Genomic DNA, 71,593 nt, shown 5'->3' on the forward strand with positions numbered 1-71,593 from the left:
ATATATAAAGACTTTTGATTAATGTGGTGGAATCTAATACCTTAGTTACTTCGTCATCAAAGTAATCTTTATCTTTTTATTTTAGCTACTTCATAACCAAATTTTATTCAACTAGGTTAGTGTTAAATTAATTTAGATTTGATTACATTTTTCCTAATATCATACATTCCATGTGGGTTCGACCTCGCTCTTGCATCTATGTGCTACATGATAGATCGTTTTGTTAAAACGTCTATAATAAACCCTGTAAAGCATCATCGTTAGTATAGAATAAGCAGGGATCGTTCTTTCCGGGGAATTGAAGGGAACTCTAAACTTTTAGTGTTAACAATTAATTGGGGGTTTGAGATTGATTATTAACTACTAAAATAAAACATAAATTACTATTTACATGATCGACTTCTCTTTAACAAACTTAAACCAAATTTATCATTACACCACATAATTACAAGTTCGAACCTATCATGCATTCTAATTCGACCAATTACATACTTTTTAGACACCAATACAATTAGAGCCTTAGGGGATCATCTAATCGTGCAAGATTTCAATTAACATTTAGATTGACTTAGAGCCTAATCTAAATTTGCATGCAATCAAATTCAATAACACTTAGAGTAGAAATCAAACAAGATTACATTTAAGCACCAAATCTTTGTTGGAGACATGTTTCATGTTTGGCGTCACCCACCATGGTTTCACATGCAAATTTCCAGAATTTTTTACCACTTTTAATCAACACAAACCGAACCTACTTAGAGCATGATTCGATATGTGTCAATATGGTTGATGAATCTAGCACTCAAACACAATCTTAGGGATTGCATCCAACCACTAAATTCATATGCACATATCTGAAAATTATCTAAAAGTATGAGAAAGATGATGAGAACACAACAATAGAAATACAAACTCATTAATTATAGAAAACCATCAATTCGGCAAAGATCCAAAAATCCAATAAAACAATCTGAAAATTTCGATTCTTAATACAAAACAATAATCCCACACAAACATCATACTACAATCTTCATAGACAAAGTATTGTAAAAAATCAAAAACAAACAAACCCACGGAGAAGAGTTGCGAGAATCACACGTTGTATGAATCTTGGAGGTGTGTCTTCAATAGTGATTTCGGTGGAGATGGAATTGCTATATGGGGGAGGATGGATTGTTGTTTTGATGAAGGATGTTTGAGGTAGTATTTTGGTAGAGTTTTGGCTCTTGAATGCAAATGAGAAGTGATGATATTTGAGAGGTGAAGCCATGTATATATATAGAGAGGAAAGATGGAGGGTTTGAAATTACTTCTTTCTTTCTATAATAATGTCATGCTTTAATCCCTTAAATCATGGAAAGTTTTAATCCCTAAAACATGTCATGCTTTAATCCCTAAAACATGTCATGTTTTATGCCTTTAATGATCATCTTCTATTTAATTGTTGCATGACTTGGCTCCATCTTTTTTTCTTTAATTATCTCTTCAATCCAATTTGAAAATAAGAAAATAAAATCATAAGTAAGAGATAATTAGTTTCAAAACCTAACAAGGATTCCTAGTCAAACTAGGACTCTAAACCAATTATGCGTTTTAACTCATGTAAGCACAAAAATACATCCAATACCGCCCAAGACTCTTACTACGACTCAATGACTCAATAGTACAACAATAAGGGCTAAAAAAGTACAAATTGAGGTAAAAACATGTTAAGAACGTCACACAAAGTGCTCATATCACTACAATATATTCGTGCACTTGCGAGTAACATTTTAAGACACATCACTAGTGTCAGTGGTATTACTAGCTTCAAATCCAAACTGATGACTTGCTCCATAGCTACTCCAATTTCTCATTATCTTCACATAACTCCTCCCAAGCCTCCAAGTATATATCTCGTCAACATAAAAAGAAGAAAAGGTTTGTTGAGGCTTGAGTTCCATAGCAGAAATAATACAGAGAAGGAGAATTTGGGTTTAATCACTGAAATTGAAGGTATAGATGAAATGGGTATGAAGATTTGAAGCAAGGCTTACCAAAGATTGAAGTTTGGCACCACAGGAGTTCAAGGTTTTGCCAAAATCCTCTAATTATTCTTCACTGCCAAAATTCATAGATTTTGGAATATGGCTTGCCTTGATGATCAATTGGCATAGTCTTACAGAGAAAGGTGAGGAGATTAAAGTGGTGTGATTGCATGTATCATTCTCGCCGGAACTGTGGTGGTGAGGGACGGTGAAGGTGGTGTCGGTGAATCTGATTCAGAGATAGAAGGAGGTGAGGGAGAAAGAGAGGTGTCGCAACAGAAAAATGAGAGAATGAAATGGACTCATGTAAGTTGGGCTTTAAATGACCATCAGATTGTGGCCCAGAATAAGTCGGAGAAAAAGAAATAGATCTAATGGTTAGAAAAATTAAGTTAGTGAAAAAGGATTTTTCAAAAAACTAAACTAAATTGTAAGAACTTAGACATTTTGTAGTAAATAAATTGAGCAACGGAAAAATATTACGAAAACATTTATGCGCTCATGGCGACGTGTACTCTAACATCAAAGTGTTAAACAACTAACCCGATATTTTGAAAAAATATTGAGACGTTGAGTCTTAAGTGTTGAAAAAGTACATGGTATTACACGATAAGTTTATTTCATATAGTCGTTTCATGATGTAATAAGTTTATTTTAAACTTAATATAAAGGTTATGATACATTAGTTCACATTGCGGTGATCGACAACTCCAGTTTGTAATATGATCAATCGATACCAGCCGACGTGATCTATATATATTTATATCTAATGACCTCGACAAAATTTCGTTTCATTTGGACATCGTTTGGCCGTTCGTATCTACGATCAACCATATATATTATAATTTCTCCTTAAGGGTAATCATGTCATGCAACGATAAATATTTGAAATTTTTCATAATGGTAGATAGAGCGAATCACCGTGAGTAATGTAGTAATTTTTCAATAATTTTTCGAACTCCCAAATTATTTATTAATGTTTTAAGGAGTTTCAGTGTTTTAAAATTATCATAAATTCATTATAAGTTTATAACAGAGTGATGTTACATTTGTCCACATCTGCCACGTGCGGCAAGAATTCAAGAAATCCACAATAAATTATATTTTTATGATAAAACTAAATATTAATTGAATTAAATACACACAAAAATTAATCAATGGTGCCCATCACTACCACCCACCTCTTAAGCCTCCTCCAACATCGACGTCGTCGCCTTCGTCTCCTTCAAGTCCATTATGAATTTGAAAACCACCACCTCCTCCCTTCATTTCGTCACTGTCACACTCTCCTTTCCCTCAATCCTCTCTTCCTCTTATTCAATTTGCCTATTGTGAAGCCAAAACTTCAAATCTCTGCCCCCAAAATTCTCAAATACATCATCCAAATCTCCAGGTCCTATGGCAATCAACTTCGTCGTCGTTGACGCCCTTGCCGCCTCCCCTACCGCAGAGGCTAGCTATGAAGTCTGTGTGGTGTTGAATTTTAGGTTTTTGTGGTTGACTGTTGAAGAACTGAAGGAAGAGAACTAATGAACACGAGAGAGGCAAAAAACTTACAAAAATTGACATTCAAGTTCTCTCCCTCTTCAGTAACTTAATTTTTTTTTTCACTTCAAGAAAACGTTCACAGAATGATACTAAAACTCAAATATGTGTATGTGGCTATCATAATGCCACGTCACCCAGGTGAAGGTTCAATGAGTGAGTGGAAGAATTTTCGTAGAATATGTTGAAAGCTTTGTTTCTTACAAGAAGGGGTGAATTTTTTAAGAAGGGGAATACGTGCACTATAAGAACTAAAAATACCATTAAAATCTGGGAGCATAAATGTGTTCACTATCTTACATATGTGCATGACTATATAGAATGTTTTCAGATTTTACCACTTAAATGGGTATATTATGTGTTGCAAGAGTACTTCATTAGTGTGCTCCCATGAGATGGTGCAAGATCAATATAGATAGATGAAGACAAAGATTAGTTTGGTTGTTTAAGACAATTTAAGGTTTAACGTCTCCAAGACATGCAGAAGTGTTGGCTTGGTTGGTAAATGTGGTTGTACACTCAATGGTTAGACACCATTGAAATTGTTTTGTTCCAGCTCTCTTGGAAATAAATTGCCAACTATTGCAACTATATCAAGCTGGTAGTTGTTATTTTCTTTTAGTTTCCACAAAGATTGCCTTAACAGATGATATAAATTATTGAATGGTGCGTCCTTAAACATTTGAATGATTTATATTCTCCATAGAGTAAATGTTTGAAGTTCTAACATTTGTTGGGATTTTTAGTTTGGTTAATGTTTAATGTAGATCCTCTTTCCAAAGAAAACGATCAAGCATGTGTGATTTTTTTACTAAATTAGTTCTTTTCCTCATGGATCTACTCTGAAAGTTCAATAAATTATGAGTCTTCTGTGTAAATATATACCGCTTCAATTTCTAATATATAATGTTGTTTTGTTGCCTGGATATCTAGATGATGCATCAAACTAAATATGAGGTCGATCATAGGAATAATTGGATTTTGGATTACTCATAATAATTAGCTCTTTGATTAGCCTCTTGTTCACTTCTCCTAATGCAATTATATCTTCATTTTCAAAAACAAATGTACTTGGTGATCTTAATTTAGGTGGTGTTGTTCCATGCATGGTGTTCCTTGCATCTTTTGATCACTGTGTGAAATTTCTTATTGAGATTTGGTTGTATATCATTATAGAATGTCCGTCGAATATACATGCATTATACATAATATGTGTCTTGTGTGTGTGTGTATATATACATTGAGAAGATAAATGAGTCACCGTTATTTAAAAAAAGCTTGTAGTGTTTCAAAATATTATATAATTTTTGTAATGGATTTAACTATTTTCTTTTACAGTGGTATTTGATCGAAGAAAAGAAGGCAGATCGAGTGAATGAGATCATAGAAGAATATTATACAGCCCTACGTGGAAGCTTGGATTTAATAAATATGCAAAGGTACATAATGTCACATCCCGGAATGGAACATGAACAATATATTCAGGTGATTTTAGGCCTAACAAACAGAAACAAAGAAAATTGGCAAGCAAACAAACGACATTGTGCCACTTGAACACTAGCCAAACTAAATATGTGAAAGAGATTTACAAACAAGATAACTTCACTTAAAAAAATTAGAATAACAACAGACATTTTCCGTGAAACAAGAGTTTACAAAACAAGTACAGAAGATGGAGGTAAGTCACATGCCCATTTTACCAAGTCGAATACAACAACCCAAATAGGAACCACTCAAAGGAAAACATTCTCAAAATAATCCTCGGAAATGTAAACTCAACAAAAGAGAAACAAAATGTGAAATAAAATCAAGTGGCTCAGGGTTTTGCTTCTCTACAAGGCTCCTAGTTCCAAGATTACAAGTCAAAACCTGCAAAAGACTGTTGTAGGAGGTGAACTTTGTCCTCGCTTGCTCAGTAGGGGCCAATCGCCCATATAGGTTTGAAAACAGGTAGGGATATAAACAGTTTTCATAAAACGTTGAGGGTAGGTTTTTAGGCCTGTAAAAACCATAAACACATTTATGCAAGTTTTTGGGAAAACTCAAATCATGCTAAAACATCAGGTGCCCTTTTTGGTAGGATAGTTATAGATACTACAGAAATGCACGACCGTTTCTAACGACTAATGAGGCCAAATTGGTGACCTCAAAAATCAAGGTCAACCACTTTTGTTGCAACAACAAAGGAGCGAGAGTATCCATTCTACCGGAATTCCCTAAACAAACACTGTGTAAGATAGATCCAAGTCTCAAACTTGCCCGTGACATCAAAGTGTCGTAAAACGGGTGTAAGAGATAATAAAACAGGGCATTGTCTCTCCGGAGATTTACGGTTCGACACCGAGGGGTTGCCGGACTCCCGGGCCCCACTCACTCTCAAGTATGTCACACTCGCGAATCTTACCAACTAATCCTACAAAATTTGTCTAGCCTCGCGTTTTCGCAACATTTAATGCATATCATAAATCATCAATAAGGCATAGACTATGAACTTTAAATTTGGTCAAAAGATATATAGAGGGTTAGCTCCATTACCTGGATTGACGTGCATAATCCCCATATCCAAAACTTAAGCTCCAAGTGCTGAGCAATCCTCATAATGTCTCGAGCAACACTGTGTAAATCCAATTTTAAGTTCCAGAATCTCGATAAGAACAATATATAACTTTTTCCTACTTTGACTGGAAAGGTTGAAGGTTGACTTTGAGTTGACTAAGTCATTCCTAGTTTGACTAGGAGATTGACCAACGATTGAATTTGACCAATCATAACCCTTACTCGTCGAGATGCTCAGATTATCGATTCATAACACAAAATGGTATAATGAACTTGAACAATATAATCGTTCGGGTTTATGCATATCATATCAAATGAGCAAGTACCACTTAATAAATCCAAGAATTTACTAAGTTATATATACTACTTGATCAATGCTACAAATTATATTATTTTTTTTATAATCATCAAGTCAACGAGTTTAAGATTCATGATTCGTCAAGTCGTAAATAAAATAATTCTAGTTAACCCAAAATCTACCTAAGGATACCCATTGGGTTTCCTATTATGGAAACTTTTCATCCTAATCTCGAAATTATGAAAAAGGAGAAACGAGAAAACTACCTCAAATGGTAGTGTCGGAAACTTGCAAAATATCGCCGGAGGTCCCAAATCCTTGTTGGAAATCCTTCACTGCCTTCTTATGCTTTAAGGTTGCAAGCATGCCTCCTAATTGTCGAAAAACCCAAACTCAAATCAATTCACCAAATCACAACAATACAGTAGCATCAGAATTAATACCATAGTTCCCAAACTGAGCAGTAACTCACCTTGAAGGTGGAATTAATCAAGTAAAAACTTCCTAAATGCATTTCTTATGCTTCTGAAATTACAAAAGTTGCAGAACTTCACCACCCAAGCTTCGGCTCAATGCTTCAACATAACTGGAGTCGAATAACAATAATCCCAAAGTCACAATTCATCTTTGTAACCCAAATACGTCAACATAGACTTGGAAAAGAATGGCCTTCACCGGCCATTAATCTCAAACCAAGAATCAGAATTCCAAGATAGCAACGAAATAAGGGCTCTACTTCTCACCCAAATCATAGTAGTTGTTCTGGTCATTGTTCAGACTTCTCCTCGGTTCCCAGTCTTTCAATTATAGTCCTTTTATTTTTGATTTCGTGGATTGAGACTAAATTGGGCATTTTACCTCTTTGTTCATATTTTCATTGCCATCGTGTTCTCCGTCGTTAACCTCCTGCTCTGACGTCATGGTTGTTTTCTTCCACAGTGGATTTTGACTCTTTTGTTGGAGATGGCCTTAGAGTGATAAGAGTCAAAATTTTCATAAGTATAGGTTCACATTACAACTAGACATTTTTTCCTTTAATTCTCAAAATAAAAAGTTGTTTAATCACATCAAGTATAGTAGAAGAAGGAGGACAAACAAAAAGTTAAAAAACCAAGACAAAAAACTAGACTGAATGTAGGTAACTCACCACTTATGTTTATCGAAATTGCCCCGCACTACCAGCCCTAGGGCAAGAGCAAGTTGGTTCAAGCCTAGAGCCTTACATTTTAAGGGGGCCTCAATTCATTGAAAGAAGAAAGAAAAGAAGAGTTAAAAGACTAACTACTATTTACTATAATGAAAAGTTAGCATTATCCACTAAGCAAGTGAGATGCATGAGATTACAATTAAAAGAAAGTCTAACTTTTTATAAATTAGGGTGTTTTAATCTAAGTCTAACAAGTTATTATCATTCATTCTCAAGTTTTTTCTTGAAACAAGAGAGACATCATAAAATAATCGTAATTCTTTGAAATACAAAATTGTGGCTCGTGAGCTATTAATATGTAATAGACGAATTTATTTTGTTTTTGTGTTTAGGAATTTCTTAAGCTCTATTTTGGGGCTCGGAATATTTTCCGCCTTTAGCCTCCATAGACACAGGGGGCGACCTTGTTGCCCTGAATTCAACCGAAGAGAGAAAAGATTGAAAAAATTATTTTAAAAATCTAGTCAAGCCGATATTGACCCAATATATCAAAATTTGACCGATATGTGATTGTTGACTGATAAATTCAACCGATATGGGGATATTTTATCGATTTCTACATAGTTGTAAGAGGTAAAGTAACCATCTGATTGCACTCATGTTCAAGCCCTTGTTTATTGCAGTCATATATTGTAAGCATTATCTTCTACCGCAATAAGCAAGCCTTCTTCAACCTAATGGCTATGTCAGAACGAAACAGGTCAAACAGCTACTGATCCAAGTCTTATTTCCCAGTTTTTTTTTTTTTTTTTGGTTTGAGGGGAATGGAATTGTATTCAATATAGGATTTGATATCGAGTGGACAACGTTAAAGTCTTGTAGTGTTATTACCGTGACAAAAGTTTCCAGTAGTGAACAAACTTGGTGTCTTTGTATGTGAATCAATCTTATGTTTACTATTAGTACTCATATACATACTATCTCCATCAAGTACTTTCAGACTTCCAGTAACCAATACTTGGAGAGAACCAGTGACAAGATTGCTTGAATCAACATGTTCCATTCCATTCATGATAGGTAATCAAATTGGTCATTGGTTGTGTTTAATTTGCTTTGTTTTGCTTTGCTTTCCCCCAGTTTCTGAGGCATATAGTTGTGGAATATTAACTTCATATATCTGTGGGTGTGAAATCATTGTAAAGATATAGAGCAGAATTTGATATAAATATGCGTTGCAAGTAAGATCCTCATATGTTGTTCAGTAGAATAAAACAAGCAACAAAAAAAACCTTTATGTTTCCACAAGCTAGTTTATTCATAAACATTCACAAGATCAAACAACAATAGCAAATAACCATGCAAAGAAAACATATTATTTGAACTTGATAAATTTTCTTACACTAGCCACAACATTTATCCAGAAACTACTTAATTTGAACATCAACAACCAAATTGAAAAAAGGGCAACATGATGAGCAACATAAGCATAAGTTTATGTATTAACCTATCATCGTAGGTTGGTATCTTCAACTACATGTTCTAGCATTGCATAGCTCATCAACTGAGTCACCTCTTTCTAAAACTGCAGCAGCCCCCATACCTGAGCCTATGCACATGGAGATTACACCATAACGGCAATCCTTGCCGCGACGTTTCATCTCATTCAATAGAGTTGCAACACACCGAACACCTAAGACAAGAAAAAAAAAACAGATCCGAGAAAATATCAGCTTGAGATACATATAAGGATGTGCCAAACTGTTTAGCTCTCTAATTGTTATACTAGGATATAAGCCAGATGACAGCACAATAGAAAGCATTACGGAGTCATGCATGCCTTTGTGCCCGCCCATTCATGTGTCATCACATCAGATAGGTTTCATAGCAAGTGGTGAAGAGGTTTAGTTTAGGACATGTTACTCCACATACCTGTAGCGCCTAAGGGATGCCCCAGAGCAATAGCACCTCCATTAACATTGACTTTATCAGAATCAAGTTCCAATTTCTTCTGACAATATACATACTGGGATGCAAACGCCTGAAGGACACACAAAATGCTTGTCAAAAGAATCTCCAAAACCAAAAGAAATCCATCAAGAAAAAGTTATCAAGTCACTAGCAATGTTGTACCTCATTTATTTCAAATAGATCAATATCCCCAAGCTCAAGACCAGCAGATTTCACAGCTACTGGAATTGCAGCGGCTGGACCTACACCCATGACAGCGGGATCCACACCAACAGCAGCAAAACTCCTGTAAAAATGGCTTAAAATTGTGATCAAGGTCCAAAGAAGGCTTGAGCATATGTTCTGGTCATGAAGCTACCTGACATTCTTAGACAACATATAATCTCAATGACAGTTTTTGCATACATACCACTATGCTCTAAGTCTCATGAGCAAACCAATGATCCAAACATAACCCTTCTAGATTATAGACCTCACTTCCTAAAACTTGTCCATATACAGATACTAGAGTGGGTTTCTGGGAATGATTTGTCACTGTCCTGAGAAGTACAGGCGTTCTGCAACTAATTTCACTCAGCATAAGCCTATGATGGAGGCCCCTTAATCATCCTTTCATACAATCGGACAACTTCACAAGATCAAGAAAACTAAAGGAAAAGAAGTAATATTGATGATGTGTTGTCTGCTCAAACTTCTGCATATTTTATCTAGCTATATTGGTTAATGCATTGTCTACTCCCATTATGACACTAGCTAACGAGTTCTCAGCAGTATAATAATATATAAAGTACTTACAGCGATTGTTTAGAAATATAATGAATTAATTACAGAAGAAGTATAGGAATCAACAGACAAATGGAAAATTCTACAAAATCTCAAGAGACCAACAATGATTACTTACTCCCCAAAGACACAGCCAAAGAATACTCCATTTACCTAGTTAATTACTCACTTTTATTCATTAATTATAAAAAGTTCTTCCATGCCCATTAATTATATAACCACTTGCTCTGAACAGTACTGGTAATTACTAATGTTTTCCCTCTTCCTAAGGTTAATCACTTTTGGTGGAGAGCATGTTTTAATCGGCTCTTATTATCAATATCAGTTTCTGGATCCTTGTACTTTAAAAGCCGGGAGCGCCCAGAGCCGAATCAGAGTGTCCTCCTTTAAGGTCCTTGGATCGTTGGTGTCTAATTTGAGCTTCCATTAAAAGTGGATATGGCTTCCATGTCAATATAGATGTTTAGTTGCAATAGGTGTTTTCTCGATTGGCTAAGGGCGCTAGAATGAGGCTTTTACTCCTGGTAGTTATAGAAGAGCTGATGAAGATATGTCTATGCACATGTCCTTCCTAATCCAATTTCTTTCATTGAAAAAGTTCATAGTCCAGGCACTTTGGCTACATACCACAATAAGTAGGCTAGTGCGAAAAGGGGTCAAAAGGTTTTCATTTTCGTTAGTGTGAGTAATACTCATACGTGGAAACAAACTGATGTTAATATGGAAAAAGAAATTAATTAAAACTCAATATTTGATGCAGCTTAGGATTCAGGCATTGGATTTGTTGCAAGAAATTAATATCAAGCGTGTGTGGCTAATGATTTCTCTATGGGACTATCAGGTGCACTATTCTGTCACTTGATGAAGCCTAACCTCTTCAATTAACAAGTAAAGAGAATAAAAAGACAATAGAAACATTACAATTAATTTGAACAAGTATATCAACCACCTTTAAACAATTGTTTACTTTGTGATTGATGTTATGTCTTCTCCAAGAAACCAAGGATTATGTTTTCCAAGCATCAGTTAACACTGAAGTATCTAACCTCACTGTAAAGCAGCTTTATTAGAGTCTTCTTACTTATTCAACCAAAATATCTTGTTGAAGCTTTCTACATATTCATCTAAATATAATGGTAACATGACTGTCATTTTCAGAACCTCAGTAACAACGAACAAGGTAAACCTAAGGATTATTCAGCAGTTACTTACAACCACGTCACATTATTCCTTTGATTAACCATATGATCAACAAAATATAGACAAAACATACCCAAAAAAAAAACAATGATCTGAAGAAACCAACTTATTAACATTTGCAGCGTAACACTAAATTAATATGATTCTTGGTGATCTGAGTTCATTGATACGAGTTATAGTCATCTCAAGTTCTCAAGAACCCAATATATTTTCCTTAATCCACCAATGAATTAGCTAATGTTCAACAGAACTACAATGTCATACCTGAAAACACCAAAAATAGGAAGTCCCTTCTGAATAGCTACACTTCTCTTCATCAAGAGTACTGCTCCGGCGCCATCACTCACCTGGCTAGCATTTCCTAGAATAAAAAGTAAACAAGCAGAGTTCATGATTCTTGATTCATATTTTCATATGCATTAGAAAAGGAACAAAGTCTGGATAATTGAGGTACTATCATGAATTAGAAGCTACTCGATACTTGAGTGGAATAATACCAGCTGTTGTTGTCCCATCTGATTTAAAGGCAGGCTTTAATTTTGCCAAATCAGACATGTTTGCATTTGGCCGGATGCCATCATCCACAGAAATTGTAACATGCCTCTCCTCTCCAGTTTTTGAGTCCACAATCTATGAAACAGATAATCAACTTACAAAATGCAAAAGACATTTTCCAAGGAAAATAAGTGATTCCCTGATTGTATTTACCTTAGTAGAGACAGGCACAATTTCATCTTTGAATTTACCAGATGCAGTTGCGGCAGCAGCACGCCTATGTGATTCAACCTATATTATACACACATAAAATTACAACAAATTTACTCTGTATGTCAGCTACTAAATGCATATTATAGACTTAGTAGAACTCACAGCAGCTTGGTCTTGCTCCTGTCGTGTTACACCATAACGCTGTGCAACATTTTCAGATGTAACACCCATAGGAAGAAGACAGTCGCGGGCTTGTGCAAAGGCTTCGGCCTACAAATGAGATATATTCAGTTGAAGAAACCATTCTTCAAAATATTAATAATAAGTAAAGAGAGTTAGAAACTACCTTGGGGTTAATTTTTTGGATACTACCCATGCTATCTATTGTCATGCATTCCAACCCTGCCGCAATGCCTGTATTCAAAGCAAAGGTCAAATTCATTGATGGACACAAGTGTGTATTGACTGTATTCCATCACACACGCACACAAGTTTTCATATTCCTCACCAATGTCATAATACCCTGCCTTTATGAATGCCGCTACATCAGCAACTGCCTGGAGGCCAGAGGAACATTGCCTGTTGACAGTTCTGATCGGAACCGTATCTGGATAAAACAAATGAACCATAAGCTTCTGGCTATAGACAAAACCCAACATAAGGAACACCTTTTGTCTACCACAAACAATTGAAGAATGAAGACTTACCGGGAAAGCCAGCATAAAATGCTGCCATCCTGCACTCCATAGCTCTAAGTGAGCCAGGAGCCAGAACTGTGCCAACTACTATATCCCCTACTTCACTTGGGTTCAAGTTTGTTCTCTCTATCACTGCCTATATAACAAGTACATCATAGATAAATTAGCCCAATAGAACTATGAGGAAATACGCAAAACCTTACGAAATTGTTCAGAGAACATTCAATTTATAGGTTTATCAATATCTAACCTTCAAAACAGGTGCCAATAAATCATCAGCTAAAGTGTCCTTAAAACCGCCTCGCTTTGCCTTGCAAATGGCAGTTCGGTAAGCCCTGTTAACATGATTTTCAAGGCTATATTGAGCACAGGGAAGGTATAAACCTCATCAAAAGATTTAGATCAGAAAAGAATAACACTACTCACGCTACGATCACTATATCATCTCCAAAAGAACCTGTTCTATGATAAGCAGCACTATCCCCCGCTGCACATATTTCAGCCTACCAAACAAAACGATCAAACAAAAATGAAAATCCAGAAGACACAAAAGTCAAACCAATCAAATCCACCATAACCAAAACACAAAGCACTCTCATTACAATAATGAGAAACTTACAGAGAGGGCAGAAGATTCATGGGTTTGAGTTGCAGAAGACAAAGAAGAATCCGGTCTCAAGTGTTGAAGCAGAACCTTCTGTCTGTTAAGGGCTTTGTCCATGTTTTCACCTCTCTTCAAAGTTGCAACCTTTTCTGAAGTTTCAGTTGCAAAATAGCATCAAAGCAATGCGTTTGAAGAGTTGTGGGTTTATATAGGAGGAAGGGAGACTGGGGTTTCCAAATAAAGAACGACCAAGAGAAGAGACTGAGCACATGAATTTACTCAAAGTTTCATGTGGGAAAGCTCAAAGGCTCTGACTTGACTGGCATAACAAAAAGGAAAGGAACCAATCACAACAATGCTGCTCCGATTGTTCAGCGGGTTTTGTCTTTTGGAGTTATTGGAAATTACAAGGAAGAACAAACCCCACGTTTTCCACATCTGAAAGAATTTCCGTTTTAAGTTTACAGGTCAAAGTTCGGTAGGTGCGAGTCGGCTTGTCTGGTCAATACATTTTCCAATAGGGCTGGCATCCTTCACAGAAGCTCTGTAAAAATTTTACCAATGCAAATTTATTCCACAACAATTGGTTGACAGTCTTTGCATCTTGCTCATACCCGAGTGAATGTTTGCATTCATTTGCAAATATAAAGCCATCTTCATTTTGTACCAGACTTTAATATATGTGTATGATTCATAGCTATATTCATATTGCAACTCTATGTATTCATATTCAGTTGTGGAGAACTTTTGCTTTGATGCAAAAAAGCACCATTTGCTTTTCATGCATGGTAGGCGTGGGCGTGTGGTAGTGTGGTAACAAAGAAATTACAGTCGGCAAAAGAGATGCATGTAAAATTGTAAATATTGGTGACTTAATTTGCAGTTCATACTCATTTGGAAGGTAGATAAGCCGGAAAAGAGCTATGTTTCTCTATATTTATACATATTCACAACGCATTCACATGAGCTGAATATTGGAGATGGTCCCGTGCTAGCATACTTGTTTCCCCATGTGTTTTTTTTTTTTCACAAAAGAATAAAACAATAAGATCGATGATCTGTTTGTCAACAGACCATCAAATGTTGCGGACATATTCACCCTCTGAAGTTTTCGAACTCAAAGAGAAGGGTTTCATTAGAGTGATACTAGATGATTCTTGTACAGGAAGAATGTGAAATGTGCATGCAAATGTTTTTTATTCTTGTAAAGTAGCTTCATGGTCTTGTCTACTTACTAGAACCCTTCCCTTGAAGTGTGTTAGAAGACATAGCTCGCAACTTGTTCGTTATCTCAGTGAATGATGGCCGACTTTCTGGATCAGGTGACCAGCACTCTTCCATTAGCTGCTTCCACTCAGAATCACACCACTGTGGAATAGGTGGTCGAAGAGTGTATAGATTGTAGAGTAACCTAGATGAAAATCAAGGGCGCACGTATACAAAACACAAGAAGCAAGGTCTATGACTTTCAATGGTAATATCAATTGTTTTCCTTGCTCCAAGCTGTGATGAAGGTCTATACCGAGAAATCTAAGGCAGACGGTGATTACAGATCCAAGTCATATATAATGCTACAATGAGTAGAGTAGCCAACTCTAACTAAATCTATTCCACAACATAATTGTAGTGATACATCATACTGTTGTCCAAATTTACATACTAATTCTGATACCTTGGAACCTAAGGGAAAGTCTCTTGTTTATTAGTTTGTTAAGAAAGACGACGAACTTATTGGACAATTTGAACTTCATAATGAAATGAAAGTTTTTACTATGGGTCCTGCAATATTCGCTTAAATCCTTGACCTAATTTAAGGATCAGGATCCTACTATAGCTATACGTAGTCTAAAATGAAGTGTAAAGTTTCAGGAGGTCGCATTCAAATAGTTATATATCAAAACTATATTGTTTCTAAAACTTAACTCCTTACATTTCCCTTCAATCATCGCATACAAAATTTCTTTTATATGAAAATGGTTCTGTTACCCTTCCATCATTACATACGCAGGACTCCCATTAGAAACCAGAGCAAGGAATAAATACCATAAGATAAAATTACCAATGATAGCACCACAATGCATATTTGCATACGGTTCCTCTCCGGTCAAGAACTCCCACATTGAAATTCCAAATGAGAAAACATCAACCTGTCAAAGGTAATACAGGAATGCTATTTTCTTTAGCAAATGATGCACTTTCGTTTGGCTGTAATATAAGATATAAAAGTATAAACTCCTATTGACCTTCTCAGAAACCTGGCTGCTGCTACCATTCAACAATTCTGGTATCATCCATGGAAGCGATCCCCGCACACCTCCAGATAACAGCGTATTGCGTTTGATTCTTGACAGTCTAAAATCTCCAACCTAAAGAGTGAGTAGACAGTTACTCGTTATTAAAGAAACCTCAAGCAAAGCTCTAAGGTTGAGATTAAAGAAATAACCAAGTGTGATTTTTTTGTGTTGAAGAAAGAAAGGTGATATTTGGCTGAAATTTCCAAATGAAAAATCCCACAAAACTTACAAGCACAACCAAATTATGACTTCTAGTTTCCATATGAGGGGAATGAATTCCATTGCATCTGCCCAAATTCATCCTTTGGTCAACTATAGCATGTAAATATTCTACAGTATTCTATCTAGAGTCAATGACACTGGCAATTCTATAAGGCCTCTATCATTGCATAACACTTACAAACCCACATAGTTTCCTCAGGAGCATTTGTATCAAACATTGAACAGGGACAATGCCTTTGTACCAATTACCTTACATATAGGTCGTTGAGCATCCCTCAAGTTAACTAGCAAATTGTCACACTTCAAATCAAAATGGACAATATTCTTTGAATGCAAGTATTCCATGCCAAAAGCTGCATCTGTGGCAATTATAAGCTTCTTAAGCCAGTCAAGTGATCTGTACAAAGAATCTCATGTTCTAAGATAAGCATAAGTAACTGTATGAAGCAAATAACTGAAAATAAGATAAGAAAAATTACCTATCCTCTTGAAGTAGGGCATGCCTGAGGGATCCATTCACCATATATTCAGCTACAGTGGCTAATGTCCCTCCTGCTCCATCAGGTACAATCCCATAGAATGCAACAACATTTGGATGATGAAGATCTGAAAGGATTTGTGTCTCTCTCCAAAAGTCTTTTGTCTGATATAGCCAAATGGAGCAATGAGCTTCGCAGGCAGGTAAAATGCAATTTTAATTATTTTTACTGTAAAAGGATGTGAACCACATTGTCAGAGCAACTTCAGGATATGTGTCATAAGTCATAACTAAGGTCATCCACTTGTTCACTGTGCAAAGACAATATGTCCATAAGCTAAAAAACTTTCCATAACCATTTGTTATTATTCAGAATCCAGCCACCCTTCAAATAAACGGAAAATATGGAAAAGAAAATAAAAATACACACAGATATGAACAAATAATATGGAAAGGCATTTTGTCATGCGACCTACCAATTGATCTTGCTCTAATGATCTCCCTGCAAAGCAGGTTTTTTTAATTCTCTTTATAGCAACATCTGATCCCTTCCATCTTCCATAAAAAACAGTTCCATATGTACCAGATCCCAATTCCCGTAGTTCTTCAAGATCAGCATTTCTAATGATCTAGCATCAAAATTGAAATACAAATAAAGAACTAGAATTTTGCTAATATCCGAAAAGAAAAGATGCTATGGAGCTGGTCTTTTAGAAAGAAGAGAGTATCTCAGTCATACTTATATCCCAAGGGAAAATCAGAAGCAATCGAAAAAAGTATTAGAAGTGTATACACTAGAGGACTAACGAGTATCATTTTGTTTGAAAGACATACATATTTTCTTATATGGCAACAATAAAATATAGTAGGTAGCATGGAGAACCAGGTCTGATGAGATGATTCACCATGAAGATAATTACATGTACTTATGTAATATTAGTGAGATGCTATAATAACTTTTAATAATCAAAAAAGATATATAACTCTTGAATAAGTCAATAGTCTGTCAGTTCTTAGTTGTTTCAATCAATTAATCATTGTCCATAATATTCACCAAGGCTTCATAACTCATAAGCTGGCAGGAGGAGGGGGGGGGGGGGTTCTGGTAAGCAAACCTACAACTTTTCTGGATATTACAATGATAAAATATAGATTTTAGATAGCTACTAACGTGCGCAAATCAAGAGAAATATCAAGTCAGCAGGAACATACCTGCAAACCGTAGACGCTGGCTTCCATTTCAACTATCATCTTGGATTGGCTGCGGCAACACCATATGATCACTTTTTTGGAACTCACGATCATCAAGAACCGTCACTGGGTAAGAAATTGCAGAGCTTGTAAACAAGGGTTCTTGGAAACCTAGATCATGTTGACTAGGAATAAATTGTGCATTTACAGCTTCGTGTGAAATTGATCCGGAGAGCAGATCACACAAAGAACTTTCATCACAAGATTGTTGTCTGCTGCATGGAAATAAGCCCGAAACTTCAAAATTCATATCCCCTGAAACAGCCTGTCCTTGTTTTCCATATACCCACCCTGTCAAAGCACAAACCTGATTTTCGACAGTTGCTTGACTCGTGACAAGATGACTAGCGGCATTGTTGCCAAGTTGGCAGTTCTTGGGGTCCTGCACTTCGTTATCTACCAAACGTTTGAATTCACTGGCTGCAGGAACCACAACCCCAGAGGCAAAAGAAGATGTTGCAATCTCTTCATTGGTGTTTAGACTGCATATATTCTTATATTCTTCCCCAGTGGCAGGTGATCTTTCCCCACAAAGGTCATTATCCTTCATCCGACTTATTTGGGAGTTCTAAGGTCATCAAATCTTTCTCCGCAGCTGTCATGAATTTGTCATGAACATCACTAGGACCATTCTGATTACACTCATTTTGGCCCAATGATTCTAAACAAGGAGAAGAATTTGGCAAATTCATTCTTATGTGCAGTGGCTGCAGTCCTATCGACTCGATATCCTGTAACTTGTTCTGTACCCAAGGATCTAACAGGTCAATATCTCCATGCAGTTAGGTTAGGTCTTCCTGTAAGGTACCTGAGCTCTTCAACACTGACAATTCAGCCGATGTAAAGTTTAATGGGTGTGACAAGTTCATTCCTTCCTGAGTATGGTATGCACACTTCCCTCCATTCTCCTGTAGCTTTGAATCAGAAATTGCACGTGGCATGCTGTTACCATGATGAGAACAAATGGAACCTGACAACTGAAATATTAGATCTTCTGGCTGTAAGAAAGGCATGTCAGAAACAAATGTTCTTTCCTTATGAACTGGCATCTCAGGGGAGAACCCATCAAAGTCACCATAATTTTGGCCAACAGCTGAAGCAGACACCACAATTTTGCTGGTAATGTGGCTGTGACAATGCCCTCCATGAAATTGGCCCACTTGCATATTATCAGCTTCAGCTTGTTGATGTGGAATAGGGGAAAGGGGAGATTGAATTGGAGACTCAATCATATTACGGGACTCACGCGAAATTTGACTATGATGATGCAACCCTGCAAGGCTTTAAAATTACTCTGAATCTCCTTATGGAATACCAAAGGCTCTGTTCCTTGTTGACTTGCTTCACTACTCATACTTTTTCGTCGATTAGATTTTCTACTACTTGGATCAACCATGTCATTTACAGCAGCAACATATTGGTAATCAGGGTTACTTGAATATATGGTATCAGCCTCAATGGAAGAATTTTCAGACTCTCCCAGAGGAATTAAAAAGATACGTGGTCTCTGAGAACACTCATCCCTTTCAAACCCATGATACTCCTCTATCATATTTTGAAGATCTTCATCAGATGACACAGATATAAGAGGATCCAGATCCTCATTTGGAAGCTGGTACTTTATCATAAGAGGCTGGGTGCAAAGACTAGAAGTCTTCTTTACAAGCTCTTCCCATGAAACATCATTCCTTACAGAAATTATACGCATCTCTCCCCCAACGTATCTGATTTTTCCATCACTAGGCCTGGGTAAAATCTTGCCACCGAAACTGCATATAAATTTCATCTTCCCTGATTGAGAACCATGCAACACTCCAGGCCTGTTTAATTTGGCAGAATGAGGAGACTCAGCCATGTTAACAAGTGGAGCAGTTGGCCGAATTCCAGCTTGATCAGAATTAAGTTCTCCAAAAGCCTTCTTTGATACTTCTCCACCATTAACCTCCTTCACATTGTGTCTGCTTAGCCTATCAACATTAGCCTCATTTTCAATCTCTTTAAATGACACATTTGCCGAGACAAACTCAGATGTGTCAGACGCACACTCAGAATTCATTCTCCTCAACCCCAAAACACCACTAAAATCCTGATCCGCCGCGGTACAATTCTGATTATACTCCTCTCCAGCCCGCATTTCACAACTCTGACCTGCATCAAGCACAGAATGAACTCTCCTCACTGCACCCTGAAGAAACTCCAAAGAAAACTCCTCTCCCGTCTGTACAGAAACATTCCTTATGTGCAAATTCCTTCCCACATTCGGAGCAACTATATTCGAATCTTGCTGGATCCATTGACCCGATGAGCATAACACCTCACTGGCCATGGTATCAAGCAATTTCTCAGACCTAATCAGCTGCATCCCTTAACTCCTAGACCTCTCTCCACAAATCAACAAACTGAATAAGAAAAACCACCTTTCGTACCAGAAAACTGTACACCAACCTATGTTCTCTCCATCATAATGTTGTTTTTTTTCTCTCGAAAAATCAAATAAAACTCAAACCCCAGTATATATATTATACTACTCCTCTAAGCTTCACAACCAAAATTCATATACTTCAATTCATATTCTAATCACAGATTTGTACAGAGAACAAATCCCCACTATATACCCAACCACGCAATTCGGGACTATATACTCACAATGATTGAAACTAACACGATTCACAAAGCTGAGACAAGACTAGCAAACCAGAGCTTTTGAAGCCCAATACTCATAGCAAAACCTGCATCAGTCAGCAAAGCCAATACCATCACCCTCAACATTTCAAACACAGAGCTAAACAGAGCACGTAAACCACAAAATCGAAGGCGAAATTCAAAGAGGGGGGCATGCTTGAAACTCAAAATTGGAAAAGTGAGAGAATAGAATGAGAAAATTGAGAGTACCTGATGGCTGGGGAGGTGTGAGGCTCTGTTTTGGAGCTCCAAATGCTCTCATTGCTGAGATGGAGAATCGGGAAATGAGAGAACGTGAAGAAGAAGAAGAAGAAGAAGAAGAAGGCACCGACCCACAATCTTCTCAACTGTATATGCAATATTTTTTAGGAAGCAATATTTTATTTAAGTAATTAAATACCCTTCCTAGTTAGATTGGTTTAAGAGGAAGGGAAACTGTCTATTTAAGTACAAATTTAACCCCTTTTTTTTTTCCATTTCACCCACACATCTTCAAATATACTAATCTGATTATCTACAATTTGCCCAAATTAATATATTTCCACTAAATACACTTTAAGACCATTTTACCCTCACACATATTGTATAGAAATACTGTTAGAACCTAGCCGGATTCCAGTCGTCGGAATAAATTGCTAACCCCTAATAACGTCGTCAGAAAAATTACTGACTCCCAGTAATGACATTACTGACACCCAGTAATTGAGTTACTGACACTTCGTAATTGCGTTATTGACCCCAACAATGGCATTATTGACACTCAATAATTGTGTTACCGACCCCAATAATTAGAAAAACATATTGAAATTAAGCTTCTCAAAATTGTAGAGCTTGATTTCCATCTACAACAATTATCTAACAGTCGTATCCAAATTGAGCTTCAAGACTAGGAGGACCTATATCGGCGTTAACCCCTAGTAATTATGTTTCTACACCTTATTTTTCTTATTCGGCACGGGCAGATATTGTCGCCGCATCCATGACGGCTATCAATAAAATCTTATAGAAGATAGTATAATGTAAGAAAGGGTATCGCTATAGGCCGGGGATTGATGGTACTCTACAAGACAAGACGTTAGTTAAAGTTTATTTACAATATTTACATATTTACAATGATTTATAAAAGGGTTTTAAGATTTTGATTTTTCGAAATAAAATAATATAAACAGAAAATTACTATACATATGTACACATGATTAACTTCTCAAAATAATGCCAGAGTTTCATAACAGTTCCAACATGTCAACGAGATATTTCAATCCAACAATATAATTTCGATGCAACTAGTTATCAAAAGCAAATTCTTAAGCACATTAAAAGAAATTGCTTATGTACTTAAAGGTTCCTCTTAATTACATAAGCTTTAGAGAAGTCTATCACCTAGGTTTTTTCATGCAAACATTAGACTTGGACTGAAGAGCACCCATATAAAGTTAACATGAATCATTAAGCTTAATAAGAACGGAATTTGAACATGCAAGTATATTACAAGAAATTGCTTATACACAAGCATGCATACTCAAATGAACCTTAAGAAAACCAGCAAGCACGAAATCAGATCATCAAACATCATCACTAACCCGAGATCATATAGGAAAAGCTATGAAATTAAACTCATCTTTGGTCTAATAAAAAATCCAATACCAATCACAAAATTCATACAATGAATTTGAAATCCAATATCAAAGGTTGAAAAACAGAAAATAAAGGTCATTGATTACACTTTTTAATCAACAAGGAAGCTTGAAGAAATCAAAGAACAACCCCGGGAAGAAGATGGTGATGCACGACAACGTTGGAGAAGTTCTAAAGTTGCTTGCAGTAGAGTTTTTGCTTCTTGGACTTGGGAGGATGAGAGAAGACAGAAAATAGGGTTTCTTTGACCTTGAATGCAGCAAGAAGTGATAGGGAAGTCGTTGGTTTCAACCCCTATATATAGAGAGAAGTCAGGGTTTGAGATTAGATCACAACCCTTGAAATTAAATGACTTTGGATGGCCAGATTTGCTTTGGAGAGACTTTAACATAATCACACCTACATCAGCTTCTCTTTATGGCTAGGATAAAGTCGTGCAAAGCCTGGTTTGAAGTGAATTGGGGCTCAGTTACACAAATCGGTACAATATCAGTTTTCTTGGCTAGTCTGACCTCAGGTAACTGAATCGCACATAACTTCCTCCAGAAAAATGATATATGTGTGATTCCAACGACTATGAAAACTAGACTCATAGAGCTTTCCATGGTTATATTATGCATAATTTTTCCCTATGTATTTTGCCCACTATGGTCCATCGAAGTTGACTGTCTACAGAGACAGAATCCTGATTTCGGGTTTTATTGTTCATTTTGGTCATTTGAACACATTTTCCTCTTATTTTGCTCCAGTGTACCTAAAAACAACAAACTAAGTTACAATTGACATTATTAAGAGATTAACTAAACTAAATGAGAGAAATAATATATTAAGAACGTCGCATTATATGCTCCTATCAACATAATCCACATTGTCATTGTCGCAACGGAGAGAGCGACGCCGGTCTCTGTAAATCGTAGCAGCACCATTGTTCTTCTTTTCAATTTATCAAACCTTGAATACATTGGTGAGATTCTCACGATTTTTCCTCACAATCTTCTCCACAAGTCCGCCACCGCATGCATCTCCTCAGAGAGTTCGTCGGAGCCAATGCCGCCGGAAGACAGATAAACGAAGAGGAAGAGTGACTTGGCTTAGAGGAAGAAGAGAGAGGGTCGTGTGGCTTGTTTTGAATTGTTGAGATAGAGAGAGAAGATAGAGAGAGAGAGAGGTGATAGATATGAGGTTAGTGATAGAGTGTTAATTAAAACGTCTATAATAAACCCTGTAAAATGTCATCGTTAGTATAGAATAAGCAGGAATCGTTCATTCTGGGGAATTGAAGAGAACTCTAAACTTTTAGTGTTAACAAATAATTGAGGGTTTGAGATTAATTATTAACTACTAATAAAAATAAAACCTAAATTATTATTTACATGATCGATTTCTCTTTAACAAACTTAAACCAAATTTACCATTACACCACATAATTACAAGTTCGAACCTATCATCATTCTAATTCGACCAATTACATATTTTTTAGACACCAATACAATTATAGCCTTAGGGGATCATTTAATCATGCAAGATTTCAATTAACATTTAGATTGACTTAGGGCCTAATCTAAATTTGCATGTAATCGAATTCAATAATACTTAGAGTAGAAATCAAACAAGATTTCATTTAAGCACCAAATCTTTGTTGGAGACATGTTTCATGTATGACGTCACCCACCATGGTTTCATATGCAAATTTCCAGATTTTTTACCACTTTTAATTAACACAAACCAAACCTACTTAGGGCATGATTCAATTTGTGTCAATATGGTTGATGAATCTAGCACTCAAACACAATCTTAGGGACTGCATCCAAGCACTAAATTCATATGCACATATCTGAAAATAATCTAAAAGTATGAGAAAGATGATGAGAACACAACAATAGAAATACAAACTCATTAATTATAGAAAACCATCAATTCGGCAAAGATCCAAAAATCCAATAAAACAATCTGAAAATTTCGATTCTTAATATAAAACAATAATCTCACACAAACATCATACTACAATCTACATAGACAAAGTATTGTAGAAAATCAAAAACTAACAAAGCCGTGGAGATGAGTTGCGAGAATCACACGTTGTAGGAACCTTGGAGGTGTGTCTTCAACGGTGATTTCAGTGGAGATAGAATTGGTATATGGGGGAGAACGGTTTGTTGTTTTTGTGAAGAATGTTTGAAGTATTTTGGCAAAGGTTTGGCTCTTGAATGTAAATGAGAAGTGATCTTATTTGAGAGGTGAAGCCATGTATATATAGAGGAAAGAGAGAGAGAGAGAGAGAGAGTAGGCTTGGTTTGAACTTGCCTCTTTCTTCCTATTATAATGTCATGCTTTAATCCCTTAAATCATGTCATGCTTTATTTCCTAAATAATGTCATATTTTATTCCCTAAATCATGCCATGTTTTATTCCCTAAATCATGCCATGTTTTATTCCCTAAATCATGTCATGTTTTATTTCCTAAATCATGTCATAATGTATTCCTTTAATGATCATCTTCTAGCTTTTAGGTTGCATATGCATGACTCAATCTCTCTTCTTTTCACTTAATTAATTTTCACATTTATTTCTTCCTTCTTCTTTTCTTCTTCCCATGGCAAGGACTCCATCTCTTAATTATATCCACTTTTTTATCTCTTCTATTTAATTGTTGCATGACTTGTTGATGATAGGACTCCATGTGCATGACTTCTCCTTGTTTTTCTCTAGTATTATCTCTTAAATCCAATCTGAAAATAAGAAAATAAAGTCATAAGTAAGAGATAATTAGTTTCGAAACCTAACAAGGATTCCTAGTGCAAAATATCGTCAATGCGACCAAAACGTAAAAAGATGAAAACTCCTAATCCAACTAGGTTTCCTAGTCCTACAAGGATTCGTACTCTAACTAGGACTATACACCAATATTGCGTTTTTAACTCATGTAAGCACAAAAATGCATCCAATACCGCCCAAGACTCTTACTATGACTTAATGACTCAATAGTATAACAATAAAGGCTAAGCAAAGTACAAATGGAGATAAAAATATGTTAAGAACGTCGCACAAAGTGCTCATATCAGTTAGTTATATAATATGTAATGCAAAAATTGAAATAGGCAATAAGAATTGGTTTGGTCAAGTTTTTAATGGTTTATGTTTATTTGGTCAATTCCCCTACAATAAAGATGAATAGAAAAGCTTAGACATGAAATGTGAACGTTCTTTTATGCACTACAATGATTCTGAAAAGCAAGAATTTTCAGTTCATCGAGTTTTTCAAGATATTCAATCCCAAGATCGAAACGCATTATCATACCGCTAATGAATTAAAGAAAAAATATATATATAACATAAATTGAGCAACTTGTGAAATTAACGTGGTAAGCATCCATTACTCAAACATGTACTTGTTTAATTTTATACTACTGTCAAAATAATAATTTAGAAAATGACAATTTCATACTAATTTAATACTCTAATTGCCAATTTCAATGACAAAATTTAAAACATAACCATTTCAAAACAAGGTAAACTAGAATTTGCCCGATTAGTACAAAAACCATAGTTTTAAGACTATTTTACCCCATCTATCTAAACACTCATTTATAGAGAAAGTTGACGAAAGATGACACTTTACCGGAGTCGGACTCCAGTCAACGTCGCCGGACTTCGGCCACCAATTGCCTGACTCTGGCCACTAGTTGCCAAAAAAAATTACTGACACCTAATAATCCCTAATAACAAATTACTGACACCTAGTAACCCTCTAATAACAAATTACTGACACACAGTAACCTGCAATAACAAATTACTGATATTCAGTAATCATTAATAACAAATTATTGACACTCAATAACCCTCATTAACAAATTACTGACACCTGGTAATCCTCCAATAATAAATTACTGACACCCAGTAACCAGCAAATAACAAATTACTAATACACAGCCCTAATAACAAATTACTAATACCCAATAAACATGTTACTGACCCTAATAAAATGATTACTACCCCTCAATAAGCTACAAGAACAAAACCATGAAGTGATGATTTAGAAGAAGGATTCAATTACATGAAATAAGCAACATGAACAAAACGTTCCATTATTCCTTTACTATAAAGACGAATCAAGTGACAAATCAAGATGATGGTGTTGAAAGAAATTAAATTACCAAAAGGTCCAATGAATCAAGTTAACTATTTTCCTTCTAGGCTTCCTTATGTGCCTAAGAAATGATAAACAATTCAAGCATGTAAAGATGAGTCATCACTTCACTAACAAAAGGATTGGGGTATAAAGACTCACAAGACTTTGGCACAAATAAATTCCATGATTTAATTATTGATTTCCTCCTCAACCTTCCTAATTAAGGTGCTAAGCCATCAAAGCAAAACCACTTTGCATAAGCTTTATAATCTCTAATCCAAACTACAACACTGATTTCTCTTACCTCCACCTTCTTTTTCTCCCACTTCACTCCCCAGATTTGAGACAACCTTTAACTGAGACCTCGACCTTGACATCTCCGTCAAATATTGCAATTGCAAAGCTCCTGATAGGAGCACTTTTGCGACGTTCTTAACATGTTTTTACCTCCAGTTATACTTTTCTTAGCTCTTATTGTTGTAGTATTGAGTCATTTAGGCGAGTTAGGAGTCTATGGTGACGTTGGTTGCATTTTTGTGCTAAAACAGGTTGAAAAACATAGAAATTATCGAGAGTCCTATTTAGAGTAGGATTCCTTGTGTAACTAGGAAACCTAGTTAAATTGGGAGTCTTCATTAATTGACATTTCTATAACATTTGTGATAATTTGAGAATCCTATTTGTATTAGGAGTTATTTTTAGATTAGGAAACGTACTATTTAGGAAAGTCCTACTTGAACTGAACATGTGAGATATAGATTGATTATAATATGACATACATGTTTGGTTAGTTTAATGTCAATAATAACCTATGAGTTTTTGAGCCTATATGTACTTCCTTCATAAGATATAATAAGAAATTTCGTGGTTGTTTTTTGAACCTCATTATTCTTTGCATATTTAGTAACTATATGTCATAGCTTTTAATGGACTCTAGAATTTACTATAACTCACTTTTATGATTGTTGAAACTTTTAAGTCATAAAATGCTCTGACTTTGAAAGGGATTTATAGATCATTTCTAATAATACCACCACTTTTGCCAAACAACCATGTGTCTCTATATGTGACATGTTTGGGACCCCTTAGTTGAACCTCATTTGAGCCTACATTGAACCTTTTCTTCATTACCTATATTATCTTCATGCTTAGTGTAGTAACTTCTACCTTGTCTTATAGACTTGGCAGAACTCTTTTTGAGATGATGTATGAAATAAGTGTGGGGTAAAAGACATATGAAATAGATAAAAAGCTTTTAAGAAAGTGACGAAAAAAAATGAAGGAAATTGAAAAAAAAATGTTATATTGTCTTCTGTTTGTGATTTGGAATTGAGTTGTAATTGAAGGTTTAAAAATATTCATTTGACAATTGTCTATTATCACTTTGTGTATAAAATGATGATTGTGTCCAACTTGTTAATATTTGGCCATTGATGGTGTTTGGTGTCATAAGGGTATAATGCGTGAAATTAATGTAAAAATATATATAATGTCTAGAATACTGAAAATACATAAGTTCTTAATCCTTAGAAATGTTCAACAATATTGATCTAATGATCTTAGCCTCTTAGAAAAAAAAAGAAATACAATTAAACAACAATGAAACACAATTCACCAACCCTTTGGAAAATAAGAAGAACAATTCAAACAACATGAATGCATTCTTGCAAGCCTAACCCTCAGGGCTCATCAAATTCTTCTTCTCCATATCATTTAAGTACTTTTTTTGTATCCGAATCAAACTCAAAATCCAGAACATAAAAAAAAACACATAGCCGCCCAAGATCCGCCAGGATCCACCAAGCCGCATAACACCGCCGTTTAGCACAAAATTTCGGCGGCCATGGGTCTTCGGGCGCCTAGGGGGCGATTTTTAGAACCTTGCACAACACTAAGACACTTACTTGCACACATAATAAATCTAAACTCACACAACACTATCCTAAAATATAAAATACTCTATGTAGCGAAAATAGAAGAAAAATCGACTTGTAGAAGGAAAAATTCCCTTAAAAAAAAACCTCAACACATTCCTATTATAGAATCATTACAATGGCAAAGAAAAACCTGACGTATCGGTATGTCGGAAATTGAAAGAAAAATGAAAAGAGAAAGAATACAAACAGCGCGGGGAGGCGGAAATACAGGTCAGGCGAAACAGTTGCGTACGTGTCTCGCAGTGAATGATTCATACGCACACCACCACCACTCCCACCATCCGCTTTTATCGAACGTGCCCTTCTCTTCCGGACAAACAACCACCGAATCCAATTCCCCCTCTCTCTTCTTCTTCTCCGATTCTCTCTCTCTCTTAATTCTCAGTTCTCTAAATTCGAATCTCTCAGAATCCAAGGCCACTATCTATCTTTCTTCGCCGATCTGGATCAGGGCCGGTCCCGAGTGTCGTCCGCAGCAGCCGGCGGTGATGGCGGAGCTTCCTCCGAACAATCGCCGGAGCAGTTCCGAGAGTTCTGTGGAAGTCTTGCCGGGAATTGAGCGGGAAATTGACGACGGGAGTGGCCGGAAAAGTATTGAGTTGGAGAACGGAGCGGCCAGTGTCGGCGGCGGCGGTATCTCTACAGGTCTGTGTAATTCGGTTGAGATTTTGGTATAATTACACGAGGTTGCGTATTTAGGAAGTAATTAAGTTCAGTCCTGCTTTTGACTAGTTGCTGCTGCATTTTGCAGGGACTGGTTAGAAGTTACTGCTTTTGTTATGTGCTCTGTTTTTTGAAGTAGCCAGACTGTAATTCTGTAATTTGGAGTATCGGAGTATTGGTGTAGTTTCGGTAAGGTGTTGCATTGATGATTAGTATGGATTTACAGGGAATTCAGGGAGTTCTGACTTTAGCTTTTCGAAAGAGAGTGCGTTACCGGTGGAGATATCACCAACTAATGAAAGGCCAGTACAACAGGCAGTTCCGGTAAAGTTGGAGAGATCGAAAACGGAGAGCACCAGACCTAATGTAAAGTTGAAAGATGCGGCAAAGATTTTTGACGACAAAACTCCAGTCCAGCAGAAGGTGCTACTCATCTAATTGATATCTTTTATTTCTTGCATCAAGCTAAAGCTTGACGGACATTTTTGTAAAGGTTTTTTTCAAATCATGGAAATGTGGAAATTTACTTAAGAATGATGATTTTGTCGCCGCACACTAGATCTAGGATTGTATGATTAGCTAACGTAGGAGTTGCCATACCATTTTATTACATTTGTATGGCTGGTTCTGACAAAAGAAGCAGCTCATAAACCATGATTAGGGAAAACGAATACCTGAATCAGATCTTTTTAGATTTAGAATAATATATGATAGGTACTAGTTTAAAGCAGCATAAACAAGAGAGGGGAAAGAGGTCATTAGACCCAATTATATCCGTTCACACCATTATGATAGTCAGTCTTTATAGAAGGAGAAGGATGCATAGGAGATACCATGGGGGGCTATGCCTCTGCAAGTGTTACCTGAACCTGTAAAAATGTGTGTGCCCCCTTGTTATATATCATTTGAGGGGATTGAAAGGTGACCCCCCTTAGCTAGTGGCCAGAAAAGAATGAACAGAGGGGCCATTGTATTCTCTTGGTCATGTTATGGGCTTCTACATGTAGATTTGATTAATTTTAATCACTCTATTATTTTTTTATTTTTGTATACTAGTATTTGAGTTCTATTGTTGTACCAAGATGCGATCCAGAAATGAATTTGATTTGTTTTATAAATTGATTGATTCGTCTTTGGTCTTGTATGAGATATGTGACTAATTAAATAGGTTGCCATAGTTTTGTTTACATATATATATACAGTAAATTTGATTATATATAATGCATTTATATGGTCTTTCTGATCCGTGGTGCACCTAACCTCTTGGTTAACTTGATAGAGGCCATTCCTGTATATCATTTTGTTGGTGCATCTAACCTTTAGGAAATCAGATAACATGTGAGAAGCCATTCTGTTATCTTATTTAATCCACACCAATCCTAGATATATTCAACAGTGTCTTGAATTCTGCTTATGTTTTCTGTTAATTAACTCGAAGTCCAATTGTGCAGTTAAAGCTGTTAAATAGAATGGCCACTGTGAAAGATGACGGAACGGTAGAATTCGATGTTCCAGGGGATGTTGAAGCTCAATCTTTTGGTATTGGACCCACTGCTAGTTTTACTGGTGTTGCTGATGAGCCTCTTGATGCAACAGACCTCCAATACATGCCACCAATGCAAATAGTAATGCTTATTGTTGGAACGCGTGGAGATGTGCAACCCTTTATTGCAATTGGCAAACGCTTGCAGGTCAGACAATTTATCTCATATTCATGAAGCATATTCTTATCCTGAAATATTATATAAAATCATGAAACATGGTTAACATGTGAGTTTTCTTAGTCTTATGAGCTTGTTAAACGGAATTCGAACATATGGATTTTGATTTTACAACAGAGCTAGTTCAAACTGATTATTTGAGTTATCCAATTTGTTTATAAGATCATTTTTGTGCAGGACTATGGCCATCGTGTAAGACTAGCTACTCATTCAAATTTTAAAGAGTTTGTTTCGACTGCTGGTTTGGAGTTCTACCCATTAGGCGGTGATCCAAAAATTCTTGCTGGCTGTATGTACCAAAGAAACTCATCTGTTTAGTTTCTTAAATGACCTTGAGTGACTGATTTGCTTGGGGTTTTAAAGTGACCTTTGATGCCTTTACTTAAATGGACATGGCTCATCCTGCGCATTGGTTTAACATTCATAATGTAATTTTTGCACATGAGTTCAAATGTGAGAAATTTCGCACGGTTGAAAGTGATTAATTCTGGCAATAAGGTGTTTTGTTTTGAATAACTTTTTAGTACAAATCTCGAGTATGATTGCCTTGCTACTTGAAATGTTTGTCAAGCTGATTACTCCACCATTCGTTTTCATATAACTAATTACTCGTTTCTTTTTCTTTTTCTTGTTCTGTTTCCTTGAACAGATATGGTTAAAAATAAAGGCTTCTTGCCGTCAGGGCCTTCTGATATTCCTATTCAGCGTAACCAAATGAAGGAAATTATATATTCCTTACTTCCAGCTTGCAAAGAGCCTGATGTAGATTCCGGTATCCCCTTTAAAGCGGATGCTATAATTGCAAATCCCCCAGCATACGGTTAGCTTTCTACTATGTCTATCAGATTCCAAGTATTACTAGTTTTTTTTTTTCTGGTTGTGAAATTCTTGGTGACTGTATTTGGGCTGGGAATAGTGATCAATGATTCCCTGATAGACAATGTTTCCATCAGTTTCTATCTCTAGAAGAGCCTGTAGGTTGGCTGCAACTCCGACTTCCAAGACTCTTTCATGGATTTTTTATTGCATTCAGTTATATTAGATAAAGAGAACTTTAACTTGCAATTGCTTTGATTTGTCTATATTTTTTTATCCGACTATATTTTGCCACTAACCCGATGTATGCTTCTTCAGGGCATACTCATGTAGCAGAGGCACTTAAAATACCTGTTCATATATTTTTTACAATGCCTTGGACGTAAGTCTTGTCTGGGTAATGTTATCTGTCTGAAATGTATCTTTCTTGCACTTTCTTAATGGTGTGTCTGGTTTTTACTGTTTTGAATACGTTCTTTTCCCACCAGGTCAACAAGTGAATTTCCACATCCGTTGTCCCGTGTCAAGCAACAGACTGGATATAGAGTGAGTTCTCTGAATTTTAAGGCATAAATGCCGATTTGCACCCCAAATTTGGCTGAAATTGTCAATTTGCACCCCGAACTTGCATTTGAGTCAATTTACCTCCTAAACTTGGTAAAAATTGCCGATTTACACCCCGAACTTGTATTTGAGTCAATTTACCTCCTAAACTTGGTAAAAATTGCCGATTTGCACCCATCCGTTAAATTTAACTGTTTCTATCCAATTTTGTGTTACATGTCATGCACATGAGGGGTAATGTTGTCATTTTCTATTTATATTTTTCTTAAAAACAAATAAAAATATTCTTTCAAATGAGGATTATTTTGTTAATCAAATTATTTATTTACATCTTTTTTCTACCTACTTACCCTACTTTGAATTATATATTCAATATACTCACTCATTCAAATATAGTGTGTTGTGTATAAATATATTTTTATATGTACACATTGTTGGAGGATGAACAAAACGAGAATAATAACGACGTAATAGAACATAGCGTAACCGTTTATTGATTGATAATGAGGCTAATATATATGCATTACATAATCACAATCTCGTAGGATTCAGAGTCCTAATCTATTACAGAGATGCGAATCTATCTCTAACAGGAAACCTAATAAGGCTAAAACACACACAATGATAGAATAATAATTCTCTCGAAACATACATTTATTTTTAATTTTCAATGTATTTATTTATTTATATTTTTTTATAATATCTTTTAACATACCATATCACATAAAATAATAAATATATAAATCATTAACATGTTTCGCAAAAACAAACATTGTAGCAAGTGTTCCTCTTAAGTAATTTTATTAATTTATTTCATTATTTAATATGAATAAATATAAATAGAAAATGACAACATTACCCCTCATGTGCATGACATGTGACGCAAAATTGGATAGAAACAGTTAAATTTAACGGATGGGGTGCAAATCGGCAATTTTTACCAAGTTTAGGAGGTAAATTGACTCAAATACAAGTTCGGGGTGTAAATCGGCAATTTTTACCAAGTTTAGGAGGTAAATTGACTCAAATGCAAGTTCGGGGTGCAAATTGACAATTTCAGCCAAGTTTAGGGTGCAAATCGGTATTTATGCCGAATTTTAACCTTTCCTAATTTCTGCTGTCTTGAAAATTTTATTAATTTTACAGTTTTTTTTGTAACTTTTTGGTCTATGCAAATTTTCAGCTATCGTATCAAATTGTTGACTCCTTAATATGGCTTGGAATACGGGACATGATAAATGATGTTCGGAAGAAAAGATTGAAATTACGACCCGTCACATATTTAAGTGGTTCACAAGGCTCTGAGTCTGATGTTCCCCATGGATACATATGGAGTCCCCACCTTGTTCCTAAACCAAAAGGTACTTCACAATGTTCTACCCTGTTTTAATCTTGTTGAGTCCCTTGGGTGATGAGGCACAGCGTATCTGAAAAACTGGCTAGGTTTTAAAGAATTCTGCCCGAGGGGCGTCATTGGACCATGCTATCCAGGATTGTCCACAACAGGACAACAGGATATATCCCTCGTTTAATTTAAAAGAAAAGGAAAAACAAATAATTTGTCAAAACTTAACTCGATATAGGTGTTTGTTCTCAAATGGATATATTTTCATTAGTAACTGATTAAAAGTGTTTCCTTTTAAGTTGATATTTACGGTTGATGTCCTCAAATACCATCTTAATGTTTCATAGTTGACAAAAGGAAAGACTGGGTTATGAAAACTTATTCCTTTGATTCATATATTTTTTTTATTATGAGCATTTTTCACTCAAGGAAGCATATGCTTAGCAAGTATGCCAGTGTCTGATGTATTTCCTACTTGATAACATTTGGTTTGTAGATTGGGGCCCTAAGGTTGATGTGGTGGGATTTTGCTTCCTTGATCTTGCATCAAATTATGAACCTCCAGAGCCACTAGTGAAATGGCTTGAAGCTGGTGACAAGCCTATATACATTGGATTTGGTAGCCTTGTAAGTTCCTTATTTTTTCTTATTGTATTTATGAGAGAGTGGACTTGCTTAAAAAAAAAAAACTATATTCCTAACTTTAATTAATTGGACTGTATAGTCAAACAATGAACTTGTTTTCACCAAGTTTTTTGAGAAATGCTTTCTGGAAATCAACCTGCAAACAACTTGTTCCATCAACACTCACAGACCGTATATTCCTTTACCTGTTGTTTAGTGTTCCCTTCACTTTCTCGACCATATCATCCTGGCTCTAACTGGAATAGTGCAAACCACACCAAAAAAAAAACATTAATTTTTTCATCTTTTTAAATCTGTTGCAGCCCCCATATCATTCGGTTGAATAATCAAAGTTTGATAATCTACATCTTTTTTCCATTTTCTTTAATCTTCGGTTTCTCCCTTAGCTTTGGTCTTTACCAATCCTCATAGTCACCTTTTATGGTTTCAGACTCCTCAAATTGCTGTATTACCGAGTTGTATTTTGGTATCAAAGTTTTGGTTTTAATTTTCTGCTAATCTGCTCTTTCTTTTCAGCCTGTTCAAGAGCCAGAGAAAATGACCCAAATAATTGTTGAAGCATTAGAAAAGACAGGACAGAGAGGCATCATCAACAAGGGCTGGGGTGGCCTTGGAAATTGTAAGTTCTTTCGTTTTTCCCTTTCCCTAGCCTAAATATCCTTTGGAATGTACTGATTGACATCACTTTATTTTTCTCTTCTAAGTGGCTGAACCAAAGGAATCCATATACTTGTTGGACAACTGCCCTCATGATTGGCTGTTTCTACAGTGCAAGGCAGTGGTGAGGCTAGCTTTCCCTTTTTCTTTTGTTATCTAACCTTTCTATTGTTTGTAACCTTAGTCGATGATAAATGTATTTAGATCTTAATTACCTGGTGGTTCACTTCTGTTTTGATTGATAGTTAGATTGTTCTGATGATATATCCGTTATTTTGGGAATATATCATCGATTCCATTAGTCTTCGTTAATGGCAATAAGGCTTATCAGTCTTTTGGAATATTTCATTGATTACATTAGTCTTCATTAATGGCAATAAGGAGCAGGGGAGCATATTGAAGATTATTAGGAATTGATTCCAACTTTATAACAGCTAAGTTGAAATCGTATGATTACTAGTACTTGAAATAAATAGGAAAGTATCTTGTTAAACACATTCTATGAAGACCTTCCTATGATTTATTGAAGATTTGTATTACTAGATACATGTATGTGAAATTTTTCGACTAATCGATAGGTGGATGTGAAATGGTTATAATAGCAGTCTTGCCCACATTAAATTCATGACATTCAACTCTTTAGTTCACATAATATTAAAATGGATATTGGACAGTTATAGTTTTTTGCTTCGCTTCAGGTGCATCATGGAGGTGCTGGAACGACGGCTGCTGGTCTCAAAGCTGCAGTAACTGTCTTACATCCCTGTTTTACATGCATAGTAGTTCGAGTTTTGATTTAGTTTATGCCTGTACTCACATTATTTGAAATTTCAGTGTCCAACAACTATTGTTCCTTTCTTTGGAGACCAACCTTTCTGGGGAGAACGAGTGCATGCCAGAAGAGTAGGCCCTGCACCTATTGCAGTTGATGAGTTCTCACTTCCCAAGTTAGTTGGTGCAATAAATTACATGCTTGATCCCAAGGTAATCTGAATTTTTGAGAAACCTGATTTTGTTTGTTAACGAAGCGCATGCCTTATGAGGAAGGGAACTCACCACTCTGATGAATTTGGTGATGGAAGTTATAGAAAAGAAAAATAGGGACTGGAAGAGAGAGTGGGTGACTGAAAGTAGTGGATACTTACCATGTAGCCTGCAGATGAGTTTTTTATGCACAAAAAAAAAAGTGTCAGAATAAAGCCATGCACTAATTTTTAGATTGATGTTTAACGCACACAAGAGTTTGTCAGCATAAAGCCATAAACTACTTTGTAGGTTGATGTTCTCGCTCTTCCACTCTGCTTAATAGGAAGTCTCCCTTTATCATGAAATGAACTTACCCAAGAATTATTCCAGGTGAAGGAGCGCGCTATTGAACTTGCTAAGGATATGGAGAATGAGGATGGTGTGACAGGTGCAGTCATGGCCTTCTTTAAGCATCTTCCTCGGCCAAAGCCTGAGTCTGAGCCAGAAACAGTGTCATCGGGTCTTTTCTCTATAAGTAGATGTTTTGGTTGTTCCTGAGTCATAGTCGTTCTGTTCTTTTAGTTTGTCTCCCACAGTAGCGTGAAAAGAATTCCTTGTTGGTGCCTTGAAAGAAAGGAGAGTTTTGTTGTTGTTAGTTCGTTGATTAATAGTCTTGTTCATAGTCTCATTCCAACTGTAAATATGTAATTATTTACCTTCATATTTGTTCACATTTAACATTCATTCAGAGAAAGCCATGATTTGTGTTGCAACCTTCCCCCAACTATCAGATTATCCATTCTTAAAGCTGATTCAGTATAGTGATCATGAAATAGACAGTACATTTTTGTGAATGGATTCAGGAAACCTTACATCCTCTGGAAAATTATGCATTCACTTCTTACTCGACGTCTCTTGTCTAACTATAGAATGTGGCTGGTCGATGATGTTATCTGTGCTGTCTTGTAAGCTCAATTATTGTTCCTTTTCTGTTAACAGACTCACAGTTTTGTTCCTCCACGGCTTCCAGTTTTCATTATCCAGCAGATGAGTACATAGAGAATGGCATGGATATCTGACACTGCCACAGCGGTTTCGAGCCGCTGAGCGAGCGCCACGTGGAAACTATAGAGAGAGGCAAGTTTTGGATTCTCCTACTGGGCAAGTGACACTGACGTGAAGGTTCAGTGCATGCAAAAAAAAAACAATTTAAAAGAAAATTGGTATAAAAAACTCTACAAGATGGCGGTGCAGCAATTGAGAAGATGAGACTAGTGGCCGTTATACCCATCCCCATTTATACAGAAGCACAGGATTAATGCACACATTGCATCAGAGATTGGAGCCATTTGCAAGTTTGCCATTTCTTTTTTGCATGCAGAAAAAAGATTATGCAATATATATTGGGGCAACCAAAGAGAAGCAGAGATCAGAGTGTGAGTCCAAGCTAGGCCAAGCTGTGGCTTTAGTCCTTAGCTTTTAAGTCACCCAATCCTTCCAGATTGGCCATTGCTATTGCAGAGATATCACATATCTAAAGCTTAGCTCTACTCTGACACTCTGACTTCCATTGATTCTCTTTCTTTCAAATTGATTACCCCTTTTCCTTGAATTAGGTCATTTTTCTCAAACTGTCAAACTATTTAATTACCGAGGAACAGTTGTGGCAGACCTGGTTAGACCAAGAGTTTAATGGGTGATTAATAAAGTCATAGATAATTGATTTTGGGACCTAACTCTTCTGCAAAAGGAAGCTAAACTGCCGATGAAAACGCTTAAATTTTTCTGATTAAAGCAGAGAGATAATAACTAGTTGGGAAGTGAATGCCATCCAATCCCATGAAGCTTTTTTCTTCAAGAGTGATTGGTGGGAACGAAGGGGATGATTTATTGGATTGGGAAGTGGAACCTCTCGCCCCTCCCCTCCCCCTCTCTCACTTATCTCTTCTGTTCCCAAGCCCATACACAGTGTACACTCCCTCTGTGTCAAGCACTCTATTTAATAATTATACTGATCAGAAGACTCTATTCACATTTTCCAACTAGTTCTTCAGAACTTGGCTTCTGAGTTCTGAACTTTCATCTCTGATCACTTGAAAAGCCAAAGCTCCCAACACAGTGCTACAGTTCATCGTTTTGTTTCTTCTTTCATCTGTCACCGTTAGCTGTTCAAACTCACACCACCTTTCTTTTCTACTCTTTTTGAAGGTACCCCTTTAAGTCTAATTTACTCTCTCAAATTACATAATCTATTTGGTTTTCTCATTTGGGATTTTGTTATTGCAGATATGGGAGATGAAGAGAACGTTGTTGCAGCCCAAAATGGTGATGATCAAGCAAGCAACAAAGAAGATGCAGCATCAAGACTATTTCCTTGTTTATTTTGTTCAAGGAAATTCTACAGCTCTCAAGCCTTGGGAGGCCACCAAAACGCTCACAAGAAAGAAAGAACTGCTGCTAGAAAAGCAAAACGCGCTTCTGATCACTATGCATCAGTCAATTATCCAATTTATCCATCTCATATATCACCACCACCAATGGTTTTTGCTCCAAATCATCACGTGGGCCTCTTGCACCCTTCAATGTTCATGACTGCTCATGCTTCCAACCTCAGATACTTCCCCAATCACCAATACTCGGACCGTTTCGGATCAAATGGTGCGCCAAAGTCTGAGAATTTTATGTACCATGGACGGAATACTTGTTTAAGCAATGTTAACAATGGGTACAATAGTCACTGTGAGGAAGACTGGCAGAGGAGCACAAGATGCAACGGTTTTGATGGAGGGTCTTCTCAACATTCATCAATGATAACCAACAATCACAGTAGTCTTGGGGGTAGTAGTGATCATAAGGGCCATGAAGAGCAAAAGCTTGATCTTTCTCTCCATTTGTAGGGAAGTTTTACAGGATTGGTGGCTTTTTTTTTTGTCTGAATAATAATCAAGCATCCAGAGCTTTAGTTAGTCATTTTCAGTTTTCTACCGCCTACTCGCCAAAGGGCCAATTTTCATTGGATTTTGGCTTTCGGCCATTATTAGATACATTTGCTTTACAAGAAGGAAAATATTTGTATCCATACCAGTATGGATGTATGTCCAAACTCTTCTTATTTCTATACTTTTGGTAGTGTTGATATAAAATTTTAACCGTTCAAAAGTTTTGTTAGTCAATAAAGATCACTTCGTTAAAAATCAATGTAAACAAATATTGTTTGTTTAGCCAATTGTATCAAATAAACAGACGGTTGATTATGAGACTACTAACTTTCACAATTACCGTTCATTTGTTTGATGTAATCGATGTAGAAAACGATTTTGTTTCAAATCATATTTTACAAAAATGATCTTTATTGATCGATTAAACTTTTGAACAGTTAATATTATGAAATCACACTACTAAAAGTATAAAAATAAAAGAGGGTATGGACGTGTGCATCCATATTAGTATGGACATAAATATTTTTTCCTTTTGGGGAGAATGATCATTCACTACTAGGATTATGCTCCTAGACATCAGGTCATGACCGATGTTAATAAAAAAATTATATGTCACAGTGGGTGTTGTCTATGATCACCATTTTATGACATCGTTTCCTGACTGATGTCTAGGTTATTTTAAGGCATCAGTTATGTTTCCAGTATCGACTTAAATGCATTACTCTAATAACTTTTTGATGTTTTCACCTGTTGTATAACCATCATAATTTTCTATTTCTAGGTTTATGAAGATACATCCAACAGCACAATTGGTCACATTAACATCGATATTTTTTCCATAAACGATATTCTAAGATGAAAATAGACATCGATTATTTATGATTCATTTCTTGTATATCAAATTTTCCATTTGTACTATATCATGTTCTTTTGTTTAAAAAATAATCTACTTTACTAAATATTTCAAAAGCCAATGTTGTTATATATCTTGAAATCAGTTTTCAACTTATTCCATCCTATTGTTGTAGGACGCACTACTGCTTATAGAACAATCATGATGTGTTGATATATATATATATATATATATATATATATATATATATATATATTGTTTATCAGGTGTGGACGTTTGCACGGTGTGGATGGTGTCGGCCATGACAGTCGGAATTTGCAAATTTCCCAACGACGGCGCAGATGGTGCTAGCCCAGAAATTTACAGATTTCGGCCACCGTGGGCAGGCGTTGGAGCTCCTACCGACACAGATAGGAGCGTCGGAAGGGAGGAGTGTGGCGGGCACCATCTGCGATGTCATTGTGCGTCGCCGGCTACCGAAATCACCAAATCAACACCGTGTGGACGTTCGCACTTGAAACAGATTGTATATGTATGTATATATATATATATATATATATATATATATAATAAGAATCCTCTTAAGTGTTCATGTACCATTACATGTATAAGTAATGTACGTACCTACTGTTATGTTCATATATATGTAAGAGGAAATAAATTTTCAAATATTAATTTTGTGAATTATGAGCTTCCCATGAAAGTGACTACATCTAAAGTCTAAATTGTGTTTTACGGTGCTCGAGCCGCTGTCCTAGCTAGTCTCATGGCTTTGCCTCTGTAGTCATTTTCTGCTGCATAACTCAAGCTAGCCTGCTAATACAGAACTGATAATCCGGATGTTCAAGAACTAATAATACATTTCGAGTTCGAGAAGAATCTTTTGCCATTTGAGCAACACTTAAATGTACATAGGTCGATCATCACTCATCATCCTATATAAAAATGATCGAAAACTACAGAACTGAACTTTTTCCAGGGTGGAAATTTGACGATCGAGTACCAAAAACCCTACTTGGCAAAGCAAGAAGTAACATGGGATGTGTTATATGTTGGTACAAATAAAGCCTGATATACACATAGATAGTTAATGATCTATCATCCTCATAAATGGATAACACAAAACCATGTCCATGTGGGTACGTCGTGATCGATCGATAATGTCCTCGGATATATAATTTCTCCAACTATACACACTCATAACCGGAGGAGGGTCAAATTAAAAGGACATAGTACTCACTATACACACATCTGGTCCTCTCCCGGCCTTCTTAAATTCTTGGCCTCCAAAGAGGAGAGCCTACTCAAAATATGATAGTTGTCATTGTACATATATGGCCTTTTTTCATATACCATGTGGAATCATTCAGTAGTTCTGATATTCCAGTCATTGTTTAAGCTTGAGAACAACGAGAGCTGAGGCCTTGAGCTTGAGGGTGGTCAAGTACATAAACTTAAATTTGGATTGTTTGGCTAGGGAGTGTATTCAAGGCACCAAGGTGCTCTTGAACCAGCAACTTGCATTAACAGAGTAGACAAACATTGTTAGTGATAAAAGAAATTAAATGACAGTAAAGTGTAAACACTATGAGGAACCCAGAGCCTCTCCATCTTCCATTCTTCCTGAATGCCGAAACTAACCTTAGAACAATCCCAGGTTGTCGAGATTTACATGCCCGTCACCAGAAGCGAGGTCGTCATCGCAAATGCAGTCGCTCCCCAAGTAGACCCAGACTCTCTCTCTCTCTCTCTCTCTCTCTCTCTCTCTCTCTCTCTCTCTCTCTCTCTCTCTCTCTCTCTCTCTCTCTCTCTCTCTCTCTCTCTCTCTCTCTCTCTCTCTCTCTCCTACTGCTTTCCCTATATCCCCCACTGCTCAAATCCAATTATTGCAACCACCGATCTCTAGTGACGGAGAAATCATGCTCACCTGCTTTCTCTAGATATGCTTTTTGTTTGATTGATATTTTTTTTTTCTATCAATCTCCATCATTGTTGGTGGTTGGCTGATTAATTGAGGTTGCATCATTTCTGAACAAAAGAATTAGAGGTTGGACTTATGATGATTGATAAGGTATAGCAACACCCTAAACATAACGTTGCATGCCCAATACCAATTTATATAAGGACGAACATCAAGTTTGCTTCTGGTACTTTCGTCGATCAATCCATGTTTTGGTAATTAATCAATTATTTTAACTTTTATTCAAACAACACTCGGAAAATTTATATATGCTTCTTCCTCTTTTTCAATATCAATCTCAGTTCTAATTGCTTCCGCTGCTCTTCTGACCTTTCGTTCTCCAGTGGTGTGGGAACAGTGACAGCGGAAGCTATTTTACCATGAATTAACAAATTAAATCTAATGGTCAATGTGTTTTTAACCTTTTTTTTAGTTTTACCCACTTAACAATGTTAACATCGTTATTAGTGCCTTGAAAACAGCTAGATCAAATGGATGATTGAGATTGCATAATAGCTTCCGGTTCACTTGAACTTTGGTGCCTACAATAAGTTTCCGCTCGGTAGCTATCAATGTGTATTATGGGAAAGAGGGAGGGAGACAGAGATGGGGTTCGGATTGGTGGCAGTTTTGGCTTGCTTCTGAGAACTGATTATTCCATCTTCCAGGTGTCGAAGCAATAATGCAGGGGAGGACGATATATAAAGACAAGAAGAAAAAATGGGTTTTCCCTGAGATTAAAATTGGAAAATGTAGCAAGGGAAAATAATAGTATTACAGATCCACTGCAGGGTTCATGCCATCAATGCCACACTCCAATCATCCAATGGTACGAATCATTATGTAGAAGACTAAATATAGGAAGGCAAATGGTAGTTTACAAATCTACCTACCAATAGGGCTCGCCAACGATAGTGCCGAGCGGCGGGTTTGGGTCGGGTTTTAATACATTTAAATAAGTGACGTGTCGGGTATTTTTACAAATGAATATCCAAACCTGCTCATCTAAAGCGGGTCTTGCGGACGTTTGAGGGCCGGGTCTTCCGAATTTGTATTAGAAAAAAACATAACACTCTTATTTAAGAGTTTGAAACAATAAAACAATTATTAGAAAACATTCTGAAAAAGTCACAAATAAATTATACTTTCGAAATATTATCGATCGACACCAGTAGATGTGATCGATATATATATATATATATATTTAGGGACCATTTAAAATTTTTGTCTGTTTTAAACATGGTTTGATCGTCCGTACCTACGGTCAACAAAAAAAGATGTGTTTTAACATAATAAAACCTCATTGACTGGGGTTTTTCCAAATGAGTTTCCTCGTTGCGACCGCGTACGATAGGTGACAAAAATTAGGTGATTTCAAATATGTAAACAGATTTCGGCATTCGCATTTTGGTAATGGATCATCTCTTAGGACATATTAGTGGTGTTTTTGGTTTACTGGAAATTTTGACAGTCAAACGAGATCCGAATTGGATGAAATTTTTATATGATCACTAAATATATATAAAAATCACATCGGATGGTGTCGATCAATCTCGAGAAGTTTCTTTCATGTAGTCACTTCATAATGCAATAGTTTTATTATAAACCTAATATAAAGGTTATGATACATTAGTGGACACTTCGGTGATCGACAACTCCAGTTCGAAATATGGTCGATCGACACTAGCAAATGTTAGGGGTGGGCATAAAAAACGGAAATCCCGGTCCCGATCCCGTCCCGAAATTTATAGGGACGGGACGAAGGTCTAAAAACGTTCGTCCCGTCCCGATCCCGTCCCGTTTCATAATAGTGGGACGGGACGTGGGACGAATAATTTCTATCCCGCTTCGTCCCGTCCCGTCCCACCTTTAATGAAAACTTAAAAATTCTTATATATTTGTATTAAAATGAAACTAATTTATGTTCTTAATAACTCCAAAATTATTTCAACTCAAATAATAATGCTAAATTATAATATTTTGAACATAATATGCATTTTTTTGGTTAAAATTTCATTATTAAATGTTACTTTGTTAATGAAAAAGTAAAAATATAAGTTTTTATTTAACTTCATAGGAAGTTGGGATTTGTCCCGTCCCGTCCCGATCCCGTCCCGTCCCAACCGGGATTAATCCCGAGTGGGATGCATTCTTAAAAACTATCGTCCCGTCCCGATTCAAAAGAGTGGGATGGGACGTAGGATGAGCCTCGTCCCGTCTCATCCCGTCCCGTGCCCACTCCTAGCAAATGTGATCGGTATATGTATTTAGGGAACCCGTAAAAATTTCGTCCGTTTTGGACATGGTTTGACCGTCTGTACCTACGGTCAACCAAAAAAGAGTCGTTTTGACATTACAAAACCCCTATTGACCGGGGCTTTGCCAAATGGGTTTCCTTGTTGCGATCACGCACAATCAGTGCAAAAAATTAGGTGATTTTAGATATACAAACGGATTTCGGTGTTCAAATATTAGGTGATTTCAAATATGTAAACAGATTTCGGCATTCGCATCTTGGTAATGAGTCTTCCCTTATGGGATATTAGTGGTGTTTTTGGTTTACCGGAAATTCTGACGGTCAAACGAGGTCTTCATTAGATGAAATTTTTACAGGATCACTAGATATATATACTAATCACATCGGCTGGTGTGATCGATCCCGATAAATATCATTCATAAAGTTGCTTCATAATGCAATAGTTTTATTCTAAATCTAATATAAAGGTTATGATGCATTAGGTGATTTTAGATATACAAACGGATTTCGGTGTTCAAATATTAGGTGATTTCAAATATGTAAACAGATTTCGGCATTCGCATCTTGGTAATGAGTCTTCCCTTATGGCATATTAGTGGTGTTTTTGGTTTACCGGAAATTCCGACGGTCAAACGAGGTCTTAATTAGATGAAATTTTTACAGGATCACTAGATATATATACTAATCACATCGGCTGGTGTGATCGATCCCGATAAATATCATTCATAAAGTTGCTTCATAATGCAATAGTTTTATTCTAAACCTAATATAAAGGTTATGATGTATTAGTGGACAATTTGGCGATCGACAACTCCAGTTTGAAATATGGTTTATCGACACTAGTAGATGTGATATGTATATATATTTAGAGATCCTATAAAAATTTCATTAGTTTTAGATATGGTTTGACTGTTCGTACTTAGCTTACGGTTAACAAAAAAAGAGGCATTTTGACATATTAAAATCTCATTGACCGGGGCTTCACCAAATGGGTTTCCTCGGTGCGACCACGGATGATTGGTGATAAAAATTAGGTGATTTTAGATATGCAAACGGTTTTCGGCATTTGCATCTTGGTAATGGGTCCTCCCTTAAAGCACATTAGTGTTGTTTTCTATTTACTAGAAATTTCGACAGTCAGACGAGGTCCGAATGTGATGAATCTTTACAGGATCACTATATATATATACTGATCATATTGGTTGGTGTCGATCGATCCCGAAAAATTTCTTTCATATAGTTGCTTCATAATGTCATAGTTTATTCTAAAACTAATAGAATATGTATGTATAACTTTTTTTATTTGACGGGCTCTTACAGGCCGGGCTTAGTTTCACACTTCTAAATTGAGTCTGGCCCTCTACACATGGAAACGGACTTTGGCGGATTTTCTTATTAACTGGGCTGGATAAAAGCTCATCGAGCTTGCGGGTCTCCGCAGACTAAATGATGAGGCATACCTATCAAGAAGTAACATGCATGCCCAATATTTAATGTCTTTCCCCTTCAAAAAATATATTTAATATCTTCCAAACGAGAAAACTAATTGATCGAGCAGTATAAATGTGGTAAAAGGTATACTAGCACTAATTGTCAACCAAAGATGGGTGCAAAATCAAAAAGAAATTCCTAGCCTATATATATAGTTGGGGTGTCTCAGATGGAGCAACCTAGACATCGCGCGCGTGCGCACGAAATTCCAAGTGGAACTGCAGGATTTTAGAGACTGCGCGCATGATTCAAGATCATTGTTCATATGGTTAAATGGTTCATTCTCGTCAAATTGGAGATTGATCAATGCCTACCAATGTGTGCAAAAACAAGGACCTCAGTACAATAAAGAAATCAATAACATACAACATCATGGGTACGTACAATTCACAAGTCGATCATAACCCCTTATTTTGGAATATATGCATATATAGTGGAAAAGAAAACTAATTCTATCGAAATGCACCTTTGACGAGCGGGTATTATCACTTCATCACTAGAGTTTACGATTAGGGTTGGTTATTTTAAATATATATGCTTCAGCTAAATACTGTTTAGATCATGATAAATATTTCAATTCTGATTCTAGACCTTTAAACTAAACTTAATAATCTCGATCAGCCAGAAATTAAGGAGATAAATAAAACAATGAACCGCGACAGAAGTTATCAAATAACAATTCTCAGTGCAAAAGAAAGCTATAGCATTATCATCATTGAGAAGTAGCATTCGACGTCGTATTCTCAAGAATCTCAAACCCATGTCAATATTCTCTCATCAGAAATCAGATAATATTGACCTGTAGATCGAATAGCATATTTGCTGTTTAACGTGTTGTCTTTGTACTATTCTAAATTCTAATGAGTAACGAAACTTGAAAATCTAACCCTAAAACCTCTCTATGACTATATGTGTAATGGCCTAGTCGCCTAGAAGACCAAAATCATGTTACAAAATTTACGCCGCGCCGACTCCCGACCCGCAAATTATGGACTATGCAATGGCCTTCACGTCTAGCTAAAACGTATTAAAGAACTAATTAGCTTAATTACACAGATTAGCCGTACAATGGCTTGGATGCTTACGCCTCCCGTTATAATTAGTCTCAGCTATAAGGACTAGAAGAGCTGAATATCACTTCATCCAGCTAACTCTGTCTGGAATAACTAGTTTTTGACACATCATTAAGAATAATTCTATTTTTATCCATTTAATTTTAAGAAGACTGTCCATCAGTAATTTGACCAATTAGCCATGCACATCCGAGGTTCTCCATCTTCATGGCTAAAACTTGTATAAACTAAATGTATTTAATTATCAAAGGGGCTGCCCCATGTGGAAATACAGTTAGGTTTTTTAGAACCAATAATAAAGGAGGATTCCTTCTCACATGCCCTAACCCCCCAACCCCTACACAACGTGTCAAGGAGAATGTGTTTGACTTGTATCTCAAGCATGATCGTATACGAGATACCCCAAATGTTTAATTAATACGAAAAGTGGTCATTAGAAACTGATTGAGTTCATAATGCATACCACCACTCGTATGGTGTACGTCATATCGATCATATGTATATACTGATAAAATAGTCTTTAATCATATTATCGACTCTCAAGAATAAGAAGCAAATTATTCATGCATACAGAATCATGCACATATAGTATCATTTTCTGGTTTCCTAAGCATATATACCATCATTGACTTCACTAAAAATTATTAGATGAATACTCCTGTGTATTTATTAGTTCGAGTGTGCATGATAATGGGTAGCAACTACTAGCTAAAAACTAATAATTGTACGTTCTCATATTATGCATGTTGAAATATACACACACTTATATTAAACGTATGTGTAAACCCATAGCTAGAAAATGTCGTAATTAACATGCACCATGCCACCGCAGATCTTTTTGATGTGCCTATGTAGAAGGATGACAAAAGAAGATATATTTGTTAGACATTTCCATGAGAGCACGCACACATAGTAGGCTGACATTTTCTTGAAACATGGGTAACATACACTAAGCATATCTGAGTGACAATGAAAGCGGTTGAGTCAATTAAATTAGGTACATTTCTTGGTTTTTTTTTTTTGAGAAGTTCTTGGTTTTGATTATTTGATGTTTACGGAGTATTAATTAACTAGAGGAATCCCTTTGAGTCACCAACCTGATATCGATAATTTCAGAACTGAGGCACGACTCCTAAAACTCGATAAGACTAATTATCATGATAAGTTGCATGTACTTGGCAGTATTGGAATAATTACAAATCAAAATCGTCAATCATGGACATGATATGTTGCATGTACTTAGCAATATAGGAATCATTACAAATCAAATCGTCAATCATGGACCTGGTACAACCTTAGCTAAATTCAATATATCCAGATATCCAATAGATTGGAGTCGATCTTGTGGCACGAAAAGAAGGAACAGGCGCATATTTATTTAGGAGGAATGAAAGTTGTTTTAACACAATGAAAAAGGATCACTTGATCGAAGGAGGAAAGATCGATTGTGAGGAGATTTGATAATCATGATATATAATTCTGTTGTCGTTATAAGTGTGAGCCTAGACAGGCGCCAAGATCGGAGGGGATAACTTCAAACGATCGATCCAGACCCCGGGACTTCGGTGGAGTCATTGCTCGAATAAGAACAGGGCCAAATGTAAGACAACACGACTCAGACGAGAGTCCCAGGAGACTTAACTATAGTATTACTATGTAACAATAACAAGTAGTCTTTATATGTCATATGAACTAATCATATTAACCAGGACGATAAGGTGATCAGTCATCATTTTTCATCAATCTATATATGTATGCATGTGCTCTCACCTCCATTTATTCATCTATTCAGCAAATTTGTTACTAGGGCCAACGGAAATGGGGTGATGTGTCTTATATGTACATATCCATCTTCATTTAACACGAAGACTTTTGGGAGCTCAATGGCTTCGGAGGGAATGAGAACTCCGAAATTAAGCTTGCTCGGGTTAGAGAAATTGTAGGATGAGTGCTTACTGGGAAGTTGCTCGTGAGCTCCTATAAACAAAACCGTGAGGGTTATGCCCAAAACGGACAATATCGTGTTACGGCGGAGCCGGTCTCAGGATCTGATAATTTGGTATTAGAGCCACTTAGCTGTGTGGTGCGAGTGTGCCGACGAGGGCGTCAGACTCCTAAGGGGGGTAGATTGTAATATCCCACATCGGCCAACAGAGAGAGGGTGATGTGTCTTATATGTACATACTCATCTCCATCTAACACGAGACATTTTGGGGGCTTAATGGCTTTAGAGGTGATTAATACTTTGAAGTTAAGTTTGCTCGGGCTAGAGCAATCTCAGGATGAGTAACATACTGAGAAGTTACTCGTGAGCTCCTAGAAACAAAAATGTAAGGACTATGCCCAAATTGGACAATATCGTGTTACGGGGGAACACATCCTGGGATGTGACAAAATGCATGTTAACGAAATATCTATTTAGTACTTCTCTTGACTAGCTCTAAACTTCATACCTGGCCTACTGATATAATTAACTGATTCATCAATTGAAAGAAGAAGAAAATACCAATGTACACAGTGATGTTTTCAGTAGTCGACCATGTACGTAAATAAGCTCTCTTTTTCAAACTTTTCATTACTAGTATATAACTTTCATTCAGGACGTGACAAAAAAAACCTTGTAACGTATTAGCAAACGACAACTAGAGTGAAAGACTATATTGATTGGTTATATTACATGATTTTTCTTCATACACATATCAACCTATATATACTAATCTACGAATCTATCTATCCGGGATTCACTCCGTGAATCACGGACCGTGTTTCACGGCGTGTTTCACGCCACTATACATGCCAACACTCCCCCTCAAGTTGGTGCATACATATCAACTATGCCCAACTTGCTAAGTGAATCATAAAAAACCCTTTTTGACACTCCTTTTGTGAGCATATCGGCAAGTTGTTTTTCTGTGGAAACAAAAGGAAAACTAATGATCTTTGCGTCTAGCTTTTCCTTTATAAAATGACGATCAACCTCCACATGTTTTGTACGATCATGTTGCATAGGATTATGCGAAATATCAATAGCTGCCTTGTTGTCACAGTACAGCTGCATAGCACATTTAGGCTTAATACCCAAGTCTTCTAGTAGATTTCTAAGCCATAATAATTCGCACACTCCCTGAGCCATACCTCTGTATTCTGCTTCAGCACTAGATCGAGCTACCACATTTTGTTTCTTACTCCTCCACGTAACAAGATTGCCTCCAATAAAGGTATAGTACCCTGATGTGGACCTCCGATCGGTAACATTTCCAGCCCAGTCTGCATCTGTGAAGCCACAAATCTCAAAGATATTGTTGTGATTAGAAAACATTACTCCTCTCCCTGGAGTTGACTTCAAGTATCTCAAAATCCTCACAACAGCATCCATATGATCCACACTCAGATTATGCATGAACTGACTCACTACATATACTGCATACGCAACATCTGGCCTGGTATGTGACAAATAAATCAGGCGTCCAACTAGCCTCTGATATCGAGCTTTGTCAGTGGGCACTTTATCTGGATACTCTGCTAACCGATGGTTCTGCTCAATAGGAGTATCAATTGGAGTGCAATCTAACATCCCTGTCTCCGTTAGTAGATCAAGGATGTACTTCCTCTGACACAGATAGATACCATCACTTCCCCGGGCTACCTCAATACCCAAGAAGTACTTGAGTGTACCTAGGTCCTTCATCTCAAATTCTGTGGCTAGCTGCTTTTGTAATCTGTCCACCTCAATAGTATCATTACCATTAACTACCATATCGTCAACATATATGATTAGGGCTATTACCTTCCCTTGTTGGTGTTTGAGAAATAATGTGTGGTCTGAATTACTCTGCATATATCCAATTTTCCTCATGAATTGTGAGAATCTTCCAAACCAAGCACGAGGTGATTGTTTAAGACCATACAAAGATTTTCTCAATCTGCATACGGAGTTACTTGGAGAAGTGGCCACATATCCAGGCGGAAGATCCATGTATACTTCCTCTGTTAGTTCTCCATGAAGGAATGCATTCTTAACATCAAACTGCCTAAGTGGCCAGTTCAAGTTAGCAGCGATAGAGAGCAATACCCGGATAATGTTTATCTTTGCAACAAGTGCAAATGTCTCATCATAGTCTATGCCATATGTCTGGGTGAACCCCTTTGCTACTAGGCGTGCTTTATACCGGCTTACTGACCCATCTGGATTATGCTTCACTGTAAACACCCATCGACATCCTACAGTCTTCTTGCCATATGGTGGAGGTACAAGCTCCCAAGTATTGTTCTTTTGTAATGCTTCAATCTCTTCCTCCATTGCTTTCCTCCATTTTGGATCGCCCAATGCATCCTGCACTTTGTTAGGTACTGATACAGTAGATATTTGATTCACAAATGACTCATATGACTTAGATAATCTTTTGGTAGATATAAAATTGGCCACCGGATACTTGGCTTTAGTCTGAAGGGTAGGTTCATATTTTTTTGTTGGTTGACCTCGAGTAAACCTATTTGGCAAAACATATTGTCTACTATTAGCCTGAATAGAATGACTAACCTCAGATGAGTGATCTTCTGTACCAGGAGAGCATTGATCAGGGGTATAAGTAGTATGAGATACATGAGGGGCAGTTGTGTTGTCAGCTTCCGGTGCCTGAATCTCTTGAGTGACGACCTCCGGTGGTGCCTGTGTGGCTGACACTTTGGTAATCTCAACAGATCTTGTTACCATATCGACTGGCTCACTTGTCTCCCCCTCTCCATGATACAGCTCTTCAAAATAGGAATTCTCCCCCTGAAGAGCAGTATCAGAAGAGGAAAAATAACTCATATCCTCAAAAAAGGTAACATCCATAGTGACATAGTACTTTCGAGTAGGGGGATGGTAGCACCGGTACCCTTTCTGATGGCTGTCGTACCCAACAAACACACATTTAACTGCCCGGGCATCTAACTTAGAACGCTGATGTTGTGGAAGGTGAACAAAAGAAACACAACCGAAAACACGGGCAGGAAGATTATGAAACGAGGGTAATTTAACATGAGATGCAAGCACCTCATATGGAACTTTCCCTTGAAGAACACGAGATGGAAGACGATTAATAAGGTGGGCGGAAGTAATGACAGCATCACCCCAAAGGTATTTAGGCATGTGGGCACTAAAAAGAATACACCGAGCCATATCAAGTAAATGCCGATTTTTCCTTTCAGAAACCCCATTTTGCTCAGGTGTGTAAGGACACGTTGTTTGATGAACAATCCCGTGTGCGTTAAAGAACTCCTGAAAGACACAATTCATATATTCCCCCCCCATTATCAGAACGAAGAACTCGAATGGTAGCATTATATTGTGTTTGGATATTGGCATGGAAGGCACGAAAGGCTGGAAACACCTCATTTTTATTCTTAAGAAGAACAATCCAGGAAAGACGTGTGCAATCATCAATAAAGGACACAAAATAAGGCATTCCTAATATAGTAGACTCTTTAGAGGGTCCCCAAACATCAGAATGAATTAATTCAAAAGGAAGAGAACTTTTAGTAGAAGTACTAGGGGAATAGGTAGATCGATGACTCTTGCCTAAAACACATGTCTCACAACATAAACAAGACTCGTCCACACTAAGAAATAAAGTAGGCATGTATTTTTTCATAACACTAAAAGATGGATGCCCTAAGCGACGATGCCATAACCAAACTTCACTTAGCTTGTCAGAAGTGGAGAGTAAAGCGGTCTGAGACTGTCCCTCTGTTTTTTCCCCTGCGTATGTCAGATCTAGATGAAACAACCGGCCCCTCAGATACCCCCGACCAATTGCCCGTCCGGTGAGAAGATCCTGAAATATTGCATACATAGGAAAAAAGGTCATAGAGCACTGAGCGTCAGTGTTCAATTGGGGAACAGATATCAAATTATGAGATAAAGCAGGGACATAAAGGACATTGTGAAGCTCTATGGTGGGAGTAATACGAACGGACCCTGTCCCTAACACGGGGAATGCCTCACCATTAGCATTAGTAACATAGGGTACGGGTGGATGGGACAATACGGTGAAATAAGATTTGTCATAAGTCATATGATCAGATGCACCAGAATCAATAATCCATGTATCAAAACTAACAGAGTGAGAAATATTAAAAGCCATACCAATTGGACCGCGACCAACGATGGAGACTGTAGGTGCTCCTCCAGCAGTATGATGATCATGCCCAACCACTCCATAGATATCGGGTTTCGGAACTAATTGAAGAGCTGCTTTCGCCTGGGGTCGATAATGAGGCCTCTTAGGCCTAAGGTGTGGATATAATTTCCAACATGTCGTACGAGCATGGTTAGAATCATGGTAATAAGAGCAAGGAGGACGAGGCTGATTCCCGAAGCCTGGTGGTGGTCCCTGTCGGTGAAGGGGAGCGGAAGCTGTTGGTGGAATGGGTGGTGCCAAAGAACGAGCATGAACAGTGAGACTGGAAACGACAGCCGGTGCCTGAAGACTACTCTCCTGCTGAGACTCATCCTTTCGGATATAGGTGAAAGCGGTGAGAAGGCTAGGTGGTTCGGTCATTCGGAGCAATTCGCCTTTTGCACTGGTATGCTTTGCATCGAGACCTTTTAGGAAATGGTGAACTCGTTCAATCTCCTTCTCTTTTTGGTACCAAACAATATCCTCTTGATTTTTGATCATGCAAGGACGTTTCATATCAATCTTAGCCCAAATATTCTTTAGTTTGGTGAAATAGTGTGCCACCGGTTGCCCATCCTGATGTATTGCCAAAGCTGTGCACATTAACTCATGAACCTGTATGAAATCAGAGTCATTAGTAAATAAGCCGGCTAGTGTCTCCCATATTGCCTGTGCAGTAACACATGCTTCCACCAGATCAACTATCTCATCATTCATAGCCTTCCACAAGACGAACATGACAAGACCATCATCGTCGTCCCATTTATTGTAGGCAACAACATCCTCAGGACTAGGAGCCTTAGTGACGCCGGTGACATGGCTTGATCGAGGAAACGCCAAGGACGTAGCGGCGGAGAGTGGCGAGGAGGCCGACTACGAGGAGGACTACTCCGGTGGAGAGTGGCGAGGAGGCCGATTACGAGGAGGACATGAGGACTATTCCTGCTGGACGCGTCGCGGATCGCCAACGTCGTCGGATGATTCCGACGGGGATGCGAGGCCGACAAGGATGGAGGAAGGCTGGGGACCCGTGGAAGAACAAGAACTGGCTCGGCGAGCTTCGCCGGGTCCAAAACAGAAGCTCCTCCTAGACCACTGCCGGAGGTAAAGAACACAAACCCAGAAATTGGCTCTGATACTAAGTGAAAGACTATATTGATTAGTTATATTACATGATTTTTCTTCATACACATATCAACCTATATATACTAATCTACGAATCTATCTATCCGGGATTCACTCCGTGAATCACGGACCGTGTTTCACGGCGTGTTTCACGCCACTATACATGCCAACAACTAGAAGGCTCCTTTTTCGGGTCGAGAGCAATGAGTTAGAAGATGTAAAAACAAAAAACACACACACAAAACCCCCGCCAGGTAAATAGTAAAACGTTGAACCAAGAACATGAACACTTTAGGTAGATACTTCTTTGACAAAATGTCTTGAGATACGTACATATACCAATACCATTCATTTGGCCTTGATGTAGCCAATTCCCATTCAAATCATGTAAAGGAATAAAGCTGTAGCAGGTTAAGTTACAACTTACAGACAAGTACGTAGTGCAGGCAGGGAATCAGGGATAAGGTCGAATCATGAATGAATTTACGTGGTATGGGATTAATGGTACGACAAGTTAGACACCTCGATATTATGGGCTTATGCATTTTGCATTGGATGTCGATCGAGGAGTAATAATAGAAATAGAGCATAGAATTTAGTTTTCAGATCGCTATATATGTACACAATTAGCTAGCTTCTACAAACACATGAAGTTTATTAATGTTGTAGCTTTGAGATTGTACATATACTTGATGTGCATACAATTACACACCCCCAAAATTGTAACTTCTCATGATTTGGACGAGTTTGAAAATGTCTATCTAAAAGATCTATGAACTAACCCGTGTTTGACTAACCAAGCAGACAAAACACTCTGCATCTTTTTTATCTCTCCAAGATTTTTATTTATATTAAGTATTTCACATTTACGATGAAATTTATGAAGATTGACTCGCTCTTTACATTTGTTAATCTGTACAATATAAAAGGATCCTGCCTAATTCACTAATTCGTGGGAAGATACTGAACTTTTATATTTGAAAAATATTTCAGGAGGGATCTCTGAAGTCGAGGGTGGTTCATGGAGCAATCCTTGATCATAATTTCCGGTATGAGTACTACATCTAAGACGAAACTTGTGACTGGTAGTAAAACACCGATTTCCCTGTTGAGACCGAATTCGATCTTCATAGATTTCTATGATATTTTCTTACGGAGTTTTGTTATAGATGAACTGTGTTGGCAGTTTGATTCTAAACCACCACATAGACAGATCGATCTAGATCAAACCCCTCCTACAAGAGATTATGGTGAAGAGTGGTATATATATCATGATGAAGGTGAGTATAATGAGGGAATTTCTATGAGAAAAAAAGTTGATGAAGTACAGACACAACGAACCGTTTGACAGTAAATTACAGTGATTAGTGATCAATTTCTAAATTTCTATTTTCATTTTCATGTAATTTTTTTCAATATATTTAGCACACACTAAAAGATGATAAAACATTGTAATGAAAATACATCGTTTATATTTGATCAAATAATTTCCGGAGACTCTACAAAGTTACAAACTCAATAATCATGCCACTCTTTCAATGATTATTATCAAAATAAAATTTTATGCGAGGTGCAAAAAAAAAGGCAAAATTGTCAAAATACACCTTAAATTTGGCTGAAATTGTCAATTTACACCATGTACTTATAATTGTGTCAATATACCTCCTAACTTAGTAAAAATTGCCGATTTGCACTCATTCCGTTAAGTTTAACTATTTCCATTCAATTTTACGGCATATGTCATATACATGAGGGGTATAACTGTCATTTTATATTTAATATTCTATAAAAAGGAGGATTATTTTTTTAAATCAAATTATTTATTTACATTTTTATCATATTCAACCATACTTCAAATTATATATTATATATACCCACCAATTGCAAATATAGTGTATATTTACTTCTATAATCTCATTGTTTCGTTTTTCTTTAATTCGCAATAACTCATTCGTTGGTTATTAAGGGCATCTCGAAAACGTCCAAGTAACTTGGATAAAAAGAAAGGAACTGACTTTGACAAATCTTATGTATATATATAATTATATATGTACACATTGTTTTTAATTTTTATCTTATTATGTATTTATTTATATTTTTCTAATATATTTTAACATACCTTACCACGTAAATTAATAATTTTTTAATAAAATATTTCGAAAAACAAAAATGTAGTAGCAAATCATCATCTTAAGTAATTTTATTCATTTATTTTATTATTAAAAATTAATAAATATATAATTATAAGACAACTGTGACTTAAAATTGGATGAGAAATTTAACGGATGAGGTGCGAATCGGTATTTTTACCAAATTTAAGAGGTTAATCGACTCAATTACAAATTTATAAGATAAACTGATAATTATGATTAAATTTAAAGTGGAAATTGACATTTTTGTAAAAAAAAAAGAATAGAGAGAGAGTAATGGAAATAAAAATGACAAAAATGTCAGAGATTGATTGGATTCGAGTACGGACTCTTACCTTAAGAACCGGTGACCTAGCAGATCGCAAAAACTTCAATCAGCCGCGACTGCCGTACTGATTGGAATTTCCAGAAGCACACCTGTCCATCGCTGAACCCCCACATTTTCTACATACAAACACTCACCGGAATTTCAGTTACTCTCCACGTGGCTACGTGGCGGTGCGCGACCGAGCGTTTACATTTCACACCCACTCGCGGCGCGTACGTGAATGCGAGGCTGGCATAGGCGGTGAAGAGAAAAGAGCGAAGAAAGTGCGGCACGTGACTGACCGACACAAAACTTTGGCACGTGCCAAACTTAAAGAGAGGGAGAGGGAGAGGGAGAGGGAGAGTCAGTTGGTGGCGGTTAAACTTTAAAGTACGTGCCGGTGGTAAAAAAGTTGTTAAGGGATTCGATTTCAGTCAGGTTAACTCAACCATGGTTGAAAGTTGAAACGAGTTGGGCAAGCAAGACTGATCGTAAGCTCTCTCTCGTTTACTATATAAACACTGCCTCATGACAACCTTTCTTTGACTCCAGTACTTTGCTTCCTTCATTCTTCTCCTTCTTTAATTCTCAGAGAGAACCCAGTTACATTTAGCTAGCTAGTTGTGAGATATATACACACAGCATGAGATTAGCTAGCTCCAGAGCCACAATGCGGTTCTACATCACTCCACTTCTGCTTCTCTTGGCCTTGCTCGTAAGCGTAGCCGCTTCGGTAGAGGATGACAAGCCTGTACAGTCGAGGTGTATATGAACACAATGCCCTCACAATTATATCTTTAATTTATTTTGATTGGAAAGGCACACTGCTCGTGTTGATTCGCCTTTGATCTTAGCTACATTTCGGAGTTCTGGGATAATAATGCAGAGTTGTTGAAGTTTGATTACTGATTTAGTTAGTGGTTTTGTGATGGCAGGTTTGTGGAAGTAGAGGAGCCGAAGAGCTTGATCAACTCCTCAATGGCAGAAAGGTCAGTTTCAGCACTGTACTACAGTTTAATTTTTAGATCTTCAACTCAATCTTCCGTCCAAATCACTAACATACAAATTCAAGTCGTTGTAAGATGGATCTGAAAATATCCACACCTTCTCATGTAGCTGTCATATCTCCCTTGTTTCATTTCTCTGTTCACCTCTGGTTACTCACCCTTACTGCTTTTTACTATGCTCCAATAGTAATTACCCTCAATTACTTTGAAGGATTAAACTACAGTGTTATATAGGGTTAAGTTTCACATCTTTTTTTTTTTTTGGTTGAGGTTAAGTTTCATTATCAATCATCAGTATCACCTCACTTTACCCCTAAATCAACTCCATCCCTCTCCACGCTTACCGGTCCTGTATCTGTCTCTTTGTGCTTACTTTATTAGGTCATTCACGTTGCATTTGTGCTTTTTTACTATTTCTAATCTCGTGTTAATGCACCCAAACGACATCGTTTGATCCTTAATCCTCTGTCCGCAGGTCCAACGATGACTGGAATGAGCACGCAGTTGAAAATCCGGAGGAGATCGCGTCCCTGGTTGATACGTAAGTCCCCCACTTCACCATTATTTTTCTTCGTCCGACGTGGCCCACTCACATGACAGTCAAATCTGGTCAATTTTTTATACCGTGAATGTTTCAGTCAAAACCTCAAAAATGGTCAACTATTTTCTGATTGGGTTAGAGACCTAGCTAGATTTGGTAAGAAACTAAGGACCACTTTTTATCCTTGTGATTTTAACCTCGTCATGGTCAAAACCAAATCATTTTCCAGTGGAGAAACTCGGACCTGGGTTTTGGAGTATAATTTTGGCAAATTTCCCAGTTATTAAAGAAATGCTTCTGAGCTTTTCTGGCGGAATTTAATTCCCTCTGTCATATATATTCTGCAAGACCCCCCCTTTATTTTATGCGTCTTTAAAAGAAATAACAAATAGTAGTTTTGAATAGAGGGTTTAGTGTGTTTTAACTTTTTTGGTGAACTTGTTGGGTTGGCTTTAGGATTCTGAGGAATCAGAACACCATGTGTTCTTGCTCTGCACCAATTCTAAGCTCTTCTTTCCTCACATGCCCATGTCCCCAGATCCGCCCCTCCCGCTTTTAATTTTTGCATTATTTTCCCTTTTGTCTTGTTTTCCTTTCCTTATCCAATCCTACATTGCCTTTTCCATCACTGTTCTAGTGTTTGTGCATATTTGCCCTCTACACCAATTCATCATTATATATGTAACTAATCGTAAGCTGGCAATTTCTACACTCCAATTTAGTTTAGCTTCTGATTATCTATTATGTATATCGTATACGTCACAAAATTTTCGCATTTTAGAGTTGCACGGAGCTAAAAGTTGGAGTCATGAAGTTCTTGATCATTTGTCTAGTCTAGACAAAAGCATCAAATGAGTTATACAATGAAAAATATGTTCCATTAGTATTTTTTTTTATTTTTCACGGCGAGGACCATGTACCCCAATAACCCATGAGACTCCTTAATCATATAGCTCTTACGAGCGCGAGTATAGATAGTCCACAATTGGAACATAAAGGTATCCTCACAACCGAAGGTAATTCCTCGACATATGACTAATTCCTGATGAGACCCATGTGAAATGGTTCCAGTTCAGGCCATTACAGCGTGAGCGCCCTGGCCACAGTAATGCTTCCAGTGACCCAGCATGGCCGAGCTTTTCGCTACGATAGGCCCATTAGACACACTGGAGTGTGTAATGCTTCCGCCAATGATCGAATCCCTGACTAATGTCACGTTTAATCCCTGGTCAAAGAGTTTCCGCAGTCAGAAACCACTACACCACACCCCGTGATTGTTCCTTAGTATATAACGACTTAGAGTGAAAACTTCCGCACTCTAATTTTAGTCTCCGATTTCGCATTATGTGTTTCTAAAAATATCATAAGTTCTACGCTTTAGAGTGCGGAATTATAATTGGAGTTGTCGAAGCTCGCTCATTTGTGTGATGTAGAAAAAGGAGAGTGAGAGATTTTTTTTGTTTTTGTTTTGTTTTTATCAAAAGAGAATGAGAGATCCGCACAGTGATATATCTGCTCCATTCACTAAGATGATCACAAGCTGCATGGGTTAGTAGGGTAGAGAAGTTAAAATCTGTTCCCCATTGCAAGCCTGTCAAGGCTCATAAGCTCCAAAACCAGTCACATTGATCACAGATCTGGTTCGATTTTCGTACCAGAAATCTCTCACCCCCCGGTCTGTCATAAACTACGTTGTCCAATATGAACCCAATAAATGATCCCATTATCAAAGAGTTAAACCTCCCACCGACACTTTGACACCAGACCAGACTATAGCAATAAGTTCTAGCTCACCACATATGATTGCTTCATGAAAATAAAAAGAAATCCAGACCTTCCGTATGGACCGTAGCCATCCGTATCATTCCTGCAAATTTTACTCACATGGCCACGACCCTACTTGGGACAAGTTACATTTGCTGCACATGCTCAAGAGTCGTTACTAGCTCTTAGCTCACGAACAAGATCATGTTCGCGCACAAGTTATTGCTACTTCTAACTTCTTCGAGACATGAGACATTTATCGAACAACTTACTTCATCGTTAGCATGACATTTATCAAACAACTTACCTCCTCGTTAGTTTGATTTCACATGCGAGCGCTCAAATCATAAGTCGTTAGTTTGCACGAACAGTTTTACACGTCAAGTTACTTTGCTTGCTAAGTTGTTGTTACGTTAACTTCATTGAGTGTAACAACTAACAACATACTAATAATGGCTTTCTCTTACTACTTTCAGGAGCATTCGTAACAGTACCGCGAGAAGAAACTTGGGATTTTTCTCATGTGCAACAGGGAATCCCATTGATGACTGCTGGAGATGTGACCCACAATGGCAGCGCCACCGCAAGAGGCTTGCCAACTGCGGCATTGGGTTCGGCCGCAACGCCGTCGGCGGCCGTGATGGGAGGTACTATGTTGTAAACGACCCCGGTCATGATGACCCGGTGAACCCCCGCCCCGGCACCCTCCGTCACGCTGTCATCCAGGACAAGCCTCTGTGGATTGTGTTCAAGCGTGACATGGTGATCACATTGAAGCAGGAGCTTATAATGAACAGCTTCAAGACCATTGACGCTCGTGGTGTCAATGTCCACATCGCTTATGGAGGTTGCATTACTATTCAGTTCGTTACTAATGTGATCATCCACGGTCTACATATCCATGACTGCAAGCCTACCGGCAACGCCATGGTCAGGAGCTCGCCGAGTCATTACGGGTGGAGGACCATGGCTGATGGCGATGCTATATCCATATTCGGATCTAGCCACATTTGGGTTGATCACAACTCGCTCTCGAACTGCGCCGATGGCCTCATTGATGCTATCATGGGTTCCACTGCCATTACCATTTCCAACAACTACTTCACTCACCATAATGAGGTCTGAAATTACACCATTCCATACACCAATTTCTTGTGCTTGAAGATAATCATTTGCTATTTGGCTAAGAGAAACTAAAATCTGATGTTGGGTAACTGGAACAGGTCATGTTATTGGGGCACAGTGATTCCTACACAAGGGACAAGCAAATGCAAGTGACCATTGCCTACAATCATTTTGGTGAAGGACTTATCCAAAGAATGCCAAGGTAAGATTTCTGAGGTGACTCTTTAACCTACAGGCAATATTTACATTACTTAACCAAATGTGCTAACCCAAATAATTGGGACTTTGCAGATGTAGGCATGGGTACTTTCATGTGGTGAACAATGACTACACTCACTGGGAAATGTATGCCATTGGTGGAAGTGCTGATCCCACCATCAACAGCCAGGGCAACAGATATCTGGCCCCTAACAACCGTTTTGCTAAAGAGGTAGCTACCATGTTTCATATTTGATCGTTTGATATATGTTATGTCAGTTAGATTGTCGACTAATTTTGATTGAATTGGTGTTGCAGGTTACACATAGAGTTCAGACCGCAGGCCGATGGAGGCACTGGAACTGGAGATCAGAGGGAGACCTACTCCTTAACGGAGCGTTTTTCGTCCAATCCGGAGCTGGTGCTGCTGCCAGTTATGCCAGAGCTTCAAGCTTAGGAGCAAAATCATCTTCCATGATTGGCACCATTACTTCTGGTGCTGGTGTTCTTAACTGCCGGTTTGGTCGTCAATGTTAATTCTCAATCCCATGAAAAAACAAAGAAAGTAAAAACAGAAACAAGAAAAGAAGCAAGATAGAAAATATTACTCATTTCTTTCTTGCTTAATTGTTAGGGAGCCTACTATTATTGGTGAGTTTGCAGCATTATGTTTACCTCTCTTCCCCTATTTGTCCCAATCAAATATTTGAAAAAGTGTACATTTTTCCTGGTACATACTCTGGCCCTTGTGGAAACCTCAAGAAAGGAGTGGTTATATTCCTCTGCTTTTAATAGTTTACATAATTGAAGTTTAGGCAACTATGCAACAAAGACAATTATGTATGTGTTACATTGAGATGACAAAGCCACATTGTTAGCATGTGTGAGGAAGCCAAAGGCATGTGAAGCATTTAGCTAAATAACATAGGCACATTTCTTCCAACTACTTTGTTTCAGATTGCTTGTTATAACCTTTAAATGTGACAGCTCCACTTACCATGTGGTTAGGGAAAAACAAGAGAAATATAAAAAGCCATCAGTAAGCTAATAAAACAACATATAATTTTTAGGTATACAAGACAAATAGACAATGATCAAACTAAGATAAGAGTACTTTAGATATTCTTGGTTAATGCAAAGAGGATTGGATATAAAATGTCTTTAGTGATTGTTTTGTAGTCAAACATATAGGTTATGCATTGAAATTGCAGAATAAACAGGAACGTACATTTGAGATTACATTCATTCCAACGCTGCTTAAAGGGGAAGCTAAGAAAAACATTATCATAAAGTACATTGAAACCATGGATTGATCTTCATCATGGAAATATAACCCTTCATATGTGAAGCTCCATCACCAATCCATCATGAGCTAGACAAATACAATGCTCAACTAAATGCCAGATAATTTTAACATCTGAAAAAGGCAAGCTTAAAATGGGGTACCAATCTCACTCCTTTCTTCTGCTGGACTGTACAAAGCAGACCTATTCCTCGGTCTGTTCTCCTCCAACTGCTTCACAACTTCATCCATGGAGGGTCTAACTGAAGCAACTGGAGCACAGCAACCCATTGCAAGTTTCAATGCTTGAACCAAACCTTCTTCCATGGGGTTCCTTATCCCCTTCAATACATCCACATCAAAAACCTCCAATGTTGTCTCCTCCAGAACTGCCACTTTGACCAGTGAAGGCAAATCCACGAATTCGCCACTCCTCCCGCTTTTACCAGGCTTCTTGCCTATCAGAATTTCCAATAGTAAGATTCCAAATGCATAAACATCCGTCCGAGAATTGCATTTCTTCATTCTTTGAAGCTCCGGTGCCTTGTAACCATCAGCCTTCGCAACAGCCACCATTTCATCAGCTACAGAGGGTATCATCGCCTTGTCAAGCCCGAATTCAGTGAGCCTAGATACAAAAAACTCATCCACAAGCACATTCTTGGATCTTACAGTCCCATGAGTAACAGGTGTTTCAAGACCTGCATGGAGATATGCTAGTCCTCTAGCTATACCCAATGCAATTTTGTGTCGCCGAGCCCAGTTTAGCACAGGTTTCCCTACTCTAGATTCTGCATTAAATCAAAACAGAAAAAAGAATATCAATTAAGCTGGCATCAAATGTCCATATGTAATCAAACATCATGTAAGTAATCAGCAGCAATTCAAGATTTATTTGCTTTTGCTACAAGAATTGGTCAATGTTGATTCTTGATTGAGAAAACTAAGGTCTGCTCCAAGAAGATACAAGGGTTTCTATTGCTGGCATTTAAACTAACCTACTGTTGCTAAACTTATGTGGTGGAATTTGATCAACTACTGAAACTGACATTTTTAAAGAAAAGTATGTGGAAGAAACCTGCAATAAAGTTTTCACTCTTTCATAACCATACTTCTGGTAGCTTGTGGAAATGTTGATCCTTTAGCGTATTAGAATCTACCTAGACCAGACTTTGCGAGATAGGTTCCACGCTAGTTTTACTCTGGTGTTTTTTAAGTTACACTTATCAAATGCTAGAACCTAGTATCTATCGAGGTAAGTAGAGGTCGCCCTCTTTAATTTTCCAACAATCACAAGGGTCAGCAGAAGTACAATTAAAAGTATACATTAAATTGGAAGCATTTAGTCATATAGCTATTCTAAAAATTGAAACACCACCAACTATGCTGTACAGGCATAGAAAAAAGTATAAAGAAGAGCACAAGATATCCATACCATGTAAAAGATCATGAATACTTTTTAGAGGAAGATGATCATAAATCAGAAGCTTCTCCCCTCTCTTTCCTTGATAGAAAGCTCTCAGGGGAATCAAATTCTCATGGCGAATGCGGCCCAATTGCTTTATTACTGGTACACAAGAGCTACCATCTTTGCAACTACCTTCCCTCAACAACCTCAATGTAATCGTACCCCCATCTGCAAGCTTTGCCTTATAAACAGTCCCATAGCTGGTTTTCTCCAACACCTGCCCTGTGGCATTCAACACATCGTCTAATGTCAAATGCTCACCGCCCTGGAACAATATAAGCCTTCCCTGATCACCACCACCATCACCAAGACCCCCATTCTCTTCATCATCTCCTTCCTCCAACTCATAGTCACTATCTGCACTGCTGCTTTTCTTTTTGTGTTGCACATATCCAATACACAATGAAGCCAAAACCACAGTCCCAGTCATCAAACCAATGACAATACCAGCAATTGCTCCAGGGCTCAACCCAGAGCTTCCACTACAACTCCTCAAAGGCACCCCACAAAGTCCAGGGTTGTTCCCCTCAAAAACCTCAACACCAAATTTTGATCCACCAAATACTGGCAACACCCCACTAAAATTGTTGTGTGAAAGGTTCAACTTGTCAAGTTCCAGCTGAGCCAAACTCACTGGAATGGGACCCGAAAGCATGTTCTTCCCGATATCAAGCACCTTAAGCCCCCCAAATTGAGTCACAAACTCAGGAAAGTTCCCTGAGAACTTGTTGTCACCCAAATCAAGAACCTGCAAATTCTTGCAGGTAGAATTAGGCAATGCAGGCTCAGGAACAACCCCAGATAACGAATTACCGTGAAGCCGAAGCGAAACAAGATTCTCACACAAGTTCCAGAGAGATGGAGCTAAAGCCCCAGTGAACAAATTGTTCCCCAAATCAACTTCAGAAAGTGATGAGCTGTAGCCAAGCTCAAGAGGGATGGTCCCACTCAATGAATTAACATTAACGTACAAACTTCTAAGCATAGAAAATCCCCCTATCTCTCTAGGTAGTGAGCCAGATAGATTAGCAGAGGGGAGCTGAAGAGAGTAAAGGTGGAGACTAGGGTCTATGGAGAGGGAAAGATTAGTCCAATGGGGTGAAGACATGTCATTGCAGAGCAAAACAGAGCCATTGGAGAAAACCCACTTCAGGCCTCTCCATTGGCAGAGGGGAACAGAAGTGTTCCATGAAGTTAAGAGCAGGTTCTGAGTGTTACCTTGCAGTGAAGCCTTGATGTTTCCCAACAGAAGATCAACATCTGAAGAAGGAGAAGAAGAAGAAGAAGAAGAAGAAGAAGAGAGATTGAAGTACAGAGTGAAGCAGAGAAGAAAGCAACAGAAGGGTTTGAGAAACTCCATGAATGACAGCAGAGAGAGAGAGAGAGAGAGCGAGAGAGGGAGGGGAAAGGTAGTAATGTAGTGGTGGGCAGTTCAAGAAAGAAGCTCTCTTTTTTTTTAGGCAAAAGCTGACAGTGGAGTGTTGACTAGGAAGTTTAACTCTCCAAATAGTCTAACTCTTCTACGGTCTCTGATCCGGGGATTCGTACGATGTTTGATCTACACCGTGCGATGGGGACGTTTCACAGAAGCAAATAAAGAATAGGGTTTTGTGATGAGAGGTGCACGCCTTTGGAGCGTATAGACCTGAAAATGGGGTCTTCCAGGGGGTTTTGCCAAAGCAGGAAGCCACCGGGTGTTGTGTCTTTTCAACTGGGAGTGTGGGGGAGGTGCATTGGGGGTCTTTCGTTTTTGGCCGTACACGTGGGTCGGATTGAGGTTTGATGGGGGATGGAAGGTGGAGATGGTGAGGGAGTTTGGGGTTTGATGGTGGTCCGACATGTCGTGGGTGACAGCCCTGCGGGTCAGGTACTCAGGTTAGAAAGGAAAAGGGAGTAATACAGAGAGAATCAAAGAGTGAGGCATTAACAAAGGTGTTGTTCACATGCTGTGAGTTCCACCTTATTTACCCTGCGGGTCATATTGTGTAAATACTATGTACTAGCTAATGATTTGGAAGAGGGTTATGAATAAAGAGAATCACAATCTTCCTTAATTTTCAAAGACATGCTTGATTTCTTTGTTAGATTATCATTGAGTTCTGAATGTATATCTCCGTTTTAGAGAATTTCACACACAACATTCTTCAGCTTGGTTATACGATAATTATCAAAGGATTTCAAATTTTCACAACAAACAAACTAAAATGTAAAATGAGAGTTTTCATCTGCATTGAGGGTTGAATATAAGTTTTCAAGAAATGAGTTGAGAATGTAAGTAATTTGAAGTTGAGTTTTGTTATGATTTTATTAAGCGCTGTATATAAATGTTCAAAAAATGAGTTGAGAACGTCCTTAATATGAGTAGAATTTGTTATGACATTAATGTATCAATACATAAAGTATGCATCTAAATCAAACTAAACCACTCGATGTATCCATACATTATTGGATTGTAGAGAAACTCACAAAAATAACATTACAATGTTACACAAACGAATTCCCAAAAGAATCTAACGTATTCAATTCAGCTGAATACTATTATCATGTATTCTCTTTGTAAACTAAGTAGTTTATAGTTTTCAACATAGTTATGCCATTCTTGTTCAAACACGCCAAATCAGACTAATCATAATTATCCTTTGCATTACTTTCATCATCCATCCTTTAAAGTTGGATTAGTGGGATTTTGCTTTGTTCTTTATCTCATCACTAACAGAAGACAATCCTCTTGATTACCTCTGTCCAAAACTTGGCTGTTTTGAAGAAACTTAAGTGGAAACAGGTTACTGAAAATTTTTTTGAAGTACCAAAGGGGATTTTGTTAAGTTTTCCTAGTCACACTAGACCACTTGTTCAGCATGGTGGAAACACACTTATACCTCTTTTCCTATCTAATGATTCAGTGAGCATTCGAAAAATTCTTACTCCAGTTCAAATTTTAAATGCAGACTGTACATTTAGTTCCTAGACTATACACGGATTCCATCCACAATCATCACCCGAAAATTCTCATAGTCTTGTTTCCTCAATTTGGAGTGATCAATCATTCTTTTTTAAAAGCAATGAGTTTTCTGTCTAACCAAAGACTCATTTGGTAAATAGTTGCATACTGTTTGGGGTTGTGAATGAAAAATGTCTTGTCATGAACAAGGTATTAAAGGTTCACTCCATCTAAAATCTCTATGAAAATGAGTACGCATGCTCCATTTTTTTTAGCAAGACTTCATGTCTCCAGAGACTCGAGAATCATACTGTTGCAAAACTAGAACGTTACATACAAACAAAATGCATATGCAAAACTAATTCAATTGGTAGTTAGCTTAGGACTAGAATTGTAATACAGTTTAACTGATTCTAAAATGTGCTTTGTGAAATGCACATAATCTGGAAACTGCATTCATATATTCATACATTACCAGTAGTCATTGCAAGAGCACAACCCATGCTCAAAGTGGTGGAAGCGCTTGCGGTCCCGAACAATGATCTTTCGTTTGTAAATTTTCGAGATTAGCTTTATAGAGGAGTGACAATCCTCACATATGCGTAGGTTCTTAACAACTCGAAGTGGTGATTGAGAGGCTGAACTGATTAAGCCAAAGGCAACAGCAATTTTCTCACTGTGATAATGCAAAGCACTTTGTTTTTCTTCTTCATCAATGTTGAGCAACACTTGTGTGGTGTTAGGCTTATACCCTTGTAACCTTAACTTGTTTGAAATTTCTTCCAGCATCGAATGGATTTCTCCTGCTCTAGAATGTGATTTATCTTCAACCAGAAACTCATGAAGCACTCCATCAAGCTCAATCCAACTACCTCCGGGGTCTTTCCTGATGTCCATATCTTTCATCAACATTCTCACATTTGAAACTGCCTCCCAATTTCCCAAAGATGCATACATGTTCGACAAAGCAACATATGATCCACTATCACGAGGAGCCATGTCCATCAATATCTTCGCGACACGCTGATCCATCTCAATATTTCCTTGTATCTTACAAGCACCGAGCAATGACTTCCATATAACATCATCTGGCGGAATTGGCATGTTTAGTATAAGCTCTTCAGCTTCTTCTAACAGTCCAGCACGGCCTAATAAATCGACCATACACCCATAATGCTCGATTCTAGGTTCTAAGCCAGCTACATTAATCATGTGGTTGAAGAGTGATCTGCCCTGCTCCACCATACCTCCATGGCTACAAGCACTCAAGAGACCAATATATGTTACATCACTAGGCACCACACCAGCTCTTCCCATCTTTAAAAAATAATGTAGTGCATCCTTCCCTCTACCATGAATAGCAAGCCCACTGATTGCGGCATTCCAAGTGATCACATTCTTTTTGGGCAGCTGCTCAAACACCAGTAGTGCCTTCTCAATGCTGCCACACTTGGAATACATATCAACCAAAGCAGAACCTAGTACATCATCGATCCCAATCTTATGTTTGCCGGCAAACAAATGCACCCATTCCCCCAAATCAAGCGCACCAAGTCGTGCTATTGCAGGCAAGACACTTATCAAAGTCACATAATTTGGTAAAACATCCCCAATCTGCATATCACGGAACATATCTACCGCTTCCCTAAAGAACCCATTTTGCGCATATGCAGATATCATCGCATTCCACGACACCACACTTCTTTGAGGCATTCTATCAAACAGCTCCCTAGCAGCGCTAAACTCCCCAACTCTCACGTGCCCATCTACTATCAAGTTCCACAACACCACATTCCCCTCTTGCTTCTTCTCACTCGAATCACCACAACCACCTACACTCCTAGAAAACAACAAATGCGCATCCTCCATAACACCACACATTAGATACATCCTCACAAGACTACTCACAACAAACTCATCACATTCCAACCCAAACTTCACCACCATCCCATGAATACTTTTCCCAACTTGGGCATTCCCTAATCTAGAACATGCCTTCAACACAGAAGGAAATGTGAACTTATTTGGTGCCACCAGACCATCACAAACCATTCGAGAAAACAATAACAGAGCCTCAAGTGGGTGCTCAGGAACAGAGCTCTCAGCGAGAGCTCTGAAGATGGTGTTCCAAGAGAAGCAGTTGGGTGTTTTCATCTGGTTGAATAGAGCACGAGCATGCTCGATGTTGCGGTGATTTGAGAGTGCGTAGGAACGGAGAACTTCGGCTGCTGCAAGAGGGTCGTGGATTTGGCGGGTTTTGATGAAGTGGGCATGGACTTGTTGTAACTCTTTGAGGGTTTTGCACGTTTTGATTTGTGGGAATTGTGAAGATGGGTGGTGAGGATTTGTGGGGTTGTAGATGGCGGAGTTCATTGTTTGGCTAACGAGAAACAACGTCAAGTTTGATCAACATTTGTGTTTTACATTGTTGGAGTTACAGAGAGGTGTACAAAGGAAACAGAGACAAGATTTTTCTAGTTTAATTTTCATAACCAGAGAGCTGAAGAACAAGAGAACAATCACCTCATATCATAATCAAGAAGAGCAAACGGAATAGCACTTATCCATTAATCCATTATTCCTCAAATACCAAGGAACTAAAGAGTGAGCCTTTAATTGCTCGACAGATACTATATACTTTGGTTTTGAACTTCAAGCTTCAGTCTCTTACTTTGGAAAAAGCGTATGATACCTGAAAATGGAGGGAGCCGGTAGTCTTGATAACTGAGGCAGCATGGGATCTCGGACTGATATTTGAACTGGTCGAAAACAAGAACCAGGTAGAGAGATAAGGAACGAAGAGAATTTCAACCCCTACCCGATCCTTAAGATTTCGACACGTGTCTCCAACTCTGTTCAAGTGCACACAACACAAGTGACAGGAAAAAAAAAATGTCGACTATAGAAAAGTTACCCAAGCTTCTAGCTTGCAGAACAGGCAACACAAATTCTCTACGAAGCTAACTATCACCCCATTAAAATCTCGTCACAATCTCGGGAACGCGCCTCTCTCTAAAATTCCTTCCGCTCCTGATCTATTTTTTCGATTGGTCTGCCTCCGATCTTAGCTTTCCCGGCTTCTTCCCACGTCCTGCAAGGCCTAGTGGCTTCGTCGCCTTTCATCTCTCCGCCCTTCCTTCGGGAAGTAGCGGAGATCTCAATCCTCTCTCAAATCAACGGAAACGCTCAAAATCTTGCGGTTATATTTCTACAGATCTACAAGCTCTTAGGATGGAGGAAATTGACTCCTCTATTAAAATTCCTTCCCTCTCTAATTCCTCTATGAATTATGCCGATACTTTAAAGAATCCTATCAATCGTTTTGATCAGACGATGACGAAAGACTTTGAGTTCACTGATTTTGATTGTTGCTACTATTCTGGCAAGCATGGTCTAAATGTTTCTTCTCTCAGCAAAAGTCCACAATAAGCTTGATTTCGATTGGCGATGCGCAGTTGTTGTTAAGCTGATGGGAAAACCTAACTCGACGAACTCTTTTGATTTCATGCTCAAGGGTCTCAGAAGAAAGTGGCAGGTCAAAGGAGGCTGACAGCTCATTGATTTGCCAAATGAGTTATTCATTGTGAAATTTGCTCTTGAGGAAGACATGAACCATGCCCTCTGTGGTGGTCCATGGATCCTTGCAGGCCAAACTCTTGTGGTCAAACGCTGGAGACCTGATTTTGACCCTGCAAATGATGTTATTGGCTCCACATAGTGGTCAAACGCTGGAGACCTGATTTTGACCCTGCAAATGATGTTATTGGCTCCATAGCTATGTGGGTAAGAATATGTGGCATTCCAGTTAAATATTTCAGGGAGTTCACTCTTAAAATGATTGGAAAAACGGTGGGTGATGTAGTTAGGGTTGATCCTATAACTATTAGTCAAACCAGGGGAAAATTTGCTAGAATTTGCATTAAGGTTGATCTTAACAAGCCTCTAAGGCCTTTTGTTGAAGTTGAGGGAATTGCATATCATGTTGTCTATGAGGGTATCTCTCTTATCCACTTTTGAATGTGGTTGTTTTGGTCTCTCTAAAGAGAAATGTCATTCTCTTGCTAAGCAAAATGGTGAAGCCTCTATTATTAGTCCTCAATGTAAAGTCCCTGCTTGGGACCATTGCTGTTATTAATTTTTTTTTTCAGACATTGTGAAAGAGGACATGGGCCCTTGGATGTTAATGACATATAGGAATAAGAAGAATAGCAGTAGTGGTGGTGCAAGAAAATTTGGCCCTTCTGGATCTAGATTTGAGGTGCTCCATGATGAAGCATATTTTGAAAATGGAATTGATACTAGGATTAAATACTTGTGACATCCTATATTTTAGGTGTAAAAACAGTTTTGTCATTCTACTTTCAAATTTAATCTGTATATCATTTAACTCTTATTTTTTAACAGTTTTGTCCTTTTACTTTCAAATTAAACTTGTATATCCTTTAACTCTTATTTTTTAACAGTTTTGTCCTTCTTTTTTTAACAGTTTAGTCAATTCCGTTAGTTGACCGTCAAAAAATTCCGTTAAGCCGTTAAAATACCTAGAATACCCCCAATTCAAATGAGATTTTTTTTTCTTTTCTCATGCCTTTTTTATTTTCTCTTTTGGTTTTTCTTGGTTTTAAATTTAATTCATCTTATGTGCTATCCAATATATATAATTGTAATCAACACAAATTATCAAATTAATTATAAACAAGAAGAGAATTAATGACAATTGCTTAACATCAAGTTGGAAATAAATAATTTGAAACTATTTTTGCATCAAAGTATGGATATGATAGTAAAAGTCTTTTTTGTCTTAGCATTATAGAAATTAATCAAAATATGTTTGTAGAGCATCATAATATAAAAGAAGTTCCTAACTGGATTTGAGTACTGACACTCACATGTCATTTTAGGCATTATCCAATTGATTATAAGATGTTTACAATTAATTTGATAATTTGTGTTGATTACAATTATATATATTTGATAGCACATATGATGAATGAAATTTTAAAACAAGAAAAAAAAAGACCAAAATAGAAAATAAAAAAGACATAAGAAAAAAAAAATGTGATTTGAATTTGGGGTATTCTAGACATTTTAACGGCTTAACGGAATTTTTTAACGGTCAACTAATGGAATGGACAAAACTGTTAAAAAATAAGAGTTAAAGGATATACAGATTAAATTTAAAAGTAGAAGGACAAAACTGTTTTTACACCTAAAGTATAGGGTGTCACAAGTATTTAACTCTTGATACTAATATAGTGAATAGTGGTTCTAATAGCTCTGCTCCTGCTATTGTGAAGCTATGGAATAGTTTTGAGAAGAAGAATAAAATGAGCAACACGACTAAGAATCTCTCTAATTCTACTAACGATCTACATACTGCTGCTCATGTGGATAGTTTTCCCAACAAGA

The 71,593-nt window shown here is 37.5% G+C and overlaps 7 protein-coding genes across 7 annotated transcripts; 3 read left to right on the forward strand and 4 right to left on the reverse strand.

The window, feature by feature from the left end:
* Positions 1-8,924: 8,924 nt before the first annotated feature.
* On the reverse strand, positions 8,925-13,889 carry LOC126785448 (3-ketoacyl CoA thiolase 1, peroxisomal-like). The gene is made up of 13 exons (XM_050511147.1): positions 13,550-13,889; positions 13,357-13,433; positions 13,181-13,265; positions 12,940-13,066; positions 12,741-12,839; positions 12,579-12,646; positions 12,395-12,502; positions 12,233-12,310; positions 12,022-12,154; positions 11,789-11,885; positions 9,704-9,827; positions 9,503-9,611; positions 8,925-9,263 (listed from the first exon to the last, which is right to left on the reverse strand). Exons 1-13 carry the CDS (start codon positions 13,649-13,651, stop codon positions 9,100-9,102), a joined length of 1,371 nt encoding a protein of 456 aa, XP_050367104.1. The 5' UTR covers positions 13,652-13,889; the 3' UTR covers positions 8,925-9,099.
* Positions 13,890-15,455: 1,566 nt separating this feature from the next.
* On the reverse strand, positions 15,456-20,785 carry LOC126784080 (uncharacterized). The gene is made up of 10 exons (XM_050509578.1): positions 20,672-20,785; positions 19,052-20,508; positions 18,588-18,920; positions 18,070-18,199; positions 17,741-17,789; positions 17,005-17,157; positions 16,530-16,693; positions 16,300-16,447; positions 15,778-15,900; positions 15,456-15,681 (listed from the first exon to the last, which is right to left on the reverse strand). Exons 2-10 carry the CDS (start codon positions 20,139-20,141, stop codon positions 15,517-15,519), a joined length of 2,355 nt encoding a protein of 784 aa, XP_050365535.1. The 5' UTR covers positions 20,142-20,508; positions 20,672-20,785; the 3' UTR covers positions 15,456-15,516.
* Positions 20,786-28,390: 7,605 nt separating this feature from the next.
* LOC126785445 (sterol 3-beta-glucosyltransferase UGT80A2) lies at positions 28,391-36,317 on the forward strand. Its single transcript, XM_050511142.1, has 14 exons — positions 28,391-28,807; positions 29,052-29,248; positions 30,277-30,516; positions 30,724-30,835; positions 31,196-31,366; positions 31,681-31,744; positions 31,851-31,908; positions 33,110-33,287; positions 33,768-33,898; positions 34,433-34,535; positions 34,621-34,697; positions 35,272-35,319; positions 35,408-35,557; positions 35,930-36,317. The coding sequence occupies exons 1-14, from the start codon at positions 28,651-28,653 to the stop codon at positions 36,095-36,097; spliced, it is 1,854 nt and encodes a 617-aa protein (XP_050367099.1). The 5' UTR covers positions 28,391-28,650; the 3' UTR covers positions 36,098-36,317.
* Positions 36,318-37,732: 1,415 nt separating this feature from the next.
* Positions 37,733-38,436, forward strand: LOC126785460 (protein LATE FLOWERING). Its single transcript, XM_050511159.1, has one exon. It carries the CDS (start codon positions 37,828-37,830, stop codon positions 38,434-38,436), a length of 609 nt encoding a protein of 202 aa, XP_050367116.1. The 5' UTR covers positions 37,733-37,827.
* Positions 38,437-56,420: 17,984 nt separating this feature from the next.
* Positions 56,421-61,329, forward strand: LOC126785449 (probable pectate lyase 8). Its single transcript, XM_050511148.1, has 7 exons — positions 56,421-56,620; positions 56,794-56,847; positions 57,341-57,406; positions 59,647-60,289; positions 60,394-60,497; positions 60,587-60,725; positions 60,812-61,329. The coding sequence occupies exons 1-7, from the start codon at positions 56,502-56,504 to the stop codon at positions 61,028-61,030; spliced, it is 1,344 nt and encodes a 447-aa protein (XP_050367105.1). The 5' UTR covers positions 56,421-56,501; the 3' UTR covers positions 61,031-61,329.
* Positions 61,330-61,706: 377 nt separating this feature from the next.
* LOC126785443 (putative kinase-like protein TMKL1) lies at positions 61,707-64,635 on the reverse strand. Its single transcript, XM_050511139.1, has 2 exons — positions 63,211-64,635; positions 61,707-62,566 (listed from the first exon to the last, which is right to left on the reverse strand). The coding sequence occupies exons 1-2, from the start codon at positions 64,601-64,603 to the stop codon at positions 61,926-61,928; spliced, it is 2,034 nt and encodes a 677-aa protein (XP_050367096.1). The 5' UTR covers positions 64,604-64,635; the 3' UTR covers positions 61,707-61,925.
* Positions 64,636-66,511: 1,876 nt separating this feature from the next.
* Positions 66,512-68,872, reverse strand: LOC126785444 (pentatricopeptide repeat-containing protein At5g48910). The gene has a single exon (XM_050511141.1). The coding sequence runs from the start codon at positions 68,555-68,557 to the stop codon at positions 66,656-66,658; it is 1,902 nt and encodes a 633-aa protein (XP_050367098.1). The 5' UTR covers positions 68,558-68,872; the 3' UTR covers positions 66,512-66,655.
* Between the last annotated feature and the right edge of the window lie 2,721 nt (positions 68,873-71,593).

The sequence above is a fragment of the Argentina anserina genome, chromosome 2, assembly GCF_933775445.1.
Source record: "Argentina anserina chromosome 2, drPotAnse1.1, whole genome shotgun sequence".
NCBI lineage: Eukaryota > Viridiplantae > Streptophyta > Magnoliopsida > Rosales > Rosaceae > Argentina > Argentina anserina.

Bases quoted from the DNA above. Each gene is read 5' to 3' on its own strand.
- LOC126785445 (XM_050511142.1), top strand. From the start codon at position 28,651: ATGGCGGAGCTTCCTCCGAACAATCGCCGGAGCAGTTCCGAGAGTTCT. The intron at 30,517-30,723 runs GTCAGACAATTT...ATTTTTGTGCAG, and splicing joins CAATTGGCAAACGCTTGCAG to GACTATGGCCATCGTGTAAG. The intron at 33,899-34,432 runs GTAAGTTCCTTA...CTTTCTTTTCAG, and splicing joins ACATTGGATTTGGTAGCCTT to CCTGTTCAAGAGCCAGAGAA.
- LOC126785460 (XM_050511159.1), top strand. From the start codon at position 37,828: ATGGGAGATGAAGAGAACGTTGTTGCAGCCCAAAATGGTGATGATCAA.
- LOC126785449 (XM_050511148.1), top strand. From the start codon at position 56,502: ATGAGATTAGCTAGCTCCAGAGCCACAATGCGGTTCTACATCACTCCA. The intron at 56,621-56,793 runs GTGTATATGAAC...TTGTGATGGCAG, and splicing joins GACAAGCCTGTACAGTCGAG to GTTTGTGGAAGTAGAGGAGC. The intron at 60,498-60,586 runs GTAAGATTTCTG...GGGACTTTGCAG, and splicing joins CTTATCCAAAGAATGCCAAG to ATGTAGGCATGGGTACTTTC.
- LOC126785444 (XM_050511141.1), bottom strand. From the start codon at position 68,557: ATGAACTCCGCCATCTACAACCCCACAAATCCTCACCACCCATCTTCA.
- LOC126785448 (XM_050511147.1), bottom strand. From the start codon at position 13,651: ATGGACAAAGCCCTTAACAGACAGAAGGTTCTGCTTCAACACTTGAGA. The intron at 12,840-12,939 runs GTAAGTCTTCAT...TGTTTTATCCAG, and splicing joins ATTTTATGCTGGCTTTCCCG to ATACGGTTCCGATCAGAACT. The intron at 12,647-12,740 runs GTGAGGAATATG...CTTTGAATACAG, and splicing joins GGCAGGGTATTATGACATTG to GCATTGCGGCAGGGTTGGAA.
- LOC126785443 (XM_050511139.1), bottom strand. From the start codon at position 64,603: ATGGAGTTTCTCAAACCCTTCTGTTGCTTTCTTCTCTGCTTCACTCTG. The intron at 62,567-63,210 runs GTATGGATATCT...GATTTAATGCAG, and splicing joins TATTCATGATCTTTTACATG to AATCTAGAGTAGGGAAACCT.
- LOC126784080 (XM_050509578.1), bottom strand. From the start codon at position 20,141: ATGCAGCTGATTAGGTCTGAGAAATTGCTTGATACCATGGCCAGTGAG. The intron at 18,200-18,587 runs GTACCTTACAGG...TGGTTCCTGCAG, and splicing joins GTCAGTGTTGAAGAGCTCAG to CCAGTGAATTCAAACGTTTG. The intron at 15,901-16,299 runs GTAATTGGTACA...CTCACTCTTTAG, and splicing joins CTCAACGACCTATATGTAAG to GTTGGAGATTTTAGACTGTC.